The sequence below is a fragment of the Pongo pygmaeus genome, chromosome 21 (genome assembly GCF_028885625.2).
Source record: "Pongo pygmaeus isolate AG05252 chromosome 21, NHGRI_mPonPyg2-v2.0_pri, whole genome shotgun sequence".
Classification (NCBI taxonomy): Eukaryota; Metazoa; Chordata; class Mammalia; order Primates; family Hominidae; genus Pongo; species Pongo pygmaeus.
Genome location: NC_072394.2, coordinates 40330508 through 40401905, shown reverse-complemented (window position 1 = coordinate 40401905; position 71398 = coordinate 40330508). Strand labels below are relative to the sequence as shown.

At 50.6% G+C, this 71398-nt stretch overlaps 1 protein-coding gene across 1 annotated transcript; it reads right to left on the bottom strand.

Moving 5' to 3' along the window:
- Positions 1 to 19518: 19518 nt before the first annotated feature.
- Positions 19519 to 60906, bottom strand: VSTM2L (V-set and transmembrane domain containing 2 like). The gene is made up of 4 exons (XM_054467810.2): positions 60540 to 60906; positions 31945 to 32114; positions 30157 to 30207; positions 19519 to 19791 (listed from the first exon to the last, which is right to left on the bottom strand). Exons 1-4 carry the CDS (start codon positions 60658 to 60660, stop codon positions 19519 to 19521), a joined length of 615 nt encoding a protein of 204 aa, XP_054323785.1. The 5' UTR covers positions 60661 to 60906.
- Positions 60907 to 71398: the final 10492 nt, after the last annotated feature.

Genomic DNA, 71398 nt, shown 5'->3' with positions numbered 1-71398 from the left:
CACTTTCTGTACTTAACGTTTTCCTTCTTTCACTTTTCCTTCTGCCAAAGTATATGCTTTAGTAAACCTTTCATGATGGTATGGGTAACTTGATTTATGAAAGTTTGAAAATGTCTGTAATTGTTCTTCTTCAATGTTTATTTAGCTTTGTATTGAAGTAGGTTGGTAGTATCTTTCCCTGAGCGAGACTCCGTCTCAAAAAATAAAACACCAAAAGAAAACAGTTAATTTTGTCTGTTTTTGTTTCATAACTTTTCTCTTTTTACAAGTCATTCCTTCGTTTACCTTTGCTAGGATCTTAAATGTATTTTAAAGTCAGTTCCAGATTATTTATCTAGAGCAATCTGGAACTGAATTTATGAAATCACTTATCACTAATGAATCCATCTGTTCAGAGTTGAATTTGTTGGCTTTCTTAGTGTCAGTTTTCTTCCCATGCTTTAGAATTTTGGTTTGTAGGCTTATTTTGAAGAGGACTATTTCTGTCCTTTTTCTTTCTCTGCACTTGTCTAAACCAAGACCCTCAGGACCCCAGTCCCAAACCAGGCTTCCTATTGGCAGCTCAGAATTTCCAGTCTTTGTGCTATCGAAGGTATCACAGATACAGTTAATGAGCCAGAGGGCTTGGCTCAGGTCCCAACTGCCAGACCTGGGTCTGCACTCTCCTGTTACCTAAGATGTGGTTTCAAGCTGTGAGTTTGATGCTATACTCCCAGCTCTAAAGAACTCTTTTGCTCCCTATTTACTGTGTAGGACTTGGATTCCTAGTCACTTCTGCCTGTTTCCAGATCCACAGCCTGTAGGCCTTGAGGTTTCGATCTCTATTTATCTTCATGTTTCTCTTCCTTTTCTGTTCCAGAGAAGACTGTCTTGTTTAGGAGTGTGAGTTTTATTTATTTAAAACATAAAAATTATCTGTTATTACAGTGTATGAACAAATATTATTTTCCCCCATTAATTCATGGACATTTATTTTTTTCTTTTTCTTTCTTTTTTTTTGAGACAGAGTTTCGCTCTTGTCACCCAGGCTTGAGTGCAGCGGGGTGATCTCAGCTCACTGTAAGCTCCGCCTCCCGGGTTCAAGTGATTCTCCTGCCTCAGGCTTCCAGGTGGCTGGGATTACAGGTGCCTGCCACCATGCCCAGCTAATTTTTTGTATGTTTAGTAGAGACAGGGTTTCGCCATGTTGAGCAGGCTGGTCTCGAACTCCTGACCTCAGGTGATCTGCCCAACTCAGCCTCCCAAAGTGCTGGGATTACAGGCATCTGCCACCATGCCCCGCTAAATTTTGTATTTTCAGTACAGATGTGGTATTGCCATGTTGGCCAGGCTGGTCTCAAACTCCTGAGCTCAGGTGATCCACCTGCCTTGGCCTCCCAAAGTGCTGGGATTACAGACGTGAGCCACTGCACCCAGAAAAATTAACTGTTGATGTGAAAAAGAAACAATCTGAAATCCTAAAAATGGGCTGGGTGCAGTGGCTCAGATCGCACCGAGATCATGCCACTGTACTCCAGCCTGGGCGACAGAGCAAGACTTCGTCTCAAAAAACAAAAAGAAATCCTATGGCTGGGCGCAGTGGCTCACACCTGTAATCCCAGCACTTTGGGAGGCTGAGGAGAGCAGATCATGAGGTCAGGAGATCGAGACCATCCTGGCTAACACAGTGAAACCCCGTCTCTAATAAAAATACAAAATATTAGCCAGGCGTGGTGGCAGGCACCTGTAGTCCCAGCTAATTGGGAGGCTGAGGCAGGAGAATTGCTTGAACCCAGGAGGCAGAGGTTGCAGTGAGCCAAGATCGTGCCACTGCACTCTAGCCTGGGCAACAAGAGCGAGACTCTGTCTCAGAAAAAAAAAAAGAAAAAGAAATCCTAAAAATAAAAAAAAAGATTATTATTGAAGCATCAAATGGGATAAGACACAGTTAAAGGGACAATTAGTAAATTAAAAGAAATTTCTGAGAAATTCACCCAAAGCAACACAGAGAGAAAAAGAAATGAAAAACATGAAAGTGCAGCTAAGACATAGTGAACAGATTAAAATGTTTCATTATATACATAACAGAAATACCAGAAAGATAGAATAAAGAATGAAATGGAGATGTAATATGTATGAGATAATGGCTGAGACTATTTCAAAATAAAAAAGAAAGTCCTAAGATGGAAAACACACACCATGTGCTAACATTGCAATGATGAAATCAAAGATAAAGAGACAAATCTCTAGAGTTACAAGAGATTAAAGACCAATTGCCTACAAAGGAATGCCAGTTGAACTGAACAGATTTTTCATTAGCAGTAAGGGATGGCATACACAGAGAAGTAATATCATGAACATGCAGAGGGAAAAATACTATCAACCTACTTCAATACAAAGCTAAATGAACACTGAAGAAAAATTACAGACATTTTCAAACTTTCATAAATCAAGTTACCCATACCATCATGAAAGGATTACTAAAGCATATAGTTTGGCAGAAGGAAAAGTGAAAGAAGGAAAACATTAAGTACAGAAAGTGTTCAAATATTGGTAAATCTAATTTCTGTTTACATACATATTCAATTTTGTGATAAATAGTCGAACCAGAATTCTAGACAATAACAAGGAAGATGGCTGGGCATGGTGGCTCACACCTGTAATCCCAGCACTTTGGGATGCCAAGGTGGGTGGATTACCTGAGGTCAGGAGTTTGATACCAGCCTGACCAACACGGTGAAACCCCATCTCTAATAAATACAAAAAATTAGCTGGGCATGGTGGCACATGCCTGTAATCCCAGCTACTTGGGAGGCTGAGGCAGGAGAATTGCTTGAACCTGGGAGGTGGAGGTTGCAGTGAGCTAAGATTATGCCATTGCACTCCAACCTGGGCAACATGAACAAAACTCTGTCTCAAATAAATAAATAACAAGGAAGACAGAGTGAGGGGAATTCAATTGGTGGTGACATTATGTTCAAGGGATTGTCTTGTCAGGAGGAAAATAGAGATACTGAATAATTTTACACTGTTGGGAAAATGTATAGCCAAGTAACTAAGTTAAAAATTAAAACAAAACCACTAAAAGAAATGTGATATATAACAGCAGTCCCCAGTTTTTTTGGCACCAGAGACTGAACTCATGGAAGACAATTTTTCTGTGGACTGGTGGGGTGGGTGTGTGTGTGAGGGGGGGATGGTTTTGGGATGACTCAAGTGCATTACATTTATCATTAGATTCTCATAAGAAACACACAACCTAGATCCCTCACATGCACAGTTTACAATAGGGTTTGTGCTGTGAGAATCTAATGCCACTGCTGATCTGACAGGAGGCAGAGCTCAGGCAGTGATGCTCCCTTGCCTGCCGCTCACTTCCTGCTGTCTGGCTCATTTCCTAACAAGCCAAGGACCAGTACCAGGGGATGGAGACTCCTGATATATAGCATTCAAATCAGTAGGGAGGAAAGGGGATGGGGTGATAAGGAGCTCTATCCATCAAAAGTAAAGAAGGAAGAAAAAAATTAAAGTAGCCACATATGCCCTCCACCCTCCACCCCCTAAAATATCATTGTAATAGAAAACATACACACACACACAGAAAGATGTTAGAAAATAAGTTCAAACAAATCAGTAATCACAATAAATGTAAATGGATTAAACTTACCTCTTAAAGACAGAGACTATCCATGAGATTTTTAAAAATCAAAATCCAGCTATAAGCGGTCTGTAGGAGATATACTTAAGATAATCATACAGAAATACTGAAAATAGACAGAAAAACATATCCCAGGAAAATGCTAACCAAAGAAAACTAGACTAACAATATTAATGTCAGGCAAAATAGAACATAATGCAAAAAGCACTAGGAGGGATAAAGTGGGTCATTATATTTATGATAAAAGCAAGAATTCCACAAAGAAGGTAAAAAACTATAAACTTACAGCATTCCCTAGCATTTGGATGGAGTTCTTTTGTAGCTACCACTTATTCAAAGATTGATTGTTCATTAAACTGAATTTTAATGCAAGCCTAAGTCCCTTAATGTGGAAAAGGATGAGGTATGAGGACAAAGGGAGATTAAAAAATAAGGTTGCTTACTAAATTATTAACCATAGAGCTATGGGCTAAATCAACATAACTGCAACTAGAACAATAAAGGCCCAGCACACCCTAAATCACGTATGGTACATTTGCATATTAAATTGGAACATTTATATAGATGTAGCCTAGAAAATGGCCTTTATTAAAATGTGCCCACAGTTAACACTTTCAGATACCAAATTCATGTGGCTCCAAAGGCAACTCAGCAAGCCTCGCCTTCTTCTGTTTGGGAGCAGGGGTGGCGGCAGCGAAAGGGATGACTTGCAGATGAAGGAGATAATGGAGGCTCAAGAAACCTGGGGCATTTGACAAAAATCACAAGCAATGACCTTGTGAACAAGAAAGAGAAAGGAGCTGGATGAGGCACAATTAGGTAAATTTGTCTTGAGCCCCGCAGTGCAGCTGATTAATAGATGCTGTTAAGCAGGAGGAATGTTCTATAACCCAGACTCAAATCCTGGTCCCGTCACATATTTACCAGCTGGATGACTTTGGTAAGTTTTTTTTCTTTATTTTTATAGTTACCAGTCTCTCCAGAAAGGGATCATTGCCTGTGTCAAAGGTTATTGTGAGAATCAAATGATATAACTCATAAAACACTTAGCACACCATAAGCACTGACAAGTGATAGCCCCCTATTTAAAGAACAGAGAGAGGGTTTAGAAGCCACATGAATGAAACAGGTTTCAGAGTTTTGGTTGACATAGATTTCAGCAGTATAAGAAAGCAGCTTGTAACTTGGGCTGCAATAATAGGAGCATGCTATCAGTATTGAAGGAGGTGATAGCTCTGCTCTGCTGAACTTGATTAGTGGTTTTATCTTGAGGAACTATGTTTTCATAGGGACCTAGACCAGTGGTTTTCAAACTGTGGTCCTCAAGACCAGCAGCATCAGCATTATATGAGAATTTGTTAGAAATGCAAATTATTGGACACCACTCCAGTTCTACCGAATCAGAAACTCTGCAGTGGGGCCCAGAAGTTTGCATTTTAACAAGCTAATTTTAACAAACAGCATGATTCTGATGCATGCTAAAGTTTGAAAACCACTGACCTGGATAGACACACGTAGTAGGGATGGATAAAGGTCTCAAAACCATGCCTCTTGAGTCTAGTTGAAGGATCTGAAGATATTCAACCTCAAGAAAAAAAGATTTGACCAATCTAAGTAAGGATCAGATAAAAGAAGATGCCAGCTTTGTTCTCTGTCAACCCAGAGATAGTTAGGACCAAGAGTGGAAAACACTGGGCAACAAAAATATCATAATAGATTAAGAGAAGGTGCTCTAGGCTGCAAGTAACAGACAACTGACCCAAATTGTCCTTCATTGTAAGGGATGTATCCATTGATAACAGGAGTTCAAAGGTAGAGTAGTTCTGTGTCTGGCTAAGCCACCAACTCAACTGTGTCCTCAAAGACCCAGGCTTTTACTGTCAATCATCTCTACCATCTTCAGTAGGTCAGCAGCTCTCCTCTTGGGTGCCTAGCAGTGGAAGAAACCCCCAGCCTAACATGGTCAGACACCAAGAAGCAGAGAAGGAAAGCATGTCTTCCTTATGTCTCCTTTTAAAAGTTAAGAAACCTTTTCCACGAGGGACTCCCCCTTCCCTTCAGCAGATGTCCCCTCAGATCACAAGAAACCTTTTCTAAGAGGGACTCCCTTTTCCTTCCAGCACATGTGCCCTCAAATTTCATCTCAGGTCATATAACACTTCTAAGCCAGTCCTTAGAAAAATGAAAGAAAGATGAAAAAAGCAAGAAAAATGAAATTGTAGGATTGGCTTAGACCAAGGCTTATCAACCTCTTCTGTTTAGTGGACCCCTTTGGCAGTCTGGTGAAGGCTATGGACGGATGCCTTCTCATAATACTGTTTTAACTACATAAAATAAAACGAAAAATAAATAAATAAAATGATAGAATTGCAAAGAAAACCAATTATATTGAATACAGTTTTCAAAATATATTTTTAAAAGTATGTTACAGGAACAAATATGCTTCTTTATTAGCATGTTAAATAAAATCTAGCAGCTGATCTAATAACTATAATTTTGAAGCAGCAATGAGTATAAACAATATTGTGAGATACCTGCAACAAATGTTTTATGATATGAAAAAATATTTCACTTCTTTTGGTGACAAAGTCACAAGTACTGCTAATGCAACTATGATTTGTTCCTTACGTTCATAAGAGAAGCAAATGCTAAATTTCAGTTAAATGTTAGTGAAAATAAAGGTGTAGCTTCTTTTCCTTTTTCCCCATCCAAGTTTGTGAATCCCATGCATTCCATCCACAGACTCCTTGGTTGAGGTAGTCTGTGGACTGCATGTTAAGAGCCCCTGGCTTAGACCAATCAAGATACGCTGAGACTAGGCAAGTCTTTTCTGAGACAAGTGGTCTGAAAAGAGTGAAAAAAACCTAAACTAATGGGACTAAATCAAGAAGAAAAAAAAAAGGAGGATGAGAGGAGGAGAAGGAAAAAAAAGAAGTAGGACTGGGGAGAGGGTGGGAGAGGCTGGAGGCAAAGTAGGACATAGCTCCAGGGTCTGCTCTAGGTCGGGTCAGCAAGGGCTGTTTTCAGAAGGAAAATGCATCTCATCCCTGGGGGGAGAGACTTTGTCAAAGGGACTTAGACACCAGATGGTGCACATACTAGGATTCCTGCCAACCCTGGCATTCTTTCATTTCCCCCATTTTATTTACTTTTGTTTCCCAATTGGTTCTCTTTAAATATTTATAGATGTTTCAAGTTACAGATGTAATCCTTGCCCTTTACAAATAGTCAGCCTCCTAGGATGTATGTATCTCTTCTATCCCACTTCTCAGAAATGACCACAGCGCTCAGTGTGGAGTCTGTCTTTTCCAATCACTTGTTATGCACAAGTGATTTCCAATACCTCACAAACTTTAGCATGAAGGAAACTTATCATTAATGGCCAGGCACAGTGGCTCACGCCTGTAATCCCAGCACTTTGGGAGGCTGAGGCGGGAGGATCACATGAGGTCAGGAGTTTGAGACCAGCCTGGCCAACATGGTGAAACCCCGTCTCTACTACAAATACAATAATTAGCCAGGTGTGGTGTTGTGAACCTATAATCCCAGCTACTTGGGAGGCTGAGGCAGAAGAATCGCTTGAAACCGGGAAGCAGAGGTTGCAGTGAGCTGAGATTGCACCATTGCACTCCAGCCTGTGCAACAAGAGTGGGACTCCATCTCAAAATAAATAAATTAATTAATTTAAAAAAAGAAACTTATCATTAATGCAGATCCCCCAGGCCCTGCTCGTCCCACTCCCCATGCTGGTAAATGAGAGCAGCCTCACTGTGCTAGATGCTGAGCTCAATGTCCTCTCAAATTCTCCAAGGAAACCAAAGTTCAAATGGGAGGAAGTGGATCAAATGCCATATACCTCAGAGGTGGCAGAGCTGGGATTCGAACCCATGTCTATCAGACCCCAAAGCCCCTGCTCTAAATGTTATACCTGTTGGCTTCCAGGGCTACACCTGAAGGTGACCAAGGCAAAGTACTGAGTGTCATTCCAAAAATGTTTTCCTTTTGTCTGGAAGGTGGTGGTGGGGTGGGGTTGAGGTGGGGAGTACGGACATATTCCTAGAACCTGGCTTAAATGGTGCCAGCTTGAAATGAACATTCATACTGAAGTGTTTGTGTACCTCATCAATCGGGTTTGAGTCTCCTAAAACATTCACAAGAGACTCCAGAAGTATATTCAAAGTCAGCATTACAAACAAAAGAAGCATTCTCATTAAAGTTAAGAGCAAAAGAAAGATGTTCTAAAGCAGTTCTATCATTTAACATTGTCTTGGGGATACTGGCCAATTCAATTAGTCCAAAGAAAGAAACAAAAAGTATATAGATTTGGAAAGAAATGAGGGAGATAATCTTGCTTGCAGATATCAGGTACCTGGTGGGGGAGGGAGGAATCAAGTGAAAACCAGTGCAAGCAATACTGAGTCAATAAAATGGCCGATACATAAGCTAAAATACAGAAGCCAATAGCCTTCACAGTTATACAAAGAACAACTAGTTAGACCACAGACCAGTACCAGTTTGTGACCTGTTAGGACCGGGCCATATAGCAGGAGGTGAGCAGCAGGCAAGTGAGCATTATCGCCTGGGCTCCGCCTCCTGTCAGATCAGCAGGGCCATTAGATTCTCATGGGAGCGTGAACCCTATTGTGAACGGCGCATGTAAGAGATCTGGGTTGCGTGCTCCTTATGAGAACTGAATGTCTGATGATCTGAGCTGGAAGAGTTTTATCCCCAAACCATATCCCACCCCGTGCTCCACCACCCGGTCCACAGAAAAATTATTTTCCACGAAACCGGTCACTGGTGCCAAAAAGATTGGGGACTGCTGAGTTAGAAGACATAATAGAAGAAAACAGTTAATTATAATAGTAACAACAAAAAGTATTTAGGAATGAATTCAACAAAAATATGCAAGGTGTCACCCACAAGACCACCAGGATGGCTAAATAGGAAGGAAAGCTTTATTGGTGATATCAGTTTGCATACCAGGAAGAGAAAGTCTCTAGCACAGGCCAAAGGTGCCATCTCTTCAAAGAGGAGAAGTACGGGTTGGGTTTTACGACTCACAGTGCTGGTATCGTGCATATTCAGCAGGTTTAGGGGAAAAGCTGTACGTATTTATGAGGGGAGCTGAGTGCATGCATAATGGGTAAGCATACATATAACATACATCCCATGTTCACTTTAGGGTGGGTTGTTTGTTTGAGATGGAGTCTCACTCTGTCACCCAGACTGGAGTGTAGTGGTGTGATCTTAGCTCACTGCAACCTCTGCCTCCCAGGTTCAGGCAATTCTCCTGCCTCAGCCTCCCGAGTAGCTGGGATTTCAGGTGCCCACCACCACACTGGCTAATTTTTGTATTTTTAGTAGGACAGGGTTTCACCATGTTGGCCAGGCTGGTCTTGAACTCCTGACCTCAAGTGATCTGACCACCTTAGCCTCTCAAAGTGCTGGGATTACAGGTGTGAGCCATCACACCCGGCTAGGGTGGGTTTTAGCATGAAAAGGAAGTGGAATGTGGCTCTCTTTATCAAAAGATGAAGTATAGGACACAAAGACAGTATGTTTCTGTGTTTGTTTGTTTGTTTTTGACACAGTCTTTCTCTGTCGCCAGGCTGTAGTGCAGCAGTGCGATCTCGGCTCACTGCTACCTCTGCCTCCCGGGTTCAAGCAATTCTCCTGCCTCAGCCTCCCGAGTAGCTGGGACTACAGGCGCCCACCACCATGCTCGGCTAATTTTTGTATTTTTAGTAGAGATGGGGTTTTACCATGTTGGCCCGGATGGTCTCGATCTCCTGACCTCGTGATCCACCCGCCTCGGCCTCCCAAAGTGCTGGGATTACAGGCGTGAGCCACCGCGCCCTGCCTGTTTCTGTATTTTAACTTATGTGTCCAGTCACTGTATTGAATTTGTATTGCTTGTACTGGTTTTTCACCTGATTCCTCCTTCCCCCACCAGGTGCATGGTATCTGCAGCCTCTATAAACTGCTGAAACTGGCTTAAGGTCTGCAGTTGCTTATCAGAAGATAATGATTGTAGGCTGGGTGCTATGGCTCACGCCTGTAATCCCAGCACTTTGGGAGGCCAAGACAGGCAGATCACTTGAGCTCAGGAGTTTGAGACCATCCTGGCCAACATGGTGAAACCCCATCTCTACGAAAAACACAAAAATTAGCCAGGCTTGGTGGCACGGGCCTGTAATCCCAGCTAACTTGGGAGGCTGAGGTAGGAGAATCTCTTGAACCTGGGAGACGGAAGTTGCAGTAAGTCGAGGTTGTGCCACTGCACTCCAGCCTGGGTGACAGAGCGAAACCCTGTCTCAAAAAAAAAAAAAAAAACGAATGAGTGTAAAGCAGATCTTCTGTCCAGTCAGAGTTGCAGTGGTCTGGGTTGTAAATCAGAACTGATAGCTCCATCAGTTAGGGAGTTTAGCTGTAGGTATTTAAAAATTTGCCAGGCCAGCCAGCCCCTGAACCCTCAACCCATAAGTAACTGTTTCCTTAACCTTTGGGTGCATCTTAGTTGATGAAGGGGCTCATCACAAAGGGTGATAGGAAGAAAACTTCTAAATGCTTTCTCCTCTGCATCATCTTATAAAAAATTTTAAACATACATTAAAGTTGAAATAATTTGGTAGAGAGAACATTCTTATACTCACCATTTTGATTCTAAAATTAACATTTTCTATATTCCACACATACTATCTATTATCAATCCATACCTCTATCACATATCTATGCATATCTACTGCCCTCTAGTCATGCAAAAATTTATCTTATTTTTAAAATACTCTTTGGAGAAGCACAAAAATGAAGTCTTTTTTTTTTTTGAGAGAGAGAGAGAGTCTCGCTGTGTCGCCCAGAAAGCAATGGCATGATCTCGGCTCACTGCAACCTCCGCCTCCCAGGTTCAAGCGATTCTTCCACCTCAGCCTGCCGAGTAGCTGGAATTACAGGTATCTGCCATCGTGCCTGGCTAATTTTTGTATTTTTACGGAGACTGGTTTTCACTATGTTGGCCAGGCTGGTCTTGAACTCCTGACCTCAGGTGATCCACCTGCCTTAGCCTCCCAAAGTGCTGGAATTACAGGCATGAGCCACTGCGCCCAGCCAAGAAGTCTTAAAATAAGAGGGAGTACCAAGGAGGAGAATGTTGAGACAACATAGAAAGACATTGTTATAGGCCAGGCATGGTGGCTCACACTTATAATCCCAGCACTTTGGGAGGCTGAGGCAGGCAGATCACTTGAGCTCAGGAGTTCAAGATCAACCTGGCCAACAGGTGAAATGCCAGGTGTGGTGGCAGGTGCCTGTAATCCCAGCTACTCAGGAGGCTGAGGCAGGAAAATGGCTTGAATCTGGGAGGTGGAAGTTGCAGTGAGTCAAGATCACACCACTGCACTCCAGCCTAAGTGACAGGGTGAGACTCCATCTCAAAAAAAAAAAAAAGACATTGTCATAAATATGTAAGTTTTTCCTTTGTTAATTTATGAATTTAACATGATCCCAACTAAAATGACAACTTTTTAAGTGGATAAGATTATTCTAGTTCACATGGAAAAGCAAAGATGAATCCAGGAAAGTTGTGGAAATAAAAATTAAACAGAAAGTGGAGTCAAAAATAGCCTTAAAATGTATTAAAATAAGTTATAAAACTATAATAATTTAAACAGTGTGGTACTGGCCTATGAATGAGATCAAAGGAGTAAGAAAGAAAGTTGAGAAGTAGTCCATTTATATGTGGGAGCTTGGAATATAATAATGGTAGCATTTCAAATCAGTGGGGAAAAAAATAAATCATGCAAAGATGAGATAGAAAAAGTTTAAAATCTAGAAAACAATAAAATTAGGTCCCCCCTCATACCTTAAAACAATTTCAATTCCTGAAGGATCAAATTTATATTTATATAAATGAAAGTAAACACAGAAATGATAAAATGGAAGATTAATATGTACAAACTACTTAATGATTAAAAATATTTACTTGACAAATACAAAAAACAAAGCCAAAAGCCAAAAAAAAAAAAAAAAAGTTTGCAATTCATCTCAGAAGTAACTCCTACAAATCAATAAGATGGCAATCAACAAGCCAGTAAAAAAGATTATGAGGTGTCAGTTCACAGAAAATGGAGCACATGTGGTTTGGTTCTTAAGCAAAAAGATGGCCAATCTCACTCACAGGAGAAATGTAAATTGAAACCACTGTAAGATTCCATTTTAGGCCTGGCACAGTGGCTCACACCTGTAATCCCAGCACTTTGGGAGGCCGAGGTGGGCGGATCACCTGAGGTTGGGAGTTCGAGACCAGCCTCACCAACATGGAGAAACCCCGTTTCTACTAAAAATACAAAATTAGCCAGGCGTGGTGGCACATGCCTGTAGTCCTAGCTACTTCAGAGGTTGAGGCAGGAGAATGGCTTGAACCAGGGAGGTGGATGTTGAGGTGAGCTGAGATCGTGCCATTGCACTCCAGCCTGGGCAACAAGAGTGAAACTCTGTCTCAAAAAAAAAAAAAAAAAAAAAAATTACAATTTAACCAATAGAGAACTGCACCAACATGTTTGTTTCTGGGGTTGAAGAGACTGGGGGAGTCAGGGATTAGGTGCACATTCTCACATATATCTTGTAGGAGTATAAATTGGCCATGCATCTATAGAGAGTAATTTGGCAATATTCACCAAGATTTAAAATGCACAAGTTGGCCAGGTGCTGTGGTTCAAGCTCATAACAAGTTATTCTCAAAACAAGAGTAATATTGTCCAATTACTCTTGGTCGATATTGCCAAATTGCCAAAGACCAGCCTGGGCAACATAGTAAGACCCCTTCTCTACAAAAAATCAAAAAAATTAGCTGAGGATGGTGACACATGCCTATAGTCCCAGCTACTCAGGAGGCTGAGGTGGGTGGACTGCTTGAGCCCAGAAGGTTGAGGTTGCAGTGAGCTGTGATTACATCACTGCACTCTAGCCTGGGTGACGGAGCAAGACCCTGTCCCCCTAAAAACTTAAACGTTAAAAATGAAATGCAGGACTCTTTGACCCAGCAATATAACTTCTAGATATTTATCCTATAAACATATTTGCATATGTATGAACAGATTTATCATCTAGGAAATTCACTGCAACATTGTTTATAATAGGGCAAGATTGGAAACAAGCTGAATGTTCATTATTTGGGGACTGGCTAAATGGATCATCATTCATCTGTGTAATGGGTGATATTAGTTTGGACGTTTGGCCCTTCCAAATCTCATGTCGAAATGTCATCCCCAGTGTGGGAGGTGGGGCCGGATGGGAGGTGTTTGGGTCATGGGGGAAGATCCCTTATGAATGGCTTGGTGCTGTCCTTGCAATGGTGAGTTCCTGTGAAATCTGGATGTTTAAAAATGTGGGCACCTCCCCACTCGCTCTCTTGCTCCTGCTTTTGCCACGTGATGTGCCTGCTTCTGCTTCACCCTCCGCCATGATTGGAAGCTTCCGGAGCCCCTCACCAGAAACCAAGACGATGTTGGTGCTATGCTTATAAGCCCCGCAAAACCGTGAGCCAATTAAACCTCTTTTCTTTTTATAAATCATCCAGTTTTGAGTATTTCTTTATGGCAATGCAAGAACAGCCTAATAAAATGGAATATTCTATAGCAATTAAAAAATCCATGTGGAACCATCACCAAGATGTATTGTCATCTTCAGGGTCACTAGTTGACTTAGGTGCTGGCAGGTGGGAGTCTGAAGGCGAAGACGGGATCTGGACATCTGAACTTAAAACAAGCACACCCTGCCCTGTGCTATTCTTATGCTGGGCACAATGGGGAAAGCGGCCCACAACTACTCTGGAGGTGCACTGAGGTTTTTCTGAGCCTTCTGAGTAGGGCCTGGGGACTCCCTTTAAGAAATTCCCTCCCCCAGCCGGGCGCGGTGGCTCACGCCTGTAATCCCAGCACTTTGGGAAGCCAAGGTAGGTGGATCACTTGAGGTCAGGAGTTCGAGACAACCCTGCCCAATGTAGTGAAACCATGTCTCTACTAAAAATACAAAAATTAGCCGGTTGTGGTGGTGCATACCTGTAATCCCAGCTACTCGGGAAGCTGAGGCAGGAGAATCACTTGAACCCAGGAAGTGGAGGTTGCTGTGAGCCAAGATCTCACCATTCCACTCCATCCTGGGTGTCACAGCAAGACTCCATCTCAAAAACAACAAAAAAAAGAAATTCCCTCCCCCAGCCTCATGTTTCTCTACTGCTCCCATCTCCACCCCCCACCAACACCTTGAGGACAGGCAAACTTTGCTCTGGCTTCACATAAAAATCACAGCAATATTAATAAAAGCCAGAATTTCCTAAGCGTCTCCCCATGCCTGATGTGGGCACTGTGGTCAGAAGCATCTTGTTTCATTTAACAGCTTTATTTGGATATCATTCACGTCCCACACAGTTCACCCATTTAGAGTGTGTGTTCAATGGCTTTTTGTATATTCACACAGTTGTGCAACCATCAATTTTAGAAACCACAATCAATTTTAGAACATTTCCATCACCCCCAAAAGAAACTCATACCCATTAGCAGTCACTTCCCACTCTCCTCTCCCCTAGTCCCAGGCAATTACCAATCTGATTTCTGTCTGTGGATTTGCCTATTCTGGGCATTTCATATAAATGGAATCACACAATATGTGGCCTTTTGTGTCTGGCTGCTTTCACTTAGCACAGTGTTTTCAAGGCTCAGCCACAGTGTAGCATGTAGTGTCAGAATGTCACTCCTTTTTATCGCCAGATAATATTCCATTGTCTGGATATACCACTTTTATTTTATTTTATTTTTTTTTGAGACAGAGTCTCACTCTGTCTTCAGGCTGGAGTGCAGTAGGGCGATCTTGACTCACCGCAGCCTCCAACTCCCTGGTTCAGCCTCCCTCTCCTGCCTCAGCCTCAGCGATTCTTCTCCTTCTGAGTAGCTGGGATTACACCACATCCGGCTAATTTTTGTATTTTTAGTAGAGACAGGGTTTTTACCATGTTGGCCAGGATAGTCTCGATCTCATGACCTCGTGATCCGCCCGCCTCGGCCTCCCAAAGTGCTGGGATTACAGGCATAAGCTACCACACCCAGGCTGATATATCACATTTTATTTAGCCATCCATTATTTGATGGCCATGGGAGTTGTTTCCATTTCTTGGCTATTATGGATAATGCTGCTATAAACATTCAGGCATGAGTTTTTATGTGGTCATGTGTTTTCAGGCCTCCTGGGCTTATACCTAGGAGTGGAATTGCTCAGTCATTTGGTAACTCTATGACTAACCTTGGGAGGAGAGCCAGACAGTTTTCCAAAGCAGCTACATCCTTTTACATTCCCACCAGCAGTGCATGAGGGTTCCAATGTCTCCACATCCTCTCCAGTACTTGTTAGTGTCTGTCTTTTTTATTCCAGCCGTCCTCATGTGTGTGAAGTGGTAACACATTGTGGTTTTGATTTGCCCTTCCCCAGGAGCATCCCCATGGTACAGAACAGGGAACTGAGGCTCAGAGAGGTGAAGAGCCCTGCCTGCGGCCATGGGGCAAAGATGGGCAGAAGCAGGATTCTAACCCAGGCACCTCCTTCTTCTTTTGTCTGTCTTCCCAGTGGAACAAGAAAAATCCCTCTAAGGAGGTTGGGGGGACCCCTCTATGGGAGTAAAATGGCCAGGGATGGGACAAAGACCCTTGGGAGGGTTGGATGAGACCCTGTGGAATATCAGAACTTCCTGTGGAAACTTCACTAGTGCCTGGTGCATAGGAGGTGCTCAGGGCTGGTGAGTATTGTTATCACTCTAGCACGACATAGATCCTCCCACACCCTCCTAGAGGGACCTGGGCCTTCCAGAACCAGCCTTGTATGTGGAGATTTCTGGGAGAGACCATATTCATTGAGTTCAGGCTAGCCAGTGGCCTGAGAGGACCACAGGTCATAAGACCATCTATCCCTGGCATACCTGGATTCTGCTGCAGGTGCAGAGTCCTGCCTACTTCATAGCATGGTTATTTTTCATGTCCTCATCCATCCATCATCTATCTATCCATCTGTTCTCCAGCCCACCCTTCTCTGAACCTCATTGTCCTCATCTGAAGACAGGATGCAAGGCCTGCTTCAGGGCTACTGTGGTGATCAGCACAGGGCCGGGACACGGGGCCCAGGGCCAATGTCAATCATCATTTCAACAGTTCCCGATCTCCAAGGGGTGCCTGTGGTTTCTGCAGTTGCAGAGCAAGGACCAGATGGCTATTCTGGCTATGAGGGCTTGACCTGAGAGCCCCAGGTGCACACATCCTCAGGCAGATTCTCAGCAGGACTGTAGTGGGTGGGACCCTCTACTGGAATAAGCCAAGGGGAGTCAAGAGCCCAGGGTGTAGTATGGGATGGCAGGGACCGGGGAGGTGGTCCAGACCTGGCAGAAACAAGACAAACTGACTTTACGGCTAAGGGAGGTCTGAGTTCAACAACTCTGTGACTTTGGGCAAGCTACTTAACCTCTCCGAGCCTGTTTCCTCAACTGGAATAAGGGGTTGTTGATACCTCATAAGAGAAAATGAGATCCCAAAGTAAAGTGCCTAAGCCTCTGACCTAATAAATCCACTAGGAGAATCTCAGGCTCATGTGCACCAGGAGATCCGGACCAGTGTGCTCACAGCAGTGTTGTTGGAAAGTCATAGTACCCAGTCGGGAACACACTCCAATTCTTGTCAGCAATACAATGGATAAGTAAGTTGATAGATGGTGAGATAGTCATACAGTGAAATATTATACAGCAATAAAGGTGAACAAATTACAGACACATGCAGCAACATAGATGAATCTCACAAATATAAGACATGAGAAATACAGTATGATTCTGTGCATATGCAGGTCAGACAATGGAGGAAACTCACATACGTTGTTTCAAATGACATACATGGGGGAGGGCGGAGGAGGGGGAAAACAGTAGGAAAACAGCTAATGCGTGCCAAGCTTAATACCTAGGTGATGGGTTGATAGGTGCAGTAAGCCACCATGGCACCTATATAACACCTATATAACACACCTATATAACACACCTATATAACACACCTATATAACACGCCTATATAACACACCTATATAACACCTATATAACACACCTATATAACACACCTATATAACACACCTATATAACACACCTATATAACACGCCTATATAACACACCTATATAACACGCCTATATAACACACCTATATAACACGCCTATATAACACACCTATATAACACGCCTATATAACACACCTATATAACACGCCTATATAACACACCTATATAACACGCCTATATAACACACCTATGTAACACGCCTATATAACACACCTATGTAACACGCCTATATAACACACCTATGTAACACGCCTATATAACACACCTATGTAACACGCCTATATAACACACCTATGTAACACGCCTATATAACACCTATGTAACACGCCTATATAACACACCTATATAACATACCTATATAACACGCCTATATAACACACCTATATAACACGCCTATATAACACGCCTATATAACACGCCTATATAACACACCTATATAACACGCCTATATAACACGCCTATATAACACGCCTATATAACACGCCTATATAACACGCCTATATAACACGCCTATCTAACACGCCTATATAACACGCCTATCTAACACGCCTATCTAACACGCCTATCTAACACACCTATATAACACACCTATATAACATACCTATATAACATGCCTATATAACACGCCTATATAACACGCCTATATAACACATCTGCACATGCACCCCGGAACTTAAAATAAAAAATAAATACAATGACATACACATAGGTAGTAAGACTACAAAAAGAACATTAAGAATGGGATTATCAGCTGGGCACAGTGGCTCACATCTGTAATCCCAGCACTTTGGGAGGCCGAGGCAGGTGAATCATTTGAGGTCAGGAGTTTGAGACCAGCCTGACCAACATGGCGAAACCCTGGTTCTACTAAAAATACAAAAAAAAAAAAAAAAAAAAAAACTGCCGGGCACAGTGGCTCACACCTGTAATCCCAGCACTTTGGGAGGCTGAGGCTGGCAGATCACGAGGTCAGGAGATCGAGACCATCCTGGCTAACATGGGGAAACCCTGGCTCTAATAAAAATACAAAAAATTAGCCAGGTGTGATGGCACATGCCTATAGTTCCAGCTACTTGGGAGGCTGAGGCAGGAGAATCACTTGAACCCGGGAGATGGAGGTTGCAGTGAACCGAGATTGCACCACTGCACTCCAGCTTGGGAGGCAGAGCGAAACTCCGTCTCAAAAAAAAAAAAAAGAACGAGATTATCTTAACCGTGGGGACAGTGGCTGCCTCTAAGAGGGAGGAGAAGGGATAGATGGAGATGACACATCAGGCTTGGGGAGGTTCTCTTTTGGGGTGCTATGTTTGGTAGGTAGTGGCTACACAAGTATTTGCTTTACATTATTTACAAAACTGTGTAAACATGTTTTATGCAGTCTTCTCTGTGGGTGATTATCTCAGAAGCAAAGAATAATTCGAGTGCCTGGTAACAAGATTGGAGCTGAACAAAAGCTGGTTGTCTCCCACCCTCTCCCTCTGCCTGCACTGGTCCTATGCTCTGCACTGCGAAGCCAGGCGCTGCTTGGGGTGCAAAGCAGGAGAAGGATGCTGAGTGAGGCGTGTGTGTGAGCTAGCCACCTGCTCTCCCGCCTCCACCCCACACACCGCCCCCAGGCACAAATGCCCCAGAAAGACACTGCCCAGAGGTTTTTTTTAAAACCACTTTATTCAGGTTGGCTGGTAGTCATGGACTGGATCATGTATATAGGGCAACCCACCCCTAGGCAAAGCCCTCGGCCTCTCCCACCTCCCTCACGTCATCACTGAGCTGCAGCAGCCAGAGGTGCGAGCCAATTCCGAGGGGAATTGGGTCCAATAGAAATATTTACAAATAACCAGGGGGCAGGTGTGCCCCTGATCGGGAATCGTGAGGGAATAAAGTACCAGGGGGCCCTTGGATCCCAACAGCTCCAGGCCCTGGGGTGGACTTGGCACAGAACCCAAGAGGGAGCTGGGGCACTGGCGGCTGGCAGAGGGGGACTCCTGGGAGTGCCTTGAAGACCCTCAAAGGGGTCCTGCTGGTGCAAAACTCTGCCTGGGGTCATGGGTCCGAGGGGAAGGCCCCTCCCTTCTGACTCGCCGTGTGACAGGGCAGAGAATCCTGGATCTCCTGCATCCCTGGAGGGTCGCGCAGGGAGCTGAACAGGAAGGACCCGCCAGGAGGTGGTGAGGCATCTCGCTGTTCCCCTAGGCCTCCATGAGTGACCCTGCAGAGCCATCGCCCCAGAAGGGCCCTCCTGGGTTCCCTGGGTCTTCACCAGGGGAGAGGCCCTAGTTCTGCTCAGAAGATTCAAGTCCATATTCAGGGAGGGGTCACTGTCCACACCCCCAGGTCCAAGTGAAGGATGGTAGGAGGAGGGAGGTGAGGCTGGGGGGCCCCGGCTCAGGACAGAATGGGGGACAAGCAAGCAAAGCAAAACACTGGACTCCACAGAAGCTGGTGACAGGAAGGGGGTGGCCCCGGGCCCCAGTATGGTCCCCGCCCCAGTGTTCAGGGCGGTTGGCCCCTTGGTGCCCAGGGCCACCTTCTCCGAGCCAGGTCACCGCAGGGGTCTGAAAGGGCAGGGGTGGGTGGGGCTTACATGCTGAGCAAGGGGTGGTGGAAAGAGGGCCGACATGGTGGCCACAGGCGGCCTCGGGGATGGGGCGCGGCTGGACGCAGGCAGTCCGTCCCCGGTGGTCCGGCGGCTCCTCATGCACTCTGTACAGCGTGGGGGCGGATGGGCAGGGGCAGGGGCATCAGTCTAGAGGCTGCAGGCCTCCTGGTCCACCGAGCGCTTCCTCAGCTCCTTGCCTGGCTTGGGGGGCGGCGGGGCGGGCGCGGCGGGAGGGGCTTCGGGCAGGTGCAAGACGGAGTTCTCCCCTGGCTGCACCCGCAGGTAGGCCTTGACCTTGTGGTGCCGGGCCTTGCCGTCGCTGAAGTCGATGACGCGGCACTCGTAGGTGCCTTCGTCCGTGGGCTTCACCCGGGACAGGCGCAGCTTGTGGGAGATGTTGCTGCCCACCACCTTGACCACCTGGGGGTGACAGAGAGACCGTGACCTGTCCATCCAGTGACAGCGGGGAAGAAGAAGAGTGCGGGGGCGGGGGAGGGTCCCAGGATCGCATGCTAGGGCGGGAGCCCCAGAAACACTCCCACAAGGGCCCACCGAGGTTTGCAGAAGAGTGAGTTAAATAGCAAAAAAGTAAAAGCAACTGCCATGTCCACCAACAGACCGCATAACTAAGCAGTGGCCGGTTCCCTGCATGAAGCACTGCAGAGTGGTCTGAAAGACGGAGCTAGAACTAGGTAAGTCAGCTCAGTGGCAAACAGCAGAGGGAAAGCTCTCACTGCTGCACATTTATGTAAACAAACACAGAAACCTAATCTATACTGGTTTTGGGGTCTTCCGGGTGTGGAAGTTTAAAATAGACAGGAGGGAACACCGGGGCCTCCTCACAGCAGTGGTGGACTCTGGGGCAGAACACAGGGGGGGAAGTGGACCTGGTGTAGACTACAAAGCAAAGTCTTCGTTTAGTCTTAAAATTTACATTTCCTAAAAAAAAAATAATAGAGGTGCCTGCAGTCCCAGCAACTCAGGAGGCAGAGGTGCAAGGACTGTTTGAGCCCAGGAGTTTGAGGCTTGCAGTGAGCCGTGATCACACCCCTGCACTCCAGCCTAGGTGACAGAGTGAGACCGGTCTTTTAAAAACCAAACCAGGCCAAGTGCGGTGGCTCATGCCTGGAATCCCAGCACTTTGGGAGGCCGAGGCAGGTGGATCACTTGAAGTCAGGAGTTTGAGACCTGGGCATGTTGCCTGGGCAACATGGGGAAACTCCGTCTCTACTATAAATACAAAAACTAGCCGGGGGTGTGGTGGTGCATGCCTGTAATCCCAGCTACTTGTGAGGCTGAGGCACGAAAATCCCTTGAACAACCCAGGAGGCGGAGGTTGCAGTGAGCTGAGATCGTACCACTGCACTCCAGCCTGGGCGACAGCACAAGACTCCATCTCAAAAAAATAAATAAATAAAATAACATAACATAATAAAAACCAAAACAAAACAATATAAAGGCGGACGACAAATATATCAGGATGCTAATAACTATTCATTCCACTTGGGGGGAGCAAGGATGTTTGTTATATTCGTCTTTATACTTTGACTTTTTGTTTTATTTGGTTGGGTTTTTACATTTCTATTTTAAAATGGGAGTATCACTTATGTAAAGTGCACACAGCCTGAGGAAATGTTTCCTGTGTGTACACCTGTGTAACCACCGTCCAGAGCAAAGCATGGAACATTCGTGACCCCATAGAGCACACCCTTCACTCAGCAATACTCCCCCCACTGGGGTCCCCCGCTTTCTGACTGACTTCTGTCACCACAGATTTGTTTTTTTCTGTTTTGGAACTCTTGTATGTGTGGCTTCTTTCCTGTGCCTGGCTTTTTCGACACAACCTGTTATCGGTGAGATTTCTCCATGTTGCTGCCTGTATCTTTTTGTTTGTTTGTTTGAGACAGAGTCTCTGTTACCCAGGCTGGAGTGCAGTGGCACGATCTTAGCTCACTGCAACCTCCACCTCCTGGGTTCAAGCAGTTCTCATGCCTCAGCCTCCCCAGTAGCTGGGATTACAGGCACCTGCCACCATGCTCAGCTAATTTTTGTATTTTTAGTAGAAACGGGGTTTTGCCTTGTTGGCCAGGCTGGTCCCGAACTCCTAGCCTCAAGTGATCAACCCATCTCAGCCTCCCGAAGTGCCAGGATTATAGGTGTGAGCCACCATGCCCGGCCATCCATTTGTTCTTTTTCATTGCTGTATAGTATTCCATTGCATGCATACTGCACAATTTGTTTATGTGATCACCCATCGATGGACATTTGTGTGATTTCCAGATTAAAGCTCTCATGAATAAATCTGCCCTGAATATAAAGTTGCTGTGGGTGTTTTTTCAATTAAAAAAGAAAAAGCAGATGGACAGTTACATAAGATACACCACTGGGGAAGCTGGCTGATGGGTACAGGAGACTTAATGACCTATTTTTGAAACTTTTACTGAGACTATAACTCAAAAGATTTTAAAAAAAAAAGGAGTTGGGCCTATGGAGAGGGGGGGTGGTGGTGGGAGGGGGCTTCTTTCCTTTCCTGGCCCCTTCTTCTTAGGAAAAAAAAACAAAAAAACCCCGCCTGCAGCCCCTGTCCTGCCTGGACAGAACAGCGGAGATCAGTTCTCAACTGCCAGCCACTAACCCCTTCTCAGACAGCTTTGTAGGCTCAGGTGAGTGGGCCTCAGACCTGTAGACTACTGGTCCATCTCTTCTGGAGGGACAATGAGCTGGCCTGTTCCTGCCAAGCCCCAGCTCCTAGAGAGGGAATCCCAGCTTCTGGCTCCAGGTGGGATGCCCCTGCTGGTCACCCCTGCAGTGAGGGGGCCAGGATGAGAAAGCACGCCCTCTGCAGGCAGCCTGCAGATGTTTCTGAGCCAGTGCTGGGCACTCACATGTGTGACTTCTAATTGTCTTACCAATCTGCCCTGGGGAGGCCTCTTTCATCAACGCCCCAATGGGAAACTCTTGCTGACCTCACGGCCTTTGCGCATACTGGGCCCTCTGCCTGGGTGGGGTTCCCTGTTCATCTTCACCTGCTTGGTTCCCATTCATGCTAAATGTCACCTCCTCCAAGAAATTGACCCCCTGTCCCCACTCCCTCCTATTTCCTGCATAGCAGTCTTCTCATTTTGAATCGTGTATTTGTCTGTTGACTTGATTTTGGGATCTCTCCCTGGCTAAACCGTACCCCCCATGAGAGCAGGGACAATATTTATTTTGTCCCTGTGAGTGGTTATCACAGAGCCTAGCACTCCATAAATAATCATTAACATTTGTTGAATGAATGGACCCAACCCAAGACCTTCTTTCTCCAACTGAAGTGGTACTCAGATGTCATGCTTTCTAATTTTAAGTCACATGCACATGATGATATGGTTTGGCTCTGTGTCCCCACCCAAATCTCATCTCAAATTGTAATCCCCAAGTGTTGAGGGCGGGGCCTGGTCGGAGGTGACTGGATCATGAGGACAGTTTTCTCCATGCTGTTCTCGTGATAGTGAGTGAGTTCTCACAAGACCTCATGGTTTAAAAGTAGCAGTTTCCCCTTCATTCACTCTTCTCCTGCCACCATGTAAGACATGCCTTGCTTCCCTTTAGCCTTACACCATGATTGTAAATTTTCTGAGGCCTCCCCAGCCATGCAGAACGTTGAGTCAATTTAAATTTAACCTCTTTTCTTTGTGAATTACCCAGTCTCTGGTAGTTCTTTATAGCAGGGTGAATACACATAACGATATCCACTTTGCAGATGGTGAAACTGAGGCTCCTAAAGAAGTGACTCGCCCAGAGGCATGGAGTCAGTGAGTGGCGGAACTGGGAACAGGCTCCATGCGCTCTCACCCTTCCAGTGGTGTGACAGGCTCACCGAGGGACACCAGTGCTGGCAGGGCCACAGGGAAGGGAAGAAGAGAGTGTCCAGCAGCAGGGAGCCTGATCTTCCTCCCTCATGCTGAGCCTTCCCGGCTACCCATCGTCCCCTATATGGAGGGAAAGCCTTCAGCAGAGGCACGGAGGTGGGACCCAGGCAGGACTTCCCCATGGCAAGCAGTGGGAAACCCTCCCAGCTGCCCCTCTGTCTGTGAGGGTGCCCCCTCCCTAGTGCCAGGCCCTGCTGGAGCCCACCCTGTCCCTCTGACTCCATCACCTCTGCCCTGCGGTCCTGTGTGCTCTCTCTGGCGAGTTAGGAGATGCTGTTGCAAATGTGCAGCGGGAGCGAATTACCTCAACATCTGCTTCCCTCACGGATATTAATTATCTTTCATTTGTCAACTCTACAAGGCGCTAATGGAGTAATAATGCAAAGTGCTGGGAGCACTCGCTTCTAGGGAGGGAGCACCAAGCGAGGCCCAGCCCTCGGCCCACCCGCTCCCATCCCCCAGATGGGGCCATGAAGGCCTGGATGGCTCCCCAGGCAGCCAGCTCCCTCCTCCCTGTCACCCCCTCTGCCAACAGACAGATGTGGCCTTCAGGAGCACGAGCTCTTCCTCTCTCAGAGAGGAGGAGGGCAGGGAGCACTGCAGGGAGTGATGGGAGGCCAGGCGCTGACCCTGACAAGTCACCAGCACTCTGGCCTCGGTTTTCTTGGGCTAAATTTGTCCATTCATTCAACAAGCATTTAGCGAGTGCCTACCACAATGAGCCAGACAGATTCCAGTAATGCTGGCACGAGCTGACAGTCTAACGGATAACTTAGACCCCTAACCCATAATCAAGCAACTCAGCGAGTGAACTTCCAACAGGACGAAGGGCGAGGACACACGTCAGACACGACTCCCTCCCAGTCCCTGTGGTCCACGCCTCTAAGCACAATCTGGAGAAGGCAAATAAGATATTTTTAACAAAAATAATAACAGCAACAGTAGTGCCAGTGGCTAATGTTTATGAAGTGCCTGATCACTGTGAGATGATGTGATAAGTTTCATCAATCTTTCTTTCTTTTTTTTGAGACAGGGTCTTGTTCTGTCACCTTAGGCTGGAGTGCAGTGGCGTGATCATGGCTCACTGCAGCCTCAACCTCCTGGGCTCAAGCAATCCTCCCACTTCAGCACCCCCTCCGACCTCCTGAGTAGCTGGGGCCACAGGTGTGCACCACCACTCCTGGCCAATTTTTGTATCTTTTTGTGAAGATGGGGTCTCACTATGTTGCCAAGGCTGGTCTTGAACTCCTGGGCTCAAGCAATCCTCCTGCCTCAGCCTCCCAAAGTGCTGGGATTCTAGGTGTGAGCCACTGCGCCCAGCCACGCTTCATCAATTTTATTTAAACCTCGCAATAGCCCTATGATGCGGGCGAAGAAACTGAGACTCAGAGAGGTGAAGCGACTTTCTCAAGGCCACCCAGCTGGTGACAGAGGCCACACCTTACCCACCCCTCTGGGAGCCTTCTGAACAGTAAACTACAGGTCTGTCTTCTCGTGTCTTTCCGGGGCCCCCAACCCTCCAAGTCTTGGGGAAACCCAGCTCCAAACCTCATCAGAGGCCTCTCCCACAGGAGGAGGCCCAATATCCCACTCCAGGAACAGCCCGTTGGATTTCATCCACCACACATTATGCAGAAAGCCCTTCAGCCCAGCCCTCCAAGGCGACTGGAGAGCCCACGAAGAAAGGAGACCCCCGCATGGCAACCCGGCTGTAAATCATAATCACCTCTGCACAGGCATCGACAGGCCTTAGCAGTGCAATTAAGCACCTAATTACGCTGAAAGAGACAAGGCCGAACCCTGGCCAGGGCCAAGTTCAGCCTCCTCCCTGCTCGCCCCATGGCTCAGGCTTTTCCGGGCACTGCAGGGATACCCCGAGGCCAGCTCACATTGGGCAGGCTGGGATCGTCTTCCAGCCACGCCAGAAGAATGGATTTGTACTCGTGATGCCAACCCTTGCCTTCACGTGGCCTCCTGGCAGAGGTGGAGGCCCCAGGGAAGGTGCTGGAGTGAGGAATAGGGGTCAGATGGCTCCTGCCCCAGGCTGGGCCCTGCAATCAGCCTCTATCAGCTCCACCCGGCACTTCGCTGGCCCCTCAGCATGTTCAGAACCCAACTCAGGGTCTCCCCAGACCTGGGCCCCAGAAGGCCTTACTACTGTAGCCAAACTCTGCAATCACCATTTCTGTTTTCTTTCCGCAGTCCGCACACTCCACCCCTGAACCCACTGACCTCCTCTAAACACCATTGGACCCCTTCCCCTTCTCTCCAGAATCCACATCCCCCAGCACTGGCAAAAGCAAGGTCCAGGGCTTCTCCCATCCGGGCCATCACCCCAGCCTCCTCCCAGATCTACACAACCTTCCAGCCTCTTCTTCCATGACAGCCAGACCAATTTTTTCAAAATGCCCCCAACTTAAACTCTTCGATGGTCCCCATGGTGGCTGACAAGGCCCTTTGAGGTCTCTTCCCAGCCTGCCTCTCAGCCTCATCGGCCACTAGCAATTCCTCCAGCGCACACACCCAGCCAAGTTCCCCACCCCTTGTCAAATCCGCCACACCTCAGTGCTCACTTCAAATAGTACCTCCTCCAGGAAGCCCTCCTGGCACCCCAGGCTAGATAAGATCCCCCGTTATGGCAGCTCTCCTCATTTGGTCACAGTTGTAATTGTATTTTTTATCATGCATGATTATTGGATTAACACCCATCTCCCACATTGGACTGGGAGCACCCAGAGGGCAGGGAGTGTGTATGTGTGAGACCGTGGTCTTTCCAGAGTCATCTTGGTTTAACTCAGCTTCCAACCACGAGCCATTTACAGTGATGAAGTCCCACAGGAAGGACGGTATGTGTGGAGAATTTCACCTCGTCTAAAATTAGGAAGTTGTGGACTATCTCTGTTTGCAAAACTGGTTAAGGGGAAAATTAACCTCAATTCTAGCACAAAGGACTTTAGTGAGATCGAAAGAAAAACTTCCAGAACTTGAAAATGGCCAATAAGCAGAAATGTTTGCCTGAGCCATGGAAATGATTCCACTTAACAGTGGAATCCTTAGCAGATGCAAGCTACCAAGGGAGATATTTTTAGGCCAGGGTCCTTCCCTGGGCCCAAGTTAAATGAGATAATTCATATAAAGTGCTCGTCATGGCTCCTAACATATGGTAAGCACTCAATAAATGTTAGCTGCTATATTATTATTATCATTATTATTTTATTACAGATGCCTGTCCTCCCACATAAATGATCTCCTTATGAGAGCAGTGGTGCGATCTCAGCTCACTGCAGCCTCCGCCTCCTGGGTTCAAGCAATTTTCCTAGCTCAGCCTCCCAAGTATCTGGGGCTGCAGGGGTGCACCACCACACCTGGCTAATTTTTGTATTTTTAGTAGAGACGGGGTTTCACTGTGTTGGCCAGGCTGGTCACGAACTCCTGACCTCAGATGATCCGCCCACCTTGGCTTCCCAAAGTGCTGGGATTACAGGTGTGCACTGTGCCCAGCATTTGAATTTTTTTTTTTTTTATTCCCTTGCCCACGTGCTGCTTCTTGCTAGGAATAGGAGTTTTATGAGTCACAAATTCATGTTAACAAGTTTCCACCCTAGGAACCGCTGTCATTCACATAGCCTAATTCATGGCACTTTACAGTTTCCAAAGCGTTTTCATATATGCCTTCAACAACAGCTAACTGAGGAAAAGGGAGAATCGAGGAGGTGGCAGAGCTGGAACCAGGACTCAGCTCCTGGGACGCTAAGTGCTGGCCCCACTGTGTCCTCACAGTCCCCACCCGGCAGTCAGCACAGCTCACTCTCAGAGTCTGAATCTTTACAAGGCCAACATGGCCACCCTGGCAGGTTCACAAAGCCCTCCCCACACCAAGGCCCTCGAAGCTGACAGCACTTTCTTACCCTCAACCTTGGACCATTATTATTTGATCACAGATGCCTGTCCTCCCATGTAAATGATCTCCCTATGAGATTCTGGGATTCCACCAGCCTGTAGACTGCACTATTTGGCTTAGACAGTGTTTTTCAAAAGATGTAATTAGGTCCCAATAGTTGAAACTCAGGAGATATTCCACTAAAATCGGGATTTTTAGAAGTCACAGGAATATAGGGCCTAGGTCCCTGCCTGGCTCAGCTGTTCCCTGTAGACAGCTGTTCCCTGTAGACAGCGGGCCTGGCTCAGCTGTTCCCCGGGCCCCCACAGGAGCTCTTTCACTCGTTCATATCATGTCACCGGTATGCATACGTGAACAGACATGGGATCCACCCTGTGGTGGCATGTCTACATAAAAACATCTGGCCGGGCACGGTGCCTCATGCCTGTAATCCCAACAGCTTGGGATGCTGAGGCAGGAGGATCACCTGAGGTCAGTTCGAGACCAGTCAACATGGTGAAACACTGTCTCTACTAAAAATACAAAAAAAAATTAGCCAGGCATGGTGGCATGCTCCTGTGGTCCCAGCTACTGGGGAAGCTGAAGCAGGAGAATTTCTCGAACTCAGGAGGCGGAGGTTGCAGTGAGCCGAGATCGCGCCACTGCACTCCAGCCTGGGTGACAACAGTGAAACTCCATCTCAAAAAAAAAAAAAAAAAATCTGTGTATGGGTTCACACACACATTGGCCTGGGCGTATGTCTGTGTGTGTGATAGTTATTCAACAAGTATTTATTGGGTACCTACTACACCATGCCAGGCTCTGTGCTAGACTCTGGAAATGCAACAGTGAGTCAGGCAGGCTCAGTCCCAGCGCCCCTCATCTCTGGAGGAGACAGTCATGAAACAAAAACTCACACAAGTGGATAATGACAACCAGAAATACAGCCAGTAGGGAAATGGGAGGGGCGCCAGCTGGGTCACAAGTTCAAGGCACGCTTCCCCGAGCTGAGCTCTGTGGGAAGAGAGAGAGGAACAGCTTTGCAGGCAGGCGGACCAGCCTGTGCAAAGGCTTGGAGGTAGGAAGGAATGGGAAGGTGGAAAGGCTGCCAGGGTTGGGAGGGGAAGGGGAGTGAGGTCAGGCAAGAGGAGGTGAGGCTGGAGGGTGCGCAGAGCAATCGTGCAGAGTTCTGAAGGCCACGGAGAAAAGTCTGGGCCACCTCCTCAGACTGCAGGAATCCAGGGAGTACCTGTGTATTAGGAATGGTTTTTCTTGTGGCGCTGTCTGCATGAGGAGCTTGACCCATGCCTGTTTGTGCATTTCCTAACCAGACCCTCGGAGGCCCAGCTGGTGCAGGAATTGCAGGGGCTGGGGGTGGGGGGTTGGGGGTAATTGCACATTCATGCTGAGCACATTTATTTTATTTAACTAATTAGCATCGTCGCATTTCCCTCATGTGGGACCCAGCAGCCTGGAATTCTAATCCTCTAAATCAATTAGATTACTCTCTCCTTTGCCAGAGCCGCTCCTTAAACCCCAGGCAAAATTATAGGAGAAAGGGTTGTGATGAACGGGGTATTAATATGCACACAGATCTACCTGCCTGGGCTTCACGGATGGGTGTTCGGGCCAGAAACGGGGCGTTGGATATGGATGCGCCCTTGGCAGAAGGTTGGGGGTGGACCCACAGCCACCCTGAGCTGGATGAAAATGGCTTGAATTTTCAGACCCCAACTGTGCCCTGGGCCAGACAGCACAAATGATGCTTTGAAGGTCCTTGCTCTCTTGCCCACCCCCTCCCGCCTGAAGGGGCTGCAGAAGCCTCCTCCCTGGCCTCTCTGCCTCCACGATGCCACCTCTGATGCCCAATATGGCACCCCAATGACTCCCCGTGCCCACTCTCCACATGGTGACCTCGGTTTGGGGATGCGGCTCCTCTGTTCATCCCTGTCAAATTGGCCTTGGGGTCCTGAGCTCCCCTACAAGTCCTTGAAAAGTTGTGGAAGAATCAAGCAAAAAAGGCTGAATTTAGAAAGGTTTCCCCGCTATGCGCATGCGAGCACACACAAACACACATGAGCATGCACGCACACACGCACATTCATACCCCCACAGGCACCTGCCTTTTCTGAGTGTGTTGCTGGTAGATGTGTAGCCTCCTGCCAGGCTGGCCTCATGCCCCATGCACAAACCTTGCCTCATTGCATGGCCACATGTGTCCCCGGGCAGGTCCCCTCCACTCCGTGTTCTCTCCCTGGTTCATCTCCTTTCTCCTGTCTGCCTCTCCCAGGACTGGCTTTGGGTGCCCTCTCCTTCACAAAAGCCATCACTCCCTGAACTCCCCTGGGCCCCAGCTGCACTGGCCTGCAGCACAGCCCGGTGACAAAGAGCTTGAGCCCTGAAGCCAGGTAGCTCAGCAACACCAGTCACCCTTGGCGTGACCTCTGGCAATTCCTTGACCTCCTGAGCCTCAGCTGCCCCACCTGCAAAATGGGTGAATGCTTGGCCCTTCTTATAGAGCACGGCTATTAACAAATGAGTCAACAAATAAGAAGGCCTGGCCAGTCCTGAAATCCTTTGGCTAGAGTGCCCCCACCCCGTCCCCAGGGCCAGATCACCGAGTGACCCTGAGATGGTGTAACACTCAGTCATGATAGGGCAAAAAAAGCTGGCTCAGGCTCATTAGACCTCGTTGGTTCCCCAAATAAAGAATGCTGCTGAGACAAGCATGAAGGCACTAGGACGCACACAGCCTTGGCCCCAACAGGAGAAAATGCATCTTCTCTCCCCTGTCATTTTTTGTGCCCATCACTGAATGAACTTGAAAAATCTCTGGCTTTTAAAAAACAGAGCAGGGCCATTTTTTTCCCTTCTCTTTTTCTTCTCTTCCATCTTCTTGCCCAAGCTCCCTGCTGAACTGGACCCCAATTTTTTTTTAAGTCACAGCTGTGCCCTCCATTAGAGCCCTTTCGAGAAGTCATTATCAAAACTCACACTTATTTTGGTTGCCTCCTTCCCTGCGTCTTCCTGCTGAGATGCTTTTAGCTGTTGGGAGCGGGGAGGGGCAGAGAGAGCAGAGACAAGGTGTTAGCACAGGGTGGGGGTGGGGTGGCAGTGTGGGGAGACACATTATAGGGATACGGACAACTGCTAAGATTCTCATGACAGCAGATGAGGCTTGGGGGCCATGGAGTCTGGAGTTGGGGTCCCTTTCTGTATCCACTCAGGGGATGGAGGGAAGGTCAGAGCAAAAGAAGATAATGGAAGTACGCAGAAAACTGACAACATTTGTGCATTTAGATACACAAGGGTACTTTGGTATATATTGGAGGGAGTGTGAACAGGCAGAAATCTAAGCATCGGCTTGGTACGTTGCTAGGAGCGTGTTTGTACCCTTGAGTGACTCTGAGAGTGTGTTTGTACCTTCAGGTGTGTCACCCATGTGAACGTGTGTGCAGATGCTGTGGGAACCCTGCCCACATTCCCCACCTTTGCAAACTGACCCTGGAGGCTTCCAACCGCAGATACCTGCAATGATTTGCCTAAGGGCTTTCTCTGGCCACTGGAGTCCTCTAAGCCTGCATGTGGCAGGGCTGGAAGTGTTGGGGAGCTGACACCCCCAGGAGCAAGACAGAGTTTGATATGCCCTTGGGCACATGTAAGACACTCTTTCATGAACATGGGGAGTGTATGAGCGTGCCAATGCGTGTTTGTGAATGTGTGCAGATACATGTGTTCATATATGAATGGGTGGGCAGATCTCTATGTGTTTGCGTGTTCATTAGTGTATACATATGTGTAAGGATGCAAATGATTCAGATGGAGTTCCTCCAAGAGCTGACCTTGAGACAAAGGTCAAGTAGTTTATTTGGGAGGTGATCCTGGGAAATACAAGTCGGGGAGAAGGTGAGTGAAACCAAAAAGGGAAGAAAGTTAATAACGGGGGGTATGTTGTTGGTTAGTTACCACTGTAGGCAATTGGAGCTTCATCCCACCGGGAACTCGGGGAAACAGTGAAGAACATGCTTCGGTCATCCCAGCTAAGGGTGAGGGAGCTGGGGCATTCATCCTCCAACTTTGCGGGTCATTGGTGGGGGATGCTCCTGCTTATTGAGTCCCCTGCTCCTCCTGCTTGCCTTGCTGGCCGGCAGGCGCTTGTGTCCAGAGAAAACCCTCAAGCAGAGCCAGAGAGGCTGGCAGTCGGCTGGTCCCAGGGCATGCTGCACAGCGGGCATGGGGCAGAGCCCCCATAGCATCTGCTCTACAGGTGTGTACATACGAGCATGCACGTGTAGAGGGGTGAGCACATGTGCAGCCAAGGGTGTGCTGGGAGCCTGGTGCATGCATGCGTGTGTGCCTGTGAATGAACTCAGCATTTGCAGAGCTCTTTATAAAAAGGCTGCCCACGTGGCCTGGAGAAGTGGTGGGAAGTGAGTCACAAGACTCACCTTGCTCTGTAACCTGAAGCCGGCTTGTCCCTCTGGCCTCAGTTTCCTCACCTGTACCCCGAAGGGAGGCCCTCTGTGCTCTGGAAGACCCTTCTTGCTGTGGCCATTTTAAGTGCTCAGCCTAGCTCTGCCTCCTGCCCGTTCCCCCAAATAAGCCTCCATGATCACCTAAAACCCCCACCCCAGGAGGAAGAAGGGAGGGAGACAGCTGTGTGGTGTGGAGAACAGTGCTGGAGCCCATATCCCTCAGGGGAGAAGAGGGGCAGAGAAATACCCCTATCCCAGGGACCAGGACTTCCCCAGCCCAGCTTGGGCATCTCCCCAAGGGCATTACCTGGTTTGAGGCCCACGCCTGCTTGTCGGTCCAGTCCCGGTGGCTCCGTACATACCACCACTGGATCTCCAGCGAGTAGGAGGGGGAGCCGCTGCCGCGGAAGGAGCAGGCCATCTCCACGTCCTCGCCCGTCCGTGCTGTCATGTCATGGGGTGTCTCTGTGAACAGGGCTGTGCAAGAAACAGGGGGAAGAGTGGCGGGGCTCAGGAAACCACAGGGCTAGTGAGTGAGGGAGATGGAGAACGTAGGAGCAGCTGGCCCTGCACGGTGGGGGATGGGTGGAGGGGGTGGGGTGACCTGCAAGCCTGTTGGTGGGAGTGGTCTGGCTTCAGGTGGGCACCCGGGAAGCTCAGCAAGGCAGGCCAAGTGTGTGTGTAGCAGCCAACATGAGATGGGGATGAGGGAGTAGGTGTCGGCTGCCACACCAGCAGCCGGGCGCTGTGGGAGAGCACGCCAGGGATCAGAGAAGGCCTGGGCTGGATGTGGACAGCAAGAAGGCCAGGGAGGAGCTGCCGCTTCCATCAGCTCTTCCAGGTTCTTCCAGTAACCCAGCTTGGTTCCCCTCCTGAGTTACTCCAGTGTCCATGTACAGCAGCCAGCGCCATCTTTGCAAAACCAAATCAGATGTGGCCTCTCTCCTGCTTAGAACCCTCCCCTGTGACCCCAGGTATGGGGATCGGCACCCATTCCCCTGGCTTCCTCCGTGTCCTGTGGACACGCCTCCCTTTCTGGCCTCACTCTTGCTCCGGCTGTTCTCCTTCTGGAATGCCCTTCCCTCCACCCCTATTTGCCCGGCTGGCTCCTTCAGATCTGGCAAAGCTCAGCTCAAATGTCACTCCCCGAAAGGTCCTCCTTAAGGATCCTGAGAAGGTCCCCCACCTCCTGCCCTGCCCTGTTGCCTGTGGCAGCTCCGGGAGGACAGGGACACAGAGCTCCCGCAGCTGACAGTTGCTGGTGCAGAGTAGCTGCTCAGTGGATGGAATGGGTACAGAATTCTCCACCCTCTCAGGGCACCCAGGGTGAGGTGGAAGCCACTCCTGCCTCCTGCCCCATGCAGAGCCCAGCTCTCCACCACAGCCCAGGGCAGACTGTTCCCCTGGCCCAGCAGGAGCCCTGCCCCATCCGTCATCCTCCATCCCACCAGGTAAATGAGAAAACATCCCCACTTCATGTGGCCCAGCGCCCCTCCCCACCATATGTTCTGTCTCCTGTCTCCCCAAACAAATATTGTCCTGAGATGTAATTAGAATTCTTTCCTCTTCTCAGGAGAGATTATCGCCCTGGAAAGACGCCTGGCAACGTGCAGGTCACCCAGGAACATTGTGGCTGTCAATCCCCCAGCCCCCACCCTGTCCCTCCTGGCTGCTGCAACCTAACAGGGTCCCCTGGCCCAGAGAGGCAGATTCCCAGCCCCAGGAGTCCTCACCACCCCAGCTCAGCTTAGGGAAGGAGGAAGAGGGAGTCCTGGGCTAGGAGGTGAAATCCTAGATTCAGGCCCCTGCTCTGGGGCCACCTCTCTCATGCCCCTGTCCCCAGGATACTGAAGGTGATGCGAATTGACAAACGACTCCATCTGGAAACTTCTGCTGTTTCTCTTCTGCTCATGGGGTTTCCATGTGCAGCCCTACTTGAACAGTGGGTTTCTGGGCTGAGAGCAAGTGTGAGATGTCCCTAATCCTCAAGGTCAAGGGTTTAGAAAGCAGCTCATGGAGGCTCCCCGCTTGCTGAGGCTTGGAGGTCCCAGCCGCTGTTCTGTAAACAAGGCCTGGTTGGTTAATAGGAATAAATGTCTGAGTTCCTGAACATTTGTGAGGGATGGTGTGGGGTGCCATCACATGTAGCCCACCTCAAAGCTGTGACCCTTCTTATCCCCACTAAGTAAGAGGCAATGCAGGCGCCTGGAAGGAAGGTCCCTCCCCCACATCACCGTGAGGGCCACCCCTCCTTCCAGGGGATCAACCCAGAAACTAGTCACCCTGGGCTGCCTCCCTCCTCTCTCCCCTCCCACATTCAGTCTTCAAGGAACCCTGTGGGTCCTGCCTCCCGACACCTCCAGAATCTGGCCCCTTCTCCCCACCTCTGCTGCCTTCTCAGGGCGAAGCTGCCATCCTCTCTCACCTGCAACAGTGGGGAACCCTCACTGGCCTCCCGCTTCCACTCTTCCTCCCCAACAAGCTATTTTCACACAGCAGCCAGACGTACCTTGGCAAAACATAAATCAGTCCCTGTCCCTGCTCTACTCACCACTCTCCCAGGGCATCCTCCTACCCACAGTAACAGCCACAGTCCTCACTGCCTCTGCCTCCCAAAGTGCTGGGATTATAGGTATGAGCCACCATGCCCAGCTAAGAGGTTTGCTCGTGCCCAGGAGGTCAAGGCTGCAGCAAGCCTTGAACGCACCACTGCACTCCAGATGGCTGACAGGACCTTCCATGGGAGGCCATTCCCCTCCAGTGTTGGCCTCTGCCTGACTCCCTGCTCCTACTCCTGCCACAGCGGCCTGCTTTCAGCTCCTTCCCTGAGCATCCCCGTTGAGATTCCACCTCAAGACCTTTGCACCTGCCGATTCCTCTGCCTGGAGCACCCTTTCCTCAGACTCCCCTGGAACAGCCATCCCTCACATGGTTCCCTACCTCCCCTGCCACAGGACCCTGCTCAAAGTCTGCTTCCTTAGGAAGGCCTGCCCTGACCACCTCATTTAAACCCAGCACTTGAAACCACCCTTCTCTCCAACGCCATCAGCACTGGCCAACAGGACTTTCTGCCATGAGGAGGGTGTTCTGTACCTGAGCTAGTACAGTAGCTAGCAGTCACCCGTGTCTGCTGAGCACTTGAAATGTGACTGAGGACCTGAATTTTAAATTTTATTTAATTTTAATTCATGTAAACATAAATGTTAATAGCCACTTGCAGGTAATGGCTACTGTATTGGACAGCACAGTTAATATACCTATTTTATGTATGTTTATTGTCAGCCTTCCCTCCCAGCTCCTACAGCAGTGCCTGGCACATAGCAGGTGCTCAAAAAATACATTTTGTTTTTGAGACAGGGTCTCGCTCTGTTGTCTAGGCTGGAGTGCAGTGGTGCATTCAAGGCTTGCAGCAGCCTTGACCTCCGGAGCACAAGCAATCCTCTCCCCTCAGCCCCCTGAGTAGCTGGAACTACAGGCACGAGCCACCATGCCCAACTAGTTTTTAAAATTTTTTGTAGAGACACGGTCTTGCTTTTTGCCCAGGCTGGACTTGAACTCCTGGGCTCAAGCAATCTCCCCGCCTTGGCCTCCCAAAGTGCTGAGATTACAGGTAAGGTATAAACCACCATGCCCAGCCAATAAGTGCTTTTTGAATGAATGAATAAACAGCCTTGGCTGGGCAGTGGTGGAGCAGGGTCCAGAGCTAGGGGGACCCTGCCCTGAAAGTCCTGCGCCAGGTCTCGCCCTTGGAGTCTTCCCTGACACCCACTTGCCACCTCGAGTGGAACACAAGGAGATAGTGAGGAGCCTGCACGGGAAGAGCCCAAGAGGTGATTCTAGTGGGTTGCTGGTCCCTCGCCCAGGATGGCGGATTCTGCCTTGATTCACATCCCTCTTGCCCAGCACCAGGGCACTAGGGGCCTTTGCAAACAGGAGGAGACGGGTGAGGACCCTGGTTGGATCTGGTATGACCACCAGTGTGACCCTGGCCGGTCAAAAAACAGTGGAGGGACACGGCTGTGGCCTCTCCAGGTGCCACTGCGTGAGCCACGGAAATCAGAGAGTGCCTCCACTTCCCCTCTTCCAGTGGGGAAATGGCTCCAGAGCTATCAGGGAACTTGCTCAATGCAGAACACAGAACAAGAAAGGCTGAAGCCAGCCCTCGGACCCAGCCAGTGTGACTCAGCCACTGCATGCCTCCTTCTCCCAGACACAGGTGAGGTGGGAACCATGTGTGGTAGGCAGGGGCACGGGAGACCATGTGCGTGGGTCTCATGAGTGGGAGGAGAACAGAGAGGGCCGCCCTTGGGTGGAGGCTCCACCGGGGTCTCCTCGGAAAGGGCCAGATCTCCAGTTCATCCCCACTCAGGCACGGCCCCCCCGCCCCTGCCAACTGACAGAAAACCCTGACTCTGGTCCACCAGCTCTTCCTACTCATGCAGAAGGCAAGGCTCAGAGAGGGCAGGGGCTAGTATAGGGTAACTCAGCAGCCCGGGTTCAGCCAGGAGAGACCCTCTTAACCCCAAATAGACACCTCCTGGGCCCTGGCATGGCGTGGCAGCCTGGGGTGGGTAGGAGCACAGGGGAGGTTCCCACCACATGGCCACCTCTCCACCGGGACCCCAGTAGTGGCCATCTAGGGCCTCACTGTCCAACAGAAACAGAATGCAAGCCACACTGCAAGGCGCACATGGAATATTCCATCTCCTGGGATTCACATGAAAGAAAAGTAAAAAAAAAAACAACGTGAAATTAATTAATTTTAATAATGTATTTTATTTAAGCCAAGATATCAAAAAATTATTTGAACATGTAATGAAAATTATTAATGAGGCTGGGCACGGTGGCTCATGCCTGTAATCCTAGCACTTTGGAGGGCCGAGGGGGGCAGATCACCTAAGGTCAGGAGTTCGAGACCAGCCTGGCCAATATGGCAAAACCCCGTCTCTACTAAAAATACAAAAATTAGCTGGGTGTGATGGCACGTGCCTGTAGTCCCAGCTACTTGGGAGGCTAAGGCAGGAGAGCCACTTGAACCCCGGAGGAGGAGGCTGCAGTGTGCCAAGATGGTATCACTGCACTCCAGCCTGGGCAACAGCAAGACTCCTTCTTGGAAAAAAAAAAAAAAAGAAAAGAAAAATTACTAATGAGACATGTTCCACTCTTTTTTGTGTTAAGTCATGGAAAACTGGAGTGCATTTTACATGTTCATGGCACCTTTCAGTCCTGACATTCCCAGGGCTCAGTGGCCACATGTGTTTGACATCTTAGCAGGTGGTGAGCTCTGCCAGCTTCAGGTCCCCCCATCACATGTCCGCATGGCTCAGACCAGGCAGCCAAGCCCAGTGCCAGGGAGTAACCCTTCCATGGCCACATAGTAGAGTCTGGATTTGAAACCAGCCCTCTGTGACGCCCAAGTCCATGCTCTTCCCAGAGCAACCAAATGCCTTGTGCTGGTAGAGCTATAGGTTAGTGCAAAAGTAATTGCAGTTTTGCCATGAAAAGTAATGGCCAAAACCGCAATTACTTTTGCACCAACCTAAATATTTCTCTTATTTCTTTCGTTTTTTAGATGGAGTCTCGCTCTTTCGCCAGGCTAGAGTGCTGGCACAATCTTGGCTCACTGCAACCTCTGCCTCCCGGGTTCAAGTGATTCTCCTGCCTCAGCCTCCCAAGTAGCTGGGATTATAGTGCTGGGATTACAGTGCTGGGATTACAGGCGTAAACCACCGTGCCCGGCCCTAAATATTTATTTAAAAGGCTCAGTCCCGCGGCAGGCACAGTGACAGATGCCTGCAATCCCAGCACTTTGGGAGGCAGAGGCAGGAGGATCACTTGAGGTCAGGAGTTCAAGACCAGCCTGACCAACATGGTGAAACCTCGTCTCTACTAAAAATACAAAAATTAGCCAGGTGTGGTGGCAGGCGCCTGTAATCTCAGCTACTTGTTAGGCTGAGGCAGGAGAATTGCTTGAATCCGGGAGGCGGAGATTGCAGTGAGCTGAGATTGCGCCATTGCACTCTAGCCTGGGCAACAAGAGCGAAACTCCATCTCAAAAAAAAAAAAAAAGGCTCAGTCTCAAATGGCCAACCTTGCAGAGTCCTGTGGGGCAGGGTGGGGAGTCTGTTTCATTCTGAGTGCAAAGGCCTGGGCAGGCACAGCAGAGGCATTTCACCCAGCTGGAGGCAATCGGGGAAGGCTTCCCGGAGGAGGTGTTGCCCTCGCCTTAGCCCCAGTGGGCTAGGTAGTAGAGCCAGGAGCAGGGAGGGGCTTCAGGTGGGAGGACAGGGAGAGAAGCAGGTTCAAGGCCTCATGGGAGCCAAGTGAGTTAGCTGTGGGTACGGCCACCAGCTCTCCCACTGCATAGTGGGGCTGTGGTCCCAGGGCTTCTCTGATCCCCAGAGCTGGCCAGGAGCTGCCTACGGGGCGTGGGTTAGGGGAGGCAACCTCGGGGACCTTTTGACTCTGACCTCAGTAGTGAAGGAGGCAGTGTGTCCACAGGACAAGTGAGAAACTCAAGGCTCTGGGCATCTGACGACAAATCTGGGCCTCCCTGTTCACAGTCAGCAGCACCAAGGCCTGTCCCGACCTCCACCCCAAGCTGCCCCAGAGGGAGAAGCACGCTGTGGACGTAGGTAAGTGCCAGGAGCATTGGACTGGGAGCCAAGGATGGAGGACGGAGCCTGTTTGTGCCAACAGACTTGCTGTGTGACCTCCAGAGACTCTCTCCCCTCTCTGAGCCTCTGTTTGCTCCTCTGTACAATTCGGGTTAGTCCTGATGGTCCTGAGAGCCCCACCAGCTCAGGTCATCAGAAGGGGAAAGTGATAGATGTCCTAAGGGCAGAGCCTTGGGCACTGGGAAGGGGAAGGGTCACTTCCACATGGGGGAGGAGGGGCCTTGAAGGATGGATGGATATTGACAAGCAGAGGCAGGCCTGAAAGTGTCAGGAAGTGGGAACCCTGTGAGCAAAGGTAGGGAGGCAGGGAAGAAAGCTTTGTTTAAAAAAAAAATCCATTTCCTTTCTTGAGCCTCTATTGTGTGCCCAACACCATGCAGACATTGTCTCTAACACTCTCGCCCACTCCCACTTGACAGATGAGGAAATTGAGGCTCAGAAAAGTAAAATGACTTGCCCAAGATTCACACAGAGATGGATTTTAAACATTGGTCTGACTGGCAGTTGTGACCAAGATCCATGGGTCTGCCAGCCCCCACCAGGATTTGGTCTGAGTTATCAGGTAAAATTCAGCCACTAGGCTCCACACTTCCGCATCCCACTTGCACACCTCCAGAGATGGGGAGCTCAGTTCCTCTCACTCCCACTGAAAGCAGGCAGCTCAATCAGCAACAGGGTCTTCTTCCCTCTCCTAACTCTGTGAGTGAGGATACTGCACCAGCACCAGAAACCGGAAGGTGATTGATGTGTATTTTGATGCTGCTGCTGCTGCTGCTGATTATAATGATGTAATGATAATCTCTACGAAATAAAGACTACTTGTTTTGTGCCAGGCACTGTGCCAAGTTCTTTGTTTTGTTTATTTATTTATTATTTTGTTTTGTTTTGTTTTTGAGACGGAGTCTCACTCTTGTTGCCCAGGCCAGAGTGCAGTGGTGCGATCTCGGCTCACTGCAACTTCTGCTTCCCAGGTTCAAGCGATTCTCCTGCCTCAGCCTCTTGAGTAGCTGGGATTATAGGCACACGTCACCACGCCCAGCTAATTATTGGTATTTTTAGTAGAGATAGAGTTTCACCATGTTGGCCAGGCTGGTCTCAAACTCCTGACCTCAGGTGATCCGCCCACCTCGGCCTCCCAAAGTGCTGGGATTTCAGGCATGAGCCACCGCGCCTGGCCTTGTTTATTTATTTTTTGAGACAGGGTCTCACTCTGTCACCCAGGCTGGTGTGCAGTGGCACGAACATGGCAGTGAGCCGAACACAGCTCATTGCAGCCATGGACTCCTGGGCTCAAGTGATCCTCCTGCTTCTGCCTCCCAAGTAGCTGGGACTACAGGTGCATGCCACTACAACAAGCTAATTTTTAAAATTTTTGTAGAGACAGGGTCTCGCTATGTTGCCCAGGCTTGTTTCAGACTCCTGGACTCAAGCAATCCTTCTGCCTCAGCCTCCCAAAGCACTGGAATTACAGGCGTGAGCCACCACACCCAGGTGCAAGCTCTTTACATACATTTTCTCGTGTTCCCACCATGATGCTATAGAGTGGGTGTGATCATTATTATCCCCATTTTCAGACAGGGAGGCTGAAGCTCAGAGAGGGTCAGTGACTTGCCCAAGGCCACAGACTGAGTAAATGGTGAAACTGAACCCAGTTCTAGAGGGCTCTAAGTGGAAGCCTGTAACCCAGCCCCCTACCCATACTCTTTCCCTCCAGCTACCGAGACCCTAAGCCCCATGTGAGCATCACTGCTGAGTCTGTGACATAGAATCCATCTCTCCTCTTTGACTTACCCTGCCCCTGAGCCACCCTCCCTGCTCAGGTAACTCCTCGCAGCCAGTCCCCAGGGAGGCTGGTATAGTTACAGATTTTTGAGAAAGATGCAATTGTCTTCTCCAGCCTCAGGGCCTGAGCTGGGCTGGGCTCGCTGGGAAGACAATTAAAACCGGTGTCCACAAATTAGGATTCTGCAGGAGAAGGAGAATGGGACTCGACTGAATGCAACATCCTCTTTCTTTCTGCTTTTAATTGGGGGTGCGATGTATTAATTAACCCCAGGCCTGATTATCGGTGCATCAGCTGCAGGAAATGGCTCTGTGGCTCTGGACAGAGTCACTGGGTTTGGCTTCTGGGAAAGGCAGGAGATGACCTGGAGGACCCTGGCCTGCCCTTTGAGACCAGCGCCCTGACCTCCTTAACCTCCCAGGCCCTGGTTCAGCATGAACCGCTTAGAGCTTTGCCTTCAGGCCTGGGTTCAAACTCTATTTCCCCTACTCCCTAGCTGTGTGACCTGGGCAAACCACTTTGCTTCTCAGAGCCTCAGTTCCTTTATCTGGAAAAAGGGGAGAATGAGAGGGTTGAAGAGAGGATTACACAAGACAACATGTGCCTCACGCCTGGCACATAGTAGGTGCTCAATAAACAGCACTCCTTTCTCTCACCTCCTAGCTCAAACACCCTATCATCTCCAGAAAGATGGCTAAAGATGCTTCCTTGTCGCCTCATCAGATTATGCACTGGGCGCATCTATATTTTACTCACGCGTGGGCCCTGCAGCTCCTCACCCACCGGTCCTCTAGCTCCTCTCTGTGCTCATTTCCTCGGGTGCTCCCATGGCCCCTGGGAGCCAGTGGGACTCATGCAAGCCACAGGGGCTCATCCAGCACAGGCAGCCCCCAGCTCCCTCCATCTCTGAGCCCAGATGGAGGCCTCTAACCCAGACCCTCTGGTCTAGCCCTGAATCTCCTGTCTCCCTCTGCACATCCCTCCCTGCCCTTTCAACCTTCAAATCTCTGGTGGGAGGCTGCCTCCTCCAGGATGCCTGCAGAGATTGGTCCTCAGCACACCCATCAGAGTGAAAGCAGGACTCCCCTTGGGGACTGGTGGCAGGGGCAGCTCTGTTCAGGAAAACCAAGGCAGAGCTGAGGCTAGAGGGAGGCACAGTGAGAACCAACGTGGCCCCACTGACCCCTTGGTCACCCCTCAGCCCGGCCCCACCTCTCACTAGATCACACTGCGATGCTCCCTACTCAGAAACCTCCAGTGATGAATGGAGAAACAAAATCTAGTCCATCCGTGCAATGGAGTAGTACCAGCCTTAAAAAGGAGGGAAATTCTGACACACGTCGCAAATAGATGAACCTTGAGGACATGATGCTGAGTGAAACAGGCCAGTCACAGAAAGACAAATATGGTGTGATTCAAACTCACAGAGACAGAAAGCAGAATGGGGGTTGCCAGGGGCTGGGGGCAGGGGAAGGGAGTTGCTATTGAACAGGCACAGATTTTGTTTCAGATGATGAACGGTTTCTGGACTAGATGGTGGTGATGGCCGCACAGCAGCCTGAAAGTTCTTGATGCGGCTGAACCATATACTTACAAATGGGGAAAATGGGAAACTTTATGTTATGTATATTTTACCAGAATTTTGTTAAAGCCTCTACTGGCTTCCCTGGGCTCACTGCAGCAGTGGATTTACAATAAAAATCTCCTAGAGCGGGAGGATCGCTGGGGCTCAGGAGTTCAAGGCTGCAGTGAGCTATGATCACACCACTGCACTCCAGCCTGGGCGACAGAGCGAGACTCAGTCTCAAAAAAAAGAAAGAAAGAAAGAAAGAGAGAGAGAAAGAAAACAAAAATCCCCTGGACTTGTTCCCAGAATGTCCCTCCCCGCGTCTTCAACTCCTTCAAACCTCGGCTCCAATGTCACCTCCTCAGTGAGGCCCTTCCTGCTCCCCGACCCTCTCTTGGTTCCCTTTTCTCTACCTCATATTTCTCCTTACCACTCCTCACTCACCTATTATATGTTTGCTCATTTTATTTCTGTGTATCATCTGTACTCCAATTAGAATTGAAGATGGAGATTCTAGTTAAAGGTAGGAGATTCTAGTCTGTTCACTGCCATGTCCCGGCAGCTAGAGCAATGCCACGCACATAGTAGATGCTCAGGGAACACTCTGCTGTAGCAGCTCTGGTGGCAGGCAGGGGAAGGATCCCATTTTCCCTACTTCGGGCTGCCTGGGGCCTTCAGGAAGCTCCCGTACTTGGGCCTCGTTGGGAAACTACCAGCCCTCAGGGTCAAGATCAGGCTCCCAGGCTCGGCATCCAAAGTCTGCAGGCTCTGGTTCTGCCCAGACCCCAAATGCAGCCCCTCCCTGCCACTTACATGTGTTCCCCTAAGGACACAGCCTGTACACTGTCTGGGAATCCTGACTCACAGGTAATCCTCTGCCTGAAGGTGCCCTCCCTCCTCAGGCTAGGGTGGAAGCCCTACTTGGTGCCCCCAGAGATCTCTGAGGCTGCCTCTCCCTGCCCTGGAGTGTTATATGACAGATGCTGAGGTGCCTGGGTCTCCTGCAAGCTGAGAGCTCTCCCAGTCAGGGACCCTGCATTGCCCAGCCCAGATCAGGCACACAGGAGGTGGCTAGGCGTGTGCTAAACACATGAGTGAATGAATGAATCAATCAATCAATCAGTCAATCAACCAAGTGAGAAAGGAAGGTCAGACAAAAGCCCAGAGGATTGAAGTTCTAAGGAAAAAACCAAGAGGCATAGAAATCATTCATCCATTCGTCCAGTTCATTCATTCACTCAACAGTTATTGGGTACCTACTATGTGCCAGATTGGAGTTTTTTGGGGGGACTGTGCCCACAGGAGCAGGGATAGGGACAGACATGTGGACACTATGGACATGCACAAGCAGGGAGGTCCTAAGTGAGGCTTGGCAGGCCGGCCCCCTCCCCACTGTCCCTCTCCTCCTGGTCCTTGTGGCCACTGGCTGCCCAAGGCCAGCCTGGCCCACCTGGCCCAGCTGAGGGGCCACCCAGCCAGACTGACAGGCAGGCTGAAGGCTCCCCTGAGATGGCCCATAAAGTCATCTTGTGAAACGCAACAAAGAATGAAACAGGGCAATAAATAAAGGCTGACAGTGCCAGGAGGGGGTGGCTGCTTTGCCAGTAGCTCCCCAACCCTTGTTGGCTACGGGCCAGCCCAGCAACCCCGTGGCATCATCTTTCTGATTGGAGCCCACGATGCAACAGGAAGGTGATGTGCCTGATCCCATATGATGCTCACAGTGATCCTGCTGGGCAGGGATCATTGTCCCTTTATTACAGGCAGGGAAACTGAGGCTCAGGGACATGTGTCACAAGGTCACACTGCAAGTCAGGAGCAGGAGCTGGGATTAGAACCCAGACCTTGGGACTCTAGAATTCAAACACTTCCCTGTTTCTGCTGGCTCCATTGTTGCAGTGATGAAGACAGAGTAAGGGGCATCCACAGCCTCTGCAGCCACTGCCCACTTCCACACCTGGCCCTTTTCCAGCAGCGTGAGAAAACCAAAGCTCAGAGAACCTGAGGGCCATTGGAGCCAGTCCTCTGCCCTGGGGTTGAAGGAAGGAAGCCCCTCCTCTATGCCAGACACCGTACACAGGACCCCTTTCATCCTCTCAGACTTGATGAGATGGTACTATTATCAGCCCCATTTCACAGAGGGAGTGCCAAGGCTCAGAGAGGGAGAGTCGGTGCCTGAGATCATACAGCATCAAGGGACAAGTTAGAGTTCAGCCTGACTTCAAGCTGGCTGCAAAATTCCCCCCACTGAAGCCTAAATCTTATCTAAGCCCCATCCTTTTCAGCTAGAAAAAGTGTGATTCTCTGGGGCCATTTCCAGGAAGCCTGCTCTATGCCCAGCTCAGCTGGGTGGCAAGGCCACAAGGGTGTGTGTGCTCCAGGTTCAGGAAGGCCTGTGGCCACCTTGCCTCCCAGCTGGGAAGCAGAATAAGAGCTCTCCCGGGGAAAGGGCTGGAGAGGGAGGATTTAATGAGGTCCCAGCCCAACCACCTGTAAATCTCAGCTGGCTTCTAAAATCAGGAGACATAAAACCCTCATAAGAGGAAAACCCAGATAGATAGGATGGAAAAGCCCTCCAGAAAGAGGGAAGCCTGGCTGTGTCCAGGGCCCTCTCCTCCCCAGGGAGGAACCCGAAGGTTCTCTGTTTCCTTCTGGGCAGCCCTTGGCCCCTGACAGGTGCCTGTGGCAGGAGGAATGGAGGTGTGAGTTGATGAAGGTTGTTTCACCTTGGAACAGGCAAACAAACACAGATGGGCTTTCTTCCTAAGAAGCCAAGAAGAAGGCATTTTGTAAGAAAGCTTAGGGAACTGCAGCATGTCTTGGTGGGAGGTGTCTGCCTCGGCGTGCAGTAGGAGCTTAAGTCCTCCCTCAAAAGGAATGGAAGAGATCAGCTCTGATGGACCCCCTACCCTAAGCCAGGCCCTGTGCCAGGCTTCCCAGGATGCCATAGATCAGGCCCCTGCCCTCAGGGAGGCTTCAGTCCCCAGGAGAGACTCACATGCCAGAAACTGCTATAGGAACAATGGCTGGGATTGAACCTGGACTGCCATGTAGTTGTTCAGAATGTGCACTGTTCATATGGCCATGAATCATAGTGCCGCCCAGGGTTATGCAGGGCAAACTGTATGTTGCAGCTATGGAAGGAGGTGCAGGTTCTAGAAGATACTGGGGGAAAGATAGGCTCGTGTCTGCCTGGAGAGTCAGGGGAGGTTACCAGGAGAAGGGGACATGCTTGGACCTGAAGGCTGACTGAGGCTTGCACAGTCAGGGGGGACTCAGAACAGAAAAGGGCATAACAGAGAGGGGTCTCCCAAGCCCAGCCTTTTAGCCACCATCACCATTTCCACAGGGTCCCTGTACCACATGCACCATTATTTACTTAATATTTATTTTCAAAGCATCTTTCCCTTTTTACTTAAATAAATTCAGGTTAAAAGAAGACTTTTATTACCGCCATAAATGAAAAATCAGCGTCACTTGCCATAAATAGAGGGTAACTGTAAAAATAAACGCTATGAAAACCAAACAGCATTCGTAAATTCTAGCCAAAGAAGCTTGCCTGCTGAAGGCTATGAGCCTCAATCTCCGTTTTTTTCTCATTAACAAGGGAGACTGGCGAGGGTTAGGTGTTAAAGTCGGAGAAGCACCAGCAGAGACTTTCTTCTTAATTACAAGGGGCTTGGGACGCAGGTCCTGCTCAAGCGTGGACACCGGTGGGCACCCAGCACCAGCCCTGGCTTCCGATGGCCATGGCCCAATCTCACAACCCATCACTAGTTCCCACCTCCAAGCCTTGCTCCTGCTGGGCCACATACCTGGAAAGCTTCCCTGCCACTTCCCTATCCCAATCCTGCTGATTCTTCCAGTGTGGCTCTCGGGACAGCATCCTTGCCCGTAGTGAGAACTAACACCCACTTAAGGAATGAGGATACCTGAATTGCATACTTGGAGAATGAATGAACAAGTAAATGAATGGATGACCCCTTTATGGTCTGTGCCGCTCAAACCAGGAAAGCAACTTCCTGAGGCATTGACTTCACTCCAGAAACATGGGACAAGAACGTTATTTTTGTATTAAAACAAACATGAATATATTATGGGATAGAATATAGAAGTTATAAATTTTGAATGAAATAGGAGACATCAAAGAAATGTTGCCCCTGGTGAGAGCTATTTACTCTCCTGCATGGGCCGCACGCCGTCAAGGGCCTCTTGTCCCATCCAGTCCAAAGCCTCCTTTTTCTCTGCAACCCCAGGCTCCGCAGAGCTCAGACTGTGCTCTGCCCACAGGAAGTGCTGGTGTGGTGGCTAACACGGGAAGGGGCCAGGAGGACGGTTGGGCGCTAGGGCGAGGGGGAGCCCAGGATTTATGGTGAGGATGCAAGCCACAGCTCTCCCTGACATGCTGGGTGGCATTGTGCAAGATGCTTCACTACTCTGAGCTCTGGTTTCCCACTGTGTCATTGATTACAGGCTTATTTTGAGGATTAAATGCACAAATGCAAGTGAAGAGCCTGTTTCAGTGTGTAGCACCCAGAAGGTCCACAACAACCGCTGTTCCCTGGTGGAACCCACTCCTTGCTGAGCCTTAGACACAAGCACATTCAACCAGGTGGGTCCTTGCCTGTCTCTGGCCGATGGAGGAGGGGCTGCCCTGCCTAGTCAAAATTTAAATAGCTAACTTTTTTTTTCTTTTTTTCTTTCTTTTTTGAGACAGAGTCTCACACTGTCACCCAGGTTGGAGTGCAGTGGCATGATCTTTGCTCACTGCAACCTCTGCCTCCCAGGTTCAAGCAATTCTCCTTGCCTCAGCCTCCCAAGAAGCTGGGATTACAGGCAGCCGCCACCACGCCTGACTAATTTTTTTGTATTTTTAGTAGAGACAAGGTTTCACTACGTTAGCCAGGCTGGTCTTGAACTCCTGACCTCGTGATCCGCCCATCTTGGCCTCCCGAAGTGCTGGGATTACAGGTGTGAGCCACCGCGCCTGGCCAAAATTAACCACTTTAAAGTGGACAATTGAGTAGCATTTAGTGCATTCACAATGTGATGCAACTAGTCCCAAAATGCTGTCTTCCCCCCAGAAGGAAATTCCTCACTCCCCCACTCTCCCCTAACCCCTGGCAACCTCAAATCTGCATTCTCACATTTGCCTATTCTGGATATTTCATATCATCTGCATTATATAATATGTGGTCTTTTGTGACTGGCTTCCTTCATTTAGCATAGAGTTTTTGAGGTTCATCTACCATTGTTGCACATATCAGTAATTCATTACTTTTCATAGAGGTGTTTCTTTAATACAGTAAAATATCTTACCTAATCCCCAAAACAACCTGGGAAGTGGCCACTATCATTGTCCTCTTCTTACAGATGGGGAAACTGAGGCACGGACTGGGTGGGGACTTGCCCAGGTTCCCTGCCAGACACCCCGACATAGCTGGGCAGGAAGTGCTGGAGCCGGCAAGCTGGAAGCAGGGCGCCTCCCAAGGCCACCAGCGCATATTGAGGTAGACAGCAGTGGAATTACAAAGCTAGGGAGATTTAAGGACTACTAAAATATTCTGGCACTTGCAGGATTGTGGGAGTTGAGCAGGTTTCCCCAGTGGAATTCCCGCCTCCTCTTCCCACATGTCTGGGCCACAAGGAGTGAGAGCAGGTGGGAGGGAGAGAGGCAAGCGTGGGAGTGTTCAGGGAGCCAGAGATAGGGCAGGGGCCGGGGCAGGGAGCCAGGAGCCGGGAGCAGGCACACAGGCGTCCCAGCGTCTCTACCGATACCATTTATTTTCATCCTCCCCAGTACATCCTGCAAAGCTAGTGGGGTGAGCCCATTGCACTGATGCATAACGAGGCTCAGAGAGGCTGGAGCGGGGCAGGATTTGAGCCTCAGTGTCACACCCCAAAGCCGAGGCGCATAGCCATCCCCTGCTGCCAGGAGGGGCTGAAAGGGAAGAAGTGGGGGAAGCAAAGGCGGCTGCATCAACCACAGGGATGGAGTTGCTCCAGAACGCCAGAAAGGAGCAGCCTCAGAGCCACCGAGGAGAAACAAGAGTGAGGGCTGTAGGGGGCGCTGAGGGTGGAGGCAGGAGGGCCAGGGACATGAAGGACGGGGCAAAAGGGGAGGCAAAGACCAACGGACAGGGACAGATGGAGGCAGGCACTTGGGATGTTCCAGAACAGAGGTTCTGAGGGTGCCCAGTGGGTAGGGTGGTGGTGGCCCCACCCTGATCAGAACCTGGCCTCGGTCAAACCTGACCCCCCCCCCCACCCAGGACCTAGCACATGCCCCAGCCCCAGCCCCTGCCACCCCTGCCCAATCGTGTCTGCGAAATTCAAGGATGCAGCAGTAAATATGTGGGCTCTGCAGTCAGGCTGACCTGGATTTCAACCCCAACTGCACCTCCTCAAGTTAGGTGAATCTCTGAGCTTCTAGCCCGGTTTTCTCATCTGTAAAAATGGGTACTGTGGGCGATGCTGCAGTGAGATCACGCAGGCACACAGTGGGCTCCCGGACAGGATCAGGCTGCTCTCCTGTCACCTCCCCACGTAGTCTGGCTCTAGCTCCTCCTTCTTCAAGGCTCCGGGTCCGTTGGACTTATTAAACCCTAGGGCTATTCTAGAACCAGAGAATTCATGGCTGAAGGGGTTGGGCCCCACCCCAGGACCTTGGCACTTAGTGTTCCCAGAGCCTGGGAGGGAATTTCACAGGCCAAGAGCACAGAGCAAGAAGGCAGCAGCGCGGGTGGGGCCTGGGGCTTCCCGCACTAGCTGGAGGGTGTCTGAGGGCCACGAAGAGAGGAGCTGGTGGATCTGGGCCCTGTCCCAGGGGCCCTCAGCCGCTGTCCGCCCGCCCCTCCCTCTCCTCCGCTGCCTGCCGGGAAACCATTAGTGAAGCTTTGTTTTGAGCACAATTTCCACTCCCCTGCGCTCTGGCCGCCGGGCCTCCATTAGGGACCCTTTCCCGGACCGATGACAGGCGGCAAACAGCTCCCCAGCGAGCAGGCCCTAATTGCCGCCGCCTTCAACGCCGGAAATGATTTTTTTAAAACCTCACAAAGCAAAACAGACACCCCGCCGTCAGCTCTCCGCCTTCCCCACCTCGCGCCCCAGCCTGGGGGCTCTGAGGAAGGAGGGGTCAGTCAAGACCCCACCCCCATCCCAAGAGACACCCTTAAAATGCCGGGCTGGGGGAAAATAGGGTTGGGCTCTGCACCCTTGCTTTGAACTAGGTGTGGGGCCCCAGCTCACCACGCCTCTCTAAGCCTCAGTTTTCCCCTCTGCAAGGTGGGCGTGTTGAATGGGAGCCCGATGCCTGCTGCAGGCCGTGCGATGCGGCTCTGACAGGTCATGTGCTTCTGGCTTCTCTAAGGGGTCCGTGGAGCACAGGGGAGCCAGGAGCCGGGGAGACGGGAAGAGAGCACGAGGGGCAGAGGGAACAGCCAAGGAGACAAAAAGTCTGGAAGGAGCTGGGTGTGTGCAAGGACTAGAAAGGAGGCCAGTGTACACACACACAAATGCACACGCATACACACAATACACACACAAAATACACACATACACATACACACAATACACACACACATACACATACACACAATACACACATATACACATATACACACATACATATACACACATATACAGACATACACACCCACAGACATGCACACACATACACACACATACGCACACATACACACACATACACATACGCACACATACCCACTCCCCCCACATATACACGCCACATACACACACATACACACCCAAATACTCCCCCCACACACGTACACACACCCACACCCCCTACACACATATACACACATACACAGATACACCCACATACACATACACACACATACACATATACATACATACACACACATACATATACACACACTCCCCCCACACATACATACCCACACCCACACATACACCCACACACATACATAAACACCCCCCCCACACACACATACACACACCCACACCCCACACACACATACACACAGATGCACATACCCACACACACAGACACACAGACACCACACATACACAGATATACACACACATAGACATATACATGCACACCACACAATATACACATACACATACGTGCACACACACCACACATACACATATTCACACACCACACACATACACACACGCACACACACACAATTCCCTCTTTTTCTGAGCCCACGTTCCCACCCTCCCTGGATACCGGCCAGCCCCAGCATCCCATGAACCACAAACTCAGCAAGGCTCACACCAAACTCAGCACCTTCCCGGGAGTAGCCTCTCCTGTCCGTGCACACCCCCATCCAGCCCCAAGTCCTGCTTCGGCTCCCCATCTCCACTCACCACGGCCAATCCACCCCAACGCCAACCTGGCTGTGTGCCCTCCCCACTCAGAAGGCTTCCAGGGCTGCCCCCTTCTCCAGGGGATAAGACCAAACTCCAGAGCCGATTCTTGGAGGTTCCAGCTGCAGCCTGCTTTTCTAAATACATGCACACGGTTCTCCACATGAAGCCTCTGCCAGACCCAGGCAGCCAGGTGCAGCTCCACTCTGGCCTCTGGAGTCCCCTCTCAGCCCCAGCAGTCCCTGGATACAGGCCCAGAAGGAGCCTGCCTCCCCCAGGAAGTCTCCCCTGACTGCACTAGGACACAGTGACCTCCCTCTAGAGACCTCCCTCTCTTGGCCCACCTGCCTATGCACTGTTCCCTGGGCTCCTGAAGAGTCCCCCATTATCTCTTCCTGACCCCACTCTCTGAGTATGCTTACCAAGGACTTAGGAAAAGTGAATGAAGTTTGTTCCCACCCAGCTCGCATGAGAGGGCTGCAGGGAGAGAGAAAGGACTCCAGGATCCAAGCCCGTCCCTGCCACAGACTTGTCCCATGTCCCAAGGCCAGCCCTGACCGCTCTCTGGGCCTCAGTTTCCTCACCTGTGAAACGAAGGCTGCTTCTGCCTGGGGCCAGAGACAGGCTTTGGGGGCCTCAGAAAACCCTTTGAAGCTTGTGGGCAAAACTCCGTGGCATTTTTTTGAGTAAACAATCCATAGTTTCCATAAGCTTCTCAAGAGGAGTGTGACTTCCAAAAAAATTAGGAACCACCAGTGTAGACAAGCGTCAGTGTCCCCTCCAGCTTCGCCATTTGGTCACTCATTCATTCACCTGACGTTTACTGAGTGCCTGCTCTGTTTGGGTGTCACCATGATATACGGAATATATGTATGTGTAATCCTGAGATGTCATCGAAGAGAGCTGTGTGCGTACCGGAGAGAAAGGAAGGAACGGGTGGGGGTGGTGAGAAGAGAGGGGAAGATGGATCCAACAGACACAAAGGAACAAAGAAAGAGGAAAGAGATTAAAAGACAGAGATAGAGAGGAAAAGAGGTAGAGAAAGATCAGAGAGACCCAGAGAGAGAGAGGGGGAGAGAGAAAGAGAGAGACCCAGAGAGAGAGGGGGGGAGAGAGAGAGAGAGAGACCCAGAGAGAGAGGGGGGAAGAGAGAAAGAGAGAGACCCAGAGAGCAGTAGGGCAAGGAGAGAGAGAGATCCAGAGAGTGAGGGGCCGGTGGAGGGCACTTCCCAGGCACAGGTGGGCACTGCTGCCCCACTCGCTGGTAGCTCGCTGGAGAAAGGCCCCCTCTCCTGGCTCTGACTCCTGCTCTAACCTTCTAGATGCTCCCATAGCCTCACTTCCAAGGGCACCAGTGTGCAGGTGGCAGGGAAGGCTGGTATTGAGGCAAACAGGCACAGGGCAGAGGGCACCAGCCCAGCCCTGACCCGCCCGCAGGCTCCCTCTCAGCCTGCACTGCCCCTTCAACCACACACAGTCACCCCCCAGACACAGCCCCCACCCACACAGTCAGACAGAAACACCGCTCCATCCACTAGAACCCCCAGGCAGGAACACACAGGGTCCCACACATGCCCCCAGGGCCCCACTGCTTCCCACTAACAATGCTGGACTCAGACGCGGAGCCTAGACTTTTGGAGCCATGTGCTTGTAGCCAGAACAGGCCATTCTCAGCATTTTGGCATCGCTGACCCCTGTGAGAATCTGACCAAGCCAGGAGCGCTGCTCCGGAACAAAGCACCTGCCCACACACGCAGCTTGGCAGCCGGGAGCAGACAGATGAGCGGGCTACGAACTCTGGCTCTGTCGTCCCACAAGCTGGGCTCAAGCCCGGCTTTGCTGTTCAGCATCCGTGTGTCCTCAGGCAAGTCGCACCACGCCCCTCAGTGTCCTCCTCTGTAAAATGGGAGTGCCCGCCTCCTAGCATGGTGAGGAGTAAACGAGAGGAGGCAGGGGAAGTGATGGAAACACAGAGTGCTTGATGAATGCTGGCTGCTGTTTGGTCCGCAGATGCCTGCAGGCCACTGAGAGTTAAGGTGCTGATGGAATCCTACCACTCCCATCAGCTCCATCCTTGCCTGCACACATACACACATGCACACACACACACACATGCACATACATGCTGGCTGCAGCACAAAAGATGTGGTTTCTACGTATACAGATGGAAGAATTCTACAGGCTTGGAGCTCAAGCAAACTCACCGTTGTTCAGTGAGGAAACTGAGGCCCAGAGAGGGGCAGGGACATGCCATGTCACCCAGCAAGGCAGGCACAGGGTGGGGGAGAGGGAGTATGGCAGACAAAAAGCAGCATTCCCCCAGCCCCTCTCCCCATCCTGGCACTTTAAGAGCTAAAGTGAAGTCACCGAGGAGCCACTGTCCCCATGCCTCAACACAGGGGACAGAGAAGGCTCCATCCCTGCCATGACCCCTGGGTAGGGCCAGGGCATCCTCGGCGTTGGGAGCTCCACCCACCTGGGCCCTTGTGCCAGCACCATCACTAAATTGCTGTGTGACAGATCTTTATTAGCCACCCACTGTGTTCTGGCTGCTCTGCCTACTTCAACAGTCTTTGCTCCTTTGGGAAATAAGGCAGAAATCTCCTCACTAATATCCCCAGCTAATAACGGGTAGGGCTCAGTTTGCACACCTCCTGTGACAGGAAGCTCACTACTGGGTACGCTCACTGCCCCACAGGTGAGTGTCCTTCTCTGTGTTTCTGTGTTTAATATCATCCCAGCCTCTTTTTTTTTTTTTTTTGAGACGGAGTCTCACTAGGCTCACTGCAATCTCCGCCTCCCGGATTCAAGCAATTCTCTGCCTCAGCCTCCCGAGTAGCTGGGATTACAGGCGCCTGCCACCATGCCCGGCTAATTTTTGTATTTTTAGTAGAGGTGGTGTTTCACCAACTTGGCCAGGGTGGTCTTGAACTCCTGACCTTGTGATCCACCCGCCTTGGCCTCCCTAAGTGCTGGGATTACAGGTGTGAGCCACTGCACCCGGCCCCAGCTTCTTAAATCTTATCACAATACGTATATATTCTTCTTCTTCTTTTTTTTTTTAGGAGACAGGGTCTCACTCTGTCACCCAGGCTGGAGTGCAGTGGTGCAATCACAGCTCACTGCAGCCTTGAACTCTTGGGCTCAGGTGATCTTCCCACCCCAGCCTCCCAAGTAGCTGGGACCACAGGCATGAGCCACGACACCTGGCTAATTCTGTATTTTTTTGTTTTAGAGATAGGGTCCACTATGTTGTCCAGGCTGGACTCAATCTCCTGGGTTCCAGTGACCCTCCGGCCCCAGCCTCCTGAGTCATTGGGATTACAGGCGTGAGCCACCGCGCCCAGCTCTATACTTATATATTCTTTATGGGTTCAGTTTTCTGTCTCCCCCACTAGACTGAGAACTCTAAGAGAGCAAGAACCTTAGCTGTCTTCTTCACTGATAAGTCCCCAGTGGCTAAAACAGCCTGGCACATGACAGGTGCCCAACTGATATTTGTTGAATGAATAAAAGAATGAATGAATGACCAAGCTTCCCAAACATGGCAGCAGCCCCATTAGGCCAGTAGCTCCCAGTATGAAGAGTATGGAGCACACAGTGTGACCGGGCAGCCCGTCGGATGCCCCCGGGTCTCCAAGTCATGTCTGCACTGTGGATCCCCACGGACATGCCCACGCGCCGCCTGCACTATTATGTCCTTAATGTTTTTCTATAAACTAACCCACCATTTTTTAATACCCCCGTTAGTCTCATCCTAAGCAATCATATCTGTGAAATCACAGTTTTGATGTGCTGGTTATATTTTTTCAGTACACATTAAAATAAACGCTTAACAAATGTAAGAGGTTTCTCTAGGTTCTGCCTAAAATCATCTCTCAGGTAGGACCCAATCTTGTTGCGGGCCCTGGGGGGTTTTGAAGAGGGTTGAAACTGGGGGTGGGAGGTGGAGCTGAGTCCCAGGGACTCCCTGATGGCTTCAAGGAAGGGAAGGGAGGCCTGGCTGTGAGAAGGGAACCTGGAGGAGCAGCAGCCCCTCTCTGCCTCCCCACCCCCACCTCACTTCTCTGGAGCAGTGGGAACCAGGGGGAGCCAGTTGGGCGGGCTCTGGACCCCGGGACCAGCAGCTAGGAGAGGAGAAAATTTCTTCCCCAGCTGGACCACTGCTGCTTTTTCTGATGCAAGTGTCTCATCAGGGTCAGGGGAGGAGGGCGCGACCCTCAGACTCCCCCATCCTCATGGCCGCAGCATCGCATATACACCCCAAGGTCAGAGCCTGAGCTAATCCACTGCAAGGTGCCATTAGCCTTGCCCACTCCAGGATGTCCTTGCTCTGCTCAGCAGGGATGAGGAGGGGGCTGCAATTTTTTATTTTTCCCCCTATAAACATAGATTCCTTATGAAATTAAAATCATTTGAATGCTTAAAAATACATTGACTTGGAATGAGCAAAGCTTTAAGAATTCAGACCTCATCCCCTGCTTCGTCCTCGTCATCCATTCATTCATTCCCCGCCACCTCCCTGGGCCAGGCATTGTCCTGGGTCCCAGGACACAAGCGAATCTGACCCCAGTGTGCTCAGCAGGCCCCAAACTCCTTTCAGGACTGAGAGGAGAGTCTTCCCACAACCCCATCAGCAGCTGGTTTGGTCCCCAATGTCCAAGGTGATGGCCAAACACTCTCACGTGGGCACCTGTGCCGCTGTTCACGCTGCACACTCTCCCCATGCTTTCGAAAATCGAGGGAAGTTGGAGGGTCGCTGGGATAGCATTCTGTTCCCACTGCTGCTCGCCCTCCTGGGTGTGGAATGCGGAGGCCATTGCACTCCTTCCACCCTGGAGCCAAGCCTCAAGGCCCAGCCCTGCTCTTCCCCTCTGTGTGACGTGGGCCTCTTCCTCCTCTTTCCTTGGACTTCCAGCCCTGGAGCCAGATTCTTCAGTTCAAGTCCAGCCTCCGACACTTGGTAGGTGTGTGACCTTGGGTAAGCCATTTAACCTCCCCGAGTCTCATTTTCTTCATCTAAACAGTGGGCCCGAGACAGTCTTTCCTTCTGGAGTTCTTGTTAGAATTGAATGAGATGATACCATTCAAGGCCCTGGCATGGCACTCAACACACACTTGCTTCCACATGTTTATCTCTTCTGTTTTTATTTTTATTTATTTATTTATTTTTGAGGCAGGGTCTCATTTTGTCAACCAGGCTGGAGTGCAGTGGCGCAATCTCAGCTCACTGCAACCTCCATCTCCTGGGCTCACGCGATCCTCCCGCCTCAGCCTACTGAGTAGCTGGGACTACAGGTGTGTACCCATGCCTGGCTATTTTTTAGTAGAGATGAGTTCTCACTATGTTGTCCAGGCTGATCTCAAACTCCTGGGCTCAAGTCATCCACCCACCTCAGCCTCCCAAAGTGCTGGGATTACAGGCATGAGCCGCCGCGCCCAGCCAATCTCTCCATTTGTACAGAGTTGGATGAGGTAATCCCAAAAGCCAAGAAGTACCCTCCAGGGCAATTCTGGGCAAATTCTCCCTTGCCCCTGGATCTCTGTCTTCTCATCTGTAAGAGAGAGGCTTGGGGACGATGGTTCCAAGGGGCCTCCATGATTCATTCCAAAAGCTCCATCTCCTGCCCCCGCAGCTGGTGCATCAGAAGGGGTCACTTACCCGACTCCCCTCACCCTGCCCACTTGTTTGCCACAGGAGACTTTGCCCACCATCCTTGCTGTCACCATGGCAAGGAGCCAAATTCCCTGCGTCCTGCTGGCCGCCTGCGGCTTCTCTTGTTTGGGGAAAAGGCTGCGGGAGCCGCTGATGGGCAAGGTGTCAAAACCAATTAGTGTGAAGGACTTGGGGAAGACCGCTTGTGAGGGCCAATTCCCCACAGGAGGCCGGGAAACCCTCAGCCCAAGGCAGAGTGTTTACAGGCGTAATTGATAGAATAATCACCAACGCCCGAGACAAAGACGAACACATTTTTAACATCATAACCTTCGGAAGACAGGACTCAATTTTCTTCATCTTCCAGCAACCAAACTAGCTAGCTTATTGATGGTGAGATACCAACAGTTCAGTAAGGAACGCAAGGAAGCCAGAGTCATTTTTCAGTGCACAGGCTGCTTGCCAAATGGCCCGGTGCCCCCTCCCTCCCCCAGCGCCCTGCTGGTCCCTCCTGGCAACAGAGAGAATCTCAGGACAGTGAATCACTCAATGGACAAAGCCCCCGGCCAAGCCAGGATCTTTGTCTGCATTGGGGTATATGAATAATTGAAGGTGCTGGCCTAGGGGTGTGTGTGTGTGTGTGTGTGTCTGTGTCTGTGTGTGTGTGTGTAGGGGTGTGTGTGTGCGTGGCAGGGTGGGGGTGGGAGGGGAGTTGTCTGCTGCAGTGTGAGGCTTCTTGGGGCTTCTCTCAGGGACCATCCACCTGCCCCCGTCTGGACCTCTCCCTCCCCTGTGAAACCAAACCAAGCCAGCCCATAGCGTCAGACATTTCTTGTCCCTACATCTCCCATCAGGTATGGGTAGATACTTAGGCAGTGGCTTCCAAACCCCAGGCTGCATGAGAATCCTCTGGGGAATTTATTAAAATGCAGATTCCACCAGATGCGGTGGCTCATGCCTGTAATCCCAGCACTTTGGAAGGCTGAGGAGGGAGGATGGCTTGAGCCCAGGAGTTCGAGACCAGCCTAGGCAATATAATAAGATCTCATCTCTACAAAAAATTTAAAAATTAGCTGAGGGTGGTAGCGCACGCCCGTACTCCCAGCTATTCAGAGGCTGAGGTGAAAGGATCGCTTGAACCCAGGAGGCAGAGGTTGCAGTAAGCTGAGATTGTGCCACTGCACTCGAGCCTGGTCAATAGAGCAAGACCTTGTCTCAAGAGAAATTAAAAAAAATAATAAAATGTACATTCCAGGGCCCCATCAAATAACCATTCTGGCGGTGGGTTTGGGGGATCTGCATTGTAAAAAATTCCCTGCCATGTGAGGCTTCTTGCAAGCTGTAGGGGTCCTCTGCAAGCTGTAGGGGTCTACAGAGATCTTCACAAAGACCCTGCCTTCTGGATCCCTCCCCTGGACAAGATCTGGAAAGATCCTGGGGTCCAGTCCAGCTGCCTGTTTCTAACCTACAGGTATCCTTAGCAAGATCTTGCCACCTTTCTGAGTGGCTGGTTCGTCTTGGTGGAACCCACTGCTTTACTGGTTCCCTGAGGAGCTAGAAGGGAGCAAGCTTGGGTTACGGCTACACGAAGGAAGACGCCATGGCCAAGCCTGCCTCAAGGCTGTTCTGGAGGAGGCAGTCCCAGAGCCGCCAGATGCATCTTCATCCTAAACACAGCTTTCCAGCTGTCTGTACAGACTTAGCACCATTGGGTAAGTCATTGGTCCTCTCCGAGCCTCAGTTTTCTCCTATCTCCAACACCAGCCTTGCATGAATGGTCAGCCTGAGTGAGTTAACACTGGCAAGCGCTTGGCAGCACGGGGCACACAGTAGGCATTTCGTCAATGCTTGCACCTTTTCCTCCCATCCCTGCTGTGCCCATGGCAATGAGTTAACATTTTCTGATGAGAAAAAAATCAAAATCACTCCTGTTTATTGAGCACCTACTAGGTGCAGACATGGACCATCACCACCCCACCTCCCGGTGACTGATGCCTCCTTGAGATACATGCTCCCCATTCATTCCTCACACCTCAAAAAAGCCCTCTTCCAAATGCCTTGAGTGGAGGTGGGAGGGAGATGGGAAGCAAAACAGATGTCCGTTCTGACCCATCTGACCGCAGGCTTTCCCTGTGACAAGCTCCAGGGCAGGCAGGTGGAAGGCAGGAGCCCGGCGGCCGGGCTGGGCTCAGATGGAGCTGGAGGGGTGAGCAGCCACCAAGCGCTTGGGGTCAATATGCCCCTCCCCAGGAGCCCCTGCTTCCAGCCCCCAGCCCCCACTCCCAGACATAAAGACACCTTCCCAACTGGGCCACATTTCCTGAATCAGCTGAGGACACACGGAGCCCAGGAATAATGAAACGATCAGGCCCCAATCTGCTAAACAGCAATTTCTGAGCTTTTTCAGCACACACAGCTTTTATCAAATTGGTATTCTCCTCCTGAACACAAATGGCTTATTAGACATGACCCACTTATTCGCCGCGTCTCACTATCATTAATAACAGTTTCTTTTTGTGATTAAGTGAGTGGCTCCAAACCCTTCCTGTGGTGGCGGGCGCTTGGCCCGGCAGAGGGGCAGCTGTGGGGGCTCCTCGGCAGTCACTACTTGGTGACTTTGAACCTAGCAATGTCAGGGGAAGGCAGCCCGGCCCCTGCAGAGCAGCCTGGCTTCCTTGTTTCTTTAGGGACATAGGGAGACCCAGAGGGGTGGCTCACTTGCCCAGAGCCACACGGGGGTTCAAGAGAGAAGCCAGGTTCCTCAGCAACTAGGGGTGCCTCCTTCTCATCTAGCCCCTGCCCTGGGCCTTAGCTTGACCCTCCAGGGTGCAGAGGGGAGATTACAGCTGGTTGGGCAGAGCTGTGCCCCCTCAGCTTACCTGGCACCAGGGGGCAGGTACAGACTGTCACACAAAGGGCAGACAGACCCTGCTTTTCTATGGGGGGAGCCACCTTGGGGCCTTGGGAATAACAGAGTGGCACCCAAGTCCCTGGGGTCTGGTGCTCTAGGGACAGAACGACCATAAGCCTCAGAGTCCCATTCCTTGTACCCCTCGGGACTGCAAACTCAGGGAAGGCCTTCCATGGAAACCCCTCCTAGTGTAAGTTCCAACTGTGCCAAGGAACTGAGCGGAGCGAGGAGAGGAGAGGTGGAGAGGGAGGAATTCCCAGTTTCCCTAGAATGAGAGGGAATCTGACAGGGAGATGAATGTCCTGGAAAAAAGCACTGTCTTTGCCCGACAGACCCTGGGGCCTGTCCTGGCTCAGTCACTCTCTTACTGTGTGACCTTGGGCAACTTCCTTCACCTTTCTGAGCCTTGGTTTCCCTATCTGTAAGTTGAGGATCAAAAGAACCCTTTCCTTATTTACCACCGCTCTAGCCAGGTCAGTAGAGATGAGATGAGGGGTATGAAGGGTACGTAAATGATGCACACAGCAGTTACTACCAAACATGGTGAGGCAGAAGGGGGCGGGGAGTCATGGTTCCCAAAAAGCAGAGACCCTGAGGATGGCTTCAAAGCCCCCCTCTCCACTGGAGCAATCCCACTCATGTGTCATACCCCAGCAAAAGCCTTCCCTGATTATCTACCCCCTCTTAACCCCACTCACTCCCGTCAGAATAAATCATCCAATTATCTGGCCTTTGTGCAAACCTCCCTGCAGCCCTGGGCCCACAGTGCCCAGCACTGGGGCTGCAGCCTCCCCCACAAGGCTGGGAGCCCGTCTAGTGAAGGGCTACATGGAAGAAAGGTCTCCTTTGGTTTCATCTATGCTCCATCCCTCATCCCAGAGTCAGGCTCACAGGGGCCAGGGGGAGCCCCCACAGCTGCCAGGCTCATACAGTCCAACTCTGCTGCCAACTTGGGCTCCTTCGGGGCTAGCAGGAGCTTCTGACACTCAGCCAGCCAGTGCTGGGAATGCTTGTCTGCTCCCCGGCTCCCACAGCGGCTGGAGTTGAGATTTCCCACATTTCAGTCCTCTAGGGCCGAGGATGAGGATGGGAGTACCCTATGGAGGGATGGCAGCGGCTTCCTGCCCATCTCCAGAGGCAGACAAAAGCACCCGGCATTCCACTTCCACTCCCACTCCCACGCCTCTGGCTGCAGGCAGCAACCCCAACTACTCAGGTGGCTTCCACCAGATGCCACCCGCCCAACAGGGAGGCTGCAGCCCCAGGCGACCAAGGCGACCAGTTCTCAAGAAACAGGGTCTTCTGCCCCCAAGGACCTTTCCAGTGGTATAGGAGTGGGTGTGGAGAGGAAGAGGACAAGGGCCTCTGTGCGGTTAAACCCAGAAGAGTAAAGGCAGATGGGCAGAGAGGAGTGGGTGAGCAAATTGTGTTCATGTGTGTGTATGTGTGTGCCTGTGTGTGTGTGTGCGCGCGCGCACCAGTGTGTCTGCAGGTGGGCAGGCGAGAGTTGTGGCGAAGCGTGTGCGCCAGCTGGCAGAGTGAGCCCACCGGCGCAGTGCCTGATGTGCGTGTGTAGTGGGCATAAGTGTAAAGGCTTGCAGTGACGAGGGGGACCTGGGGTGTGTGGAGATGTGCAGGGTAGGAGTTGTGAGTGTGAGAAAGCAGCGACTGTGGCTCTGAGTGTGTCCGCGGCTGTGCATATTGGTGTGGCCAAGGAGGCGTGCGTATCCGCGCGAGTGTCGGGGGAGGAGGTTCGGGGGTGCGCCCCGGGTGCCCCCTCCTCCGCAGGGCCGGGGTGCCAGGGCGGGTCCACCGCGCCGGCAGGAGGCGCCCCGGGATTCCCGCCACGACTGGCGCCGGTTCGAGCCCCGGGGCGGCCAAGTTGGAGTGGCGCGGCCCGGGTTGGGGTTTGGTGGGGAAGTCCGCGGGGGCGGCGACCGAACTCACCGTGGCCGGAGACCTGGTTGTCCCAGGGCGCGTGGCCGGCGGGCCGCGTGGCGCCGCCGAGTTGCAGGAAAAGTGCCAGGTAGTGGAGGGCGCCCAGCGCTACGGCGAGCGGGGCCCCCATGGTGCGCGCTCGGGCCGGGGGCGCCGCCGCCTCACATCGGGGCCCCGGAGACCGCAGACCCCGCGCCAGCTGTCCCCTGCCCTGAGCCGCCTGGCTGCCCGGCTCCGGCAGCTGCCCCTCGCCCGCTGTCCCCAGGCCCGGCCCGGCTCCCAGCCCTCGCCCGGCTCCGGCCCAGCCCCGGCTGCGGGGAGCGAGCGCACGCCCAGCCGGCCGCCTCCGACTGCGGGACTCTTCCCTTCCGCGGAAGGCCACGCCGCGCCGCCGCCGCACCCTCCTCCCTCCTCCCGCCTCCCTCCTCCCCTCCCTCCTCCCCTCCCTCCTCCCGCTCGGAGCAGGCGGCGGAGGGATCTGCCGCTTGATTTATCATCAAAGTTTTGCCCAGGCTGGGATTTTTAAAGCGGTACCCGCAACTTTCCCCCGCCCGATTGCGGGGGCGTGGCCGGGATGGGGCGGAGAGAGCCACCCCAGGGACGCGGTTCCCGCAAAGCACTACCCAACGGGCTTCAGCCACAGAAATGCCGTCCAGCGGGGAGAGGGAGAAAAGCCAGGGCACCCGCCTCCAGACCAGCGCGCTCAGAGGCTCCTAACTTTACCGGCAGGGCGGGGCCGGGGTCGGGGGCCAGTGGGGCTGGGGGTGAGGGCGAGGTAGGGTGGGAGCCTGGGCTGAGACCCAGGGGACCTGGTGATAGCTCTGCCGCCGACCTCCGCTCGCTGTGTGATCGCGTCCGGGTGTCTACCCCTCTCTGAACCTCGAAGTCTTCATCTGAGAAATGGGGGTAATAGCTGTCTGCGGGGGTCCTGGTGAGGATTTGCGAAATCGTGCATGCAGAGGGCTTAGCATAATGCCGCCTACGTGGTAGGAGCTCAGTAGTTATTACTGTGGGTGTTCCCCTCTCTGGGACTCAGTTTTCGGGTCTTTGTAATGGGAGAGGGGCAGGCCAGCTGTTGAGGCTCCTGGCTTTTGAAGATACTGGACCTTATGTGGTGGATGGGATCGCCCCCTTCTGGACTGTAGGCTTCTTCCCTAGACCAATGAGCCTTGATGGTGTGTGTGTGCATGAGTGTGTGTGTGCGTGTGCGCGCGCGTATGCGTGGGTGTATGTGTGTGTGAGTGTGGCAGGGGAGGGGGATAGGGCACCATTCCCATTCCCAAGAGCAAGAATCCAACAAAGTCCTCCAATTCCTTCCCAAACCGTGTTACTGGGGCTGATGGGACAGACAGGAGGGCGGACCTGTGGTCCCATTTAAAAGATAAGGAAGCACCTGAAATCAGGTAATTAGCTTATCTGAGGTCCCACGGCGAGTCGAGCGAGGCCCCTGACTCCCGGGCGGGGTCCCTCCTGCTCTCATCCCTTGCCCTTCCCCAGGCCTCGCTGCTCACGGAGCCTGGTCCTCCCGGTTTCAGCACCACGGAGGAGGACAGCGCCAGCCCCCCTCCCCCCAACCCGCCGCCCCCGGTCCCATCCTTTGGGCACCGCGGACAGCGTCTCAACTGGCCCTTTGATGCTAGGGTTCACACCGTGGACAGACCCTCAGACTTTCTTCCCCGTCCCCGTCGAACAGGGTCAACCCCTCCGACAGCCCACTCTCCACTCCAGAACACAGGTGGATCCCGCGTCCAGCCCTGTGTACAGCGCCCAAGTTTGAGAACAAGGTTAGAGCCCAAGGTACATAGCCCCTCGCCGTCTTCCCTCTGTCTTAGCGCCTCCCTTCCAGTATTATGGGGAGGCAACACACCGGATGGGGCCCGTGGTAGCCAGCAACAATCCAGCTCCTTCCAAACTAAGGACACCTCCTCCACGATGTCCCGCACTTGCAAGCACTGTGTTCCAGCACCGTCCACAGCCCCGCGCTCCCTTCAGTACCGAGGACAGGTCCCAAGCGTCGACCCCCGAACCTTCTGGACCACATGCCTTGGAGGAAGGGGCCGTGTTTGCCTGATTCTCTCACTTCTCACTTTCTTCCCACACAGAGGTGGTGTTTAGGTTATCCTGGACTGGCCAGGCGTCTTGGACTCTATGCACGTGTTTTCCCATTCATTAACTCCCCTGAACCCCGCTCCCAGTGAAATAAACTACTGCTTCCATCATAAAGATATGGAAACTGAGAATCCTCCAGATCACATAGCAGCCACCATGTTAGCAAAACTAAAACCCAGGACTCCTTCAACCCCAGCCTGAGGCCTCACCAGGAGACTGTGGTGACAGAACTGGGACTCAAATCCGGGCTTTCTCCTCTTAAACCACAGATTGGAGGGAGCAGACACAGGCAAGGGGACAGGGAGGGAGAGGAGATTAAAGAGGAGTAAACAAGAGATTGCTCAGGGCTGCAGAAGAAGGGGGTCTGGCGGGATGGCAGCACATTGTTGCTGTGCCCCTAGCCCACCGGCTGACTTTCAAAAGTCTTTTCTCTTTGAAGCCTGGAACAAGGTCAAGTTTCCTTCAAGGACAGACATCCAGGGATTGTATATCTTTGAAAATGCTCATGATTGGCCAGGTGTGGTGGCTCATGCCTGTAATGCCAGCACTTTGAGAGGCCGAGGTGGGCAAATCACGAGGTCAGGAGTTCGAGACCAGCCTGACCAACATGGTGAAACCCCATCTCTACTAAAAATACAAAAATTAGCCGGGTTTGGTGGTGGGCACCTGTAATCCCAGCTACTCAGGAGGCTGAGGCAGGAGAATTGCTTGAACCTGGGAGGTGGAAGTTGCAGTGAGCCAAGATCACACCATTGCACTTCAGCCTGGGTGACAGAGCGAGACTTCATCTCAAAAAAAAAAAAAAAAAAAGAAGAAGAAGAAGAAAATGCTCATGATGTAATGGTTCTGCTCAAAACCCTCTGATGGCCTGTTTATGTGAGAAATCCTGACTTCTCTAGTTTGCATTCAGGGTCCCAGACTCACCTCCTGCACATATCCTGTGCTCTCTTGGGCATGCCTTGGCCTCATTACATCCTCACCCTTCCCAGTGCTTCCCCTGTGCTTGTATGCCTTCCCCTCTATCTAGCTGAGTCCCCAGTTGAGCAAGGTCCAGCCTGAGTCCCCATGGGAAGAAATGCCTGCTGCCTTCTCCCAGTCCCCAAGCCTCTGTTGGCTCATCACTGTGTGCCCAGCATGGCCCTAAGAACTTTCATTAGTCCCCTTAATCCTCAGAACCACCAGGCCACGTAGGGTAGGATGGTGTGGTTAGAAGTGTGGTCTCTAGAGCCATATTCTCTGTTTTGAATCCTGCCATTTGGTAGCTGTGTAACCTTAGACAAGTTGCTAAGCCTCCCTGTGCCTCAATTTTCTCATCTGTAAAATAAGGGTAATAATACCACCTTCACAACAGGGTGGTGGGGATTAAATGAGTTGCTACATGGAAAGCACTTAGAACAATGCCAGGCACGTAGCAAATACATGATACATGTTGACTAGTGTTCTTGATATCTACAGATGAGGACATAGGTTCAGAAAGGTTAGGTATTTTGCCCAAAGCGACATAGCAAGGCCGTGATGTGTTTGATTCCAGAGCCAATCAAACATTTCATATGTTTGATTCCAACATACCCTCTTGGCACCTTAGGAAACTAAGACCCAGAGAAAATAATTCACATTCTCAGAGTCACACAGCCACTCATGACAGAACTGGATCCAGGTCCTTTGTCTCCCAACTCAGGGACCTCCCACTATACTGTACTGTCCCACTTGTATTTCCTGCAGCACCTAAACTGCACTTTACAGTTTACAAATCACATTCACACCCATGATCTCCTATAATTCATACAACAAACCCTGAGGCTTCTATTATTCCCTTCGTTCTTTTACGGATGGAGAAACGAAGCTCAGAAAGGTGATGTAACCTGCATAAAGTTGCACAGTGAGGTAGGGCAGAGGCTGGATGTGAAAGGACACATCCCAGCCCAGCCTCCTCCCCTGTGTAATTGTGTCTCTTGTCTGATTCCCAATGCAAGTGTAATCTCTGGGCACCGTGGAAGCCGAGAGCCTAGTGGAGGCAAAAGGTAAGCAAAGACTAGCCCAGGAAAGTCTCTAGGAATTCACTAGGGTGGGTGACGCCTGTCACTCATTTCATTATAGGAATGCTGCAGGAGATGGAAAGCCTCCCATCCCTGGAGGCAACTAACAAGCCTCTAGTGTTTGTGTGGATGCCATGAAGCAAATATCACTGCTATTTCCATTATATAAATGAGGCTCAGAGGTGAGCATCACGTCAAGTATTTCAGTTGGGAAAGATGATATTTTTAAACTTCCCTCTAAGCATGGGATCTTGCGCTGCCCCTTACTGCTGAGCCAAGCTCCCTGGAGAGTCTCCATACCCTTCCCTTGACTCAGAGAGGCCACCCTCCCTCCCCTCCTTGAGAGGTGTCACTTGAGCACTGTGGCTCTGTCAGTGGTAACAGTCGTTAAGATTTGTCCTTTTAATCCAGAATCAATAACAAATTTCATTTAAAAATAAATTAAACCAGGCATTGGAAATCATTCACCACATGGGCTGGGGCCCTATATAGCACTGTCTAAATGGCTTCCTTTCGCTCATCTATCAATGCCAAGAGGGGGGAAATACCTAGGCTGCCTGATTCATGGAGAAACTACTTAAATGTATCAGCCCCTAACAATGAGCAATGTAAGCCTGGAGTTGCACCTTTTCGCACACCAATAACATGTGGAGCGAGGCTTCATGAGAGCTTATCAGAGCCCCCATGGTCACTGGCTTTGAGAGAGCCCATTTATAAAGGGGAACAATGGCTTTAGTATGTAGCCGCCTAATTTCCAGAATGCATTACTGAGCTCTGAGGAGCAATGGAATTCTATTAAAGTCTTATCTGCCGTGGGAGGGTATGAAACTGGTGGGGAAATCCAGGCTTGGCATAGACATGCCCGGAAAGCAGCAGGGCTGACCCTAGGAGGTGGGTGAACAAGCCCAGAGGGAGAGGGGGGAGCAGGAGGGGCCCCGGATGTGTGAAAACACGTGTGTTAATAAGAGCTCCTGTTTCCAGCGATTACGTTTACATCAGTGAATAAAACTTGGCAATAAAACATCGGAGCTGCGTCTCAGACAGCATTTCCTTTTACAGCCCGGTGTATTTCACTCATTATAACAGGAGGCAGGGAGCGTGAGGTGTCTGCATTTCTCCCCCTTTAATTAAATTTTCTAAATTGCTGCCCAAGATTTGGATAAAGCAAAAGACTTACAGCTCCACTAATCGCCATCGAGGCTCCCGCCCCACCACTGTGGTGGTCCTGACTGTACTGGTTTCCAACATTATTAAAGTGAAATACTGTGGGCATTGCCTGCCTGGGCTCTGGTTTTTAAAAAGAGATGCAGCGTCAGGAAGAAACTGGCTCACGGTCAGGAAAGAGGCCTGGGTTTCAGAACGGGCTTTGCCATCACCTCCTTGTGTGACCTTGGGCAAGTTATTTCTCTTATCTGAGACTCATGACTTCACCTTTTCCCCAGGTGTTCATCTTGAGGCTCTTAGAATTGATCTGGAGCTGGGGCAGTCCTTGGACCTACACTGGGACGACTGGGGAGCTTTAAAAATAGATGGTTGCCCAGGGCACACCCCAGAGATTCTGACATAATTGGTCTTAGGTGAGATCTGGGTATCAGGGTTTAAAAAAAATTCCCCAGGTGATCGCAGTACACAGCTAGGATTGAACACCATAGGCCTAGACACAGAGTTATGAGATATTACTGGACTTGAGAATCTCTGGGGAGGCTGGCTGTGGCCAGGCCCCACCCCTGGGGGTTCTCTTTCAGACTGGCTTTTCGGGGTGGGTATCTGGGAATCTGCCTGCTCACTAAGCACCCCAGGTGTGTCTTGTGCAAGGATCCAGTGGGCTGCAGTGAGGATTCCAACAGAGGTGGGAGGACAAGCATTCCTTGAATTGAGCCCAGCCAGCCTCCTGGAATGAGGAGGCCCCTCTGCCCCAGCTCCCCTCTGGAGGGTAGCACAGGAAGCCGATATGTGACCTCCCACTCCGGTCTGGGGTACTTCTCTCCTCTGATGACTGATTTATTTATCCGTTCCACTCACCGCTAGGCAGAAGCCTTGGCTGGCCTCCACAGTCACATCATGTTCCCATCGTAGGAACCCCAGGTGTGACCCCTCTGCCCATGTGGTTCACAATCGCCACAGACCCAGGTTTTCCACCTGGATGGACTCTGAGCCTTTATCTGCACTCTGCCTCCCGCATGGCTCCTGGGCCTCCCAGGAAGGCCTTGTCTAGGCTGAGAACCATGCTTGGGCCAAGGGCTAGGAGCCAGGGACAGCACGGGGGGGCCTGGGCTCGGGAAATTCATTCATTCTGGCTCCTGCCTTTGCCAGAAGTCCTAGGGAGTGTCCCTGATGTTTTTCTTCTGGATTCCGGTCTGAGTGGACCACACAGCGTGAAGACATAATCTAAAACCTAAAACTTAAATTTAAAGCGTCTTTTTAATTTATTTTTTTAAGACAGGGTCTCACTCTACTACCCGGGCTGGAGTAAAGTGGCAGACACTATCACAGTTCACTACAGCCTCAAACTCCTGGGCTCAAGCAATCCTCCCGCCTCAGCCCCCGAGTAGCTGGGACTACGGGCATGCACCACTACACCCAGATAATTTTTAAAATATTTTGTAGAGATAGGAGTCTCACTATATTGTCCAGGCTGGTCTTCAACTCCTGGCCTCAAGCGATCCTCCCACTGTGGCGAATGGATTACAGACGAGAACCACCATGCCCGGCCAGCATCTCTAATTTTTAACAGAGAAGGTCATCAAAGATCAATTATCATGTCCCTTTTGTGCAGACGGAGGAATTGAGGTCTAGAAGGACATGGAGAGAAGCCTAGGATCTCACAGTGAGGGAAAGGCAGAACCAGGCCAAAGACCCAGGTCTCCTGACTCTAGGCCGAAGTCTTTCTTCCACATGCCACTTGCCTGGAGAAGTCAGACAGGATCCATCATCACCTGTGCAGCCAAGCAGCTCCTCAAAAAACATCCAGCTCTGTGGCTTCCCAAAGAGGGAACTTCTCCGAGGCCCAAAGAACCTTTTGTCCTAGTCTGCTCAGGCTGCTGTAACAAAACACTGCAGACTGGTTAAGCAGAAATTAGCAGAAATCTATTTCTCACCATTCTGGAGGCTGGAAAGTCCAAAATGAAGGTGCCAGCAAGATAGGTTTCACTCTGATGCCTCTTCTCCTGGCTTGGGGGTGACTGCTGTCTGGCTGTGTGCTCACAAGACCTCTTCTTTGTATGTGCAGAGGAAGAGGGTGGGAGAGGGAAGAGGAAGGGAGAAAGAGAGTTCTCTGGTGTCTCTTCTTTTTATTATTTATTTATTTATTTTGAGACAGAGTCTCACTCTATTCAGCCCAGGCTGGAGTGCAGTAATGCGATTTCAGCTCACTGCAGCCTCTGCCTCTCAGGTTCAGGCAATTCTCCTGCCTCAGCCTCCTGTGTAGCTGGGATTACAGGCACCTGCCACCACACTCAGCTAATTTTTGTATTTTTAGTAGAGACGGGGTTTCACCATGTTGGCCAGGCTGGTCTTGAACTCCTGACCTCAAATGATCTGCCTGCCTCAGCCTCCCAAAGTGCTGAGATTACAGGCTTGAGCCGCTGTGCCCAGCCTAATATCTATTGTCTCTTCTTATAAGGATACTAATCCTATCAGATCAGAGCTCCGCCCTTCCAACTTCACTTAACCTTATTTACTTCCTTACCCCAAATACCGTACAGCCACATTGGGAGTCAGGGCTTCCACATATGAATTTGGGGGACACATTCAGCCCATAGTATCCCTCCAGGCTTTGGCCCTCAGATTTGAACCTAAACCCACAAACGGCACTCTACCAAGGCCAGTAAGTACACGTGGCTCATATCTGTGTTGTCCCAGCAAGAAGCCTAATGACAATCCCCATCAAAGGCAATTAATTGTATCAGGGAGGGGCTCCTAGGGCCCTTCACCCTGCAAACCAAGTGCTTATTAAACACCGCAGGACAGCAGGGTCTCTGCCAATTACAAGGCCCTGCTTGTAGGAGTGTTTTTAAAATCCTGAACTGACTTTAATGGCGTGGTTAATGCCAGTCTAAATATTCCATGGTTGTGAGTAATTAGCTAGGCCGATGCTGTCCAACAGAAGTAAAATGCAAGCCACCTATGTAATTTTAAATTTTCTAGTAGCCACATTTTAAAAAAGTAAAAACAATCAGGTGAAATTAACTTTCATAATCTGTTTTATGTCACCCAATATATCAAAAATATTATCATTTCAACACATAATCAATATAAGGCATTATTAAAGAGATATTTTATCTTCGTTTTTCCATACCAAGCCACCAGAATCTGGTGTGTGCATTTTATACTTAAGGCACATCTCAATTTTGGACAGCCACATTTTCAGTGCTCAATGGTCCGTGTGGCTCTTGACTACCATAGCGGACAGCACAGAGCTAGGTGCCTCTAAGGGAGGCCTGGGCCTAGTATCTCCATGGACCCCACACAGGAAAAGGGGATGAGCATCTATTAAGCGCTTCCTGTGTGCCAGACACCAGGACTTATCTCACCAAATCCTCGTGACAAGGATGGGACTGTTCGTTCCATCTCACAGCTGAAACCACGAAGATTCAGAGAGGTGAAGTGGCTGGGCTGAAGTCACACAGTGGCTGGGATCAAGGTCCACTGCCCCCAGCCTCTGCCATCAGAGCCCTCAGGTGGAGGCAGGCAGAAGACAGGGCCTAAGGCTTGGGGAGGATGTGCCTAGGTGGCCGGTAAAGCTGGGCCTGTTCAAGGATTCCTGCAACCTCAGGGGTTACTCCTCCTTGCTTTCCCCTTGGGTGACAGTGTCTTCCTGAGATTTCCTGCTGCAGAGCAAAGGGAGCCTCCTCTAGCTTCAGAGAGGAAGCAGGGCCCCAGTGCCAGGGTGGTGGCAGCAGCAGCAGTAACAGCCATCATCCTGGTCACTTTTTTTTTTTAAGTGATGGGGTCCTGCCAGGCACAGTGGCTCACACCTGTAATCCCAGCACTTTGGAAGCCCGAGACAGGAGGATCGCTTTAGCCCAGGAGTTTGAGACCCACCTATACAATATAGTGAGACCTCGATTTTACAAAAAAAAAAAAAATTTAAAAATTAGCTGAGCATGGTGGCACGTGCCTGTATTCCCAGCTACTTGGGAGGCTGAGGTGAGAGGATCACTTGAGCCTGGAAGGAAGAGGTTGCAGTGAGCTGAAATTGAGCTGTTGCACTGCACTCCAGCCTGAGGGACAAAAAGACTCTGTGAAAGAAAGGAAAGAAAGAAAGAAGAAGGAAAGAAAGAAAGAAAAAAAGAAAGAAAGAAAGAAGGAAAGAAGGAAAGGAAGGAAGAGAGAGAGAAGGAAATAAAGAAGAAAGAAAGAAAGAGAAAGAGAGAGAGGAAGGAAGGAAGGAAGGAAGGAGAAAAGAAAAAAAGAAAAGAAAAGAAAGGATCTGGCTCTGCCACCCAGATCTCGCTCTGCCTCTCTGCTGCCTTGGAGTGAGGTGGCTCAATCATAGCTCACTGTAACCTTGAACTCCTAGGTTCAAACGATCCTCCCGCCTCTGCTTCCTAGGACCACAGGTGCGCACCACCATGTTCAGCTAATTTTATTTTTTGTAGAGATGAGTCTTGCTATGTTGCCCAGGCTGGTCTTACACTCCTAGCCTCAAGCAATCCTCCCACCTCGGCATCCCAAAGTGTTGGGATTACAAACGTGCACTACTGCACCTGACCACAATTTTAGTCTAATAAGTAGTTGTGCACCTAGCTGTTTAGTGTTTATCTCTCCTACTAGTCCATAAGCTCTATAAGGGCAAAAACACCACTCTCATTCTCTGCCGTATCCCCAAGGTTGGATGTGGCTCCTCCTTTGGCCAGCTGCAGCCTGCAGGGTGGGGCTAACTTCTTCCAGGACCCCTCCAATCAGAGGGAGCCCCATACCTCCAGAGGCATCTCCTTCCAAGTCTGAAGAGCACTGTCCCTTAGAAAGGGCAGCCCCGGGCCTGGGCTTGAGACCTAGCTCTGCCGTTTATGTACCCAGTGGCTTTGGGCAAATCTCCTAAGTTGGCTGAATCTCGATTTCCTCTTTTGTAAAATGGGGGATAGAAGATCCAATTTCATGAGGTGCTTGGATTAGAGGCGACAGTGATGGGAAATGCTCTGTCCTCTGCCATGTCTGTGTTCCTTACCACACACACCTTCATTATCATCATTAGGCTGAAATTGCCTTCCTCCCTGGGACATCCACATGTCAGGCCTTGGTGGACCCTCTGGGGCCAGAGAACGGGGACCAGGCGTCCATGTTACTTGTCTGCCCTGGGCATCCCCAGGCCCCTCCCCCACCAGAGAGTGCCTTTCCAGATTTTCTTTCCTTCTCTCCTTCGAAGTGGTCTGGAGTGCCCACCATGCTGCATGCTGGAGCTGGGCTGCAGGGGTCCCGAGGCAGATGGCCAGCTCCCACCCTGGCGCCTCCCTTTGCAAAGCTGGTTTCCTCACTCAGTCCAAGACCAGGGTGCTCACCCCACCTCACAAGACTCGCCGTGACTGTGACCTGGGCCTGTATCTGTCACCTCTCTGCCTCCTTGCCTCGCAAACACTCCAGGACCATCTCATCTAAAATGCAGCCCTCATCCCTCTGAAGCCCCTAACCCTTTTATATTTTCCTCAACACTTACCCTTCTCTGCCACATTACATGTCTATTTCTTGGTCGTGTCCTCACTACATGTAAACTCCGTGACAACA

What these genes read in the sequence shown, in the direction of transcription:
- VSTM2L (XM_054467810.2), bottom strand. Translation starts at nt 60,660, where the DNA reads ATGGGGGCCCCGCTCGCCGTAGCGCTGGGCGCCCTCCACTACCTGGCA. An exon ending in AGGCGTGGGCCTCAAACCAG is followed by an intron (nt 30,208 to 31,944) that starts GTAATGCCCTTG and finishes CGCTCCCAACAG; the next exon opens with CTAAAAGCATCTCAGCAGGA. An exon ending in AGGAGGCAACCAAAATAAGT is followed by an intron (nt 19,792 to 30,156) that starts GTGAGTTTTGAT and finishes TGTCACCCCCAG; the next exon opens with GTGGTCAAGGTGGTGGGCAG.